Below are 72,089 nucleotides of genomic sequence, written 5' to 3'. Positions count from 1 at the left end.
CTGCTATAGTAAATTTGGCTTCCGATCGGGTTACAACACTAAAACTGCCATGGTCCACATTTCCGACGATGCCCTACGTTCACTCAAACAGAATGAATCTTGCCTCCTAATCCTACTGGACCAGTCCGCAGACTTTGATACTATCAACATTGCTACCCTTCTAAACTGTCTAAAACACAGGATGGGTCTCTCCGGCATCTTGCTGAAATCATTCTCCTCCTTTCTATGCAACAGATCTCAGTGAATCCTAATCAATCACACTCTTTCTGATCAATCTCCTCAGTTGCTGGGCATACCCTAAGGCTCTATTCTCCCCCTAACATTGTTTAACCTATATATGGAACCCATAACTGATATCCTCAAACTCTCCCACATATCCTACCACATCAACAAGATCTAACTCTACATGAAAATCACCTCCCTTTAGGACATCCATATCCGTAACAACACCTTGACAAAATGCAACATTGGCTGACTTGTAACCTCAAAACTAAATTCTTATTGATCGCATTGCCCACCACCACCCCTAACATCAAAGACTTGCTCCCTCTTCTTACTGCCTTGAATTGTAACCCACACATCACTGACTCTGCCAAATTCCTAGGTATAACCTTGGAGAAAGGCCTCTCCATGCAAAAACACATCAGCGCCATTACTAGAGGAGCTAACCATCAGTTGCCTATTCTTAAGAAACTAAAATCCTTCCTCCCTGCGGCAGACCTCACAACTGCGGTACATGCATTTGTGTTATTGAAATAAGACTATGGTAGCACTATCCTTCCATGTTGGTCTACTAAACAATTCACTTGCACTGCAGAAGGCTATGCTGAATGCAGCAGCTGAGCTCAACAGTGGATCAAAAAAAAGTGATCATATCACCCTGACCTTCAATTGCTGAAATTGCTACACTTCAAGGCCAGGATTAATCCCAAAACTGCCTGTATGACCCACAAAGCATTGTATCACAATACCCCTCTACGTGGCTGAGAAACTATCGGGTGGAAACAGATCCTCCAGAAGCAGAAGCTCCTTACTCCTTAAGGCACAAAAATGAAAAGAAAAGAAAACCTACAACCAATCCTTCTCCAGAATTCCCCCCAAAATTTAGATCGCTCTCTCTACTGAAAGCAGATGCAACCCATCTACATCCATTTTAAGGAAAGAAGTTAAAATCTTACTATCCAACAAGCGCCTCAATCACTGAGAACTCGCCTCCATCTCCCCTTAATTGATTCCTCTCGCCTATTTGTCCTCTGCCTCTTGTCATGCCGGAATATATTTCAGGTCTGAACTTATGCAATACTGTGTGTTCCTATTTCTCTGTTCACCATTAGTGCATGTGTATATATTTTTATTTATTTAATTGTTATCTAGTGCTATATATTTCTTCCTTTCCTATCCCATGTATTTGTACACTATCTGTAAAGCGCAGTGTCTCCCAAAAGGGTCTTGTTCGTGTTATATTAAACTCCTAATAAATAAATAAAATACCCTGTCAGTAATCTTTCTCAGTAAGTTAATTGCCCCAGATATTCACAGCACTCATTCATTATCATCATATCCAGGTAATGAGACTTGTGCTTGTAAGTGAAGTGCACTTACAATATTTAGTTATTCCCACACCACCTTGTGCATTGTGATCTGAAATGGGCATTACTAATTGCAATATTTGCAAGACCTTGCAAACTGCAACTGAAAAGGTGGTAGAAAAGGGTTTGCCTCCCACCTTGTGATTCACAAGGGCATGTACAAATGGTTTGTGTCCTTTTTGCTGTTGCAAAGAATGCAGTGGTTAGTACCTATGAATGGCAGGTAGTAATCATTTGCAAAGTGTAAGATATCAACATTTGAATTTGCTACATTGGGAGGTGCGGACAGTGGTCTCTTGAACCTTTACACTTACTCCTAGATTCTATTTTCAGTATGTACTACTGTTTGTGTCATTGTGACAATTTTCACAAGAACACACACTCGGGCTACACAATATTCTCCCAGGAGACTCGATATACAGTTAGGGCTTGATTTAGATCTCAGCAGTGATGGATATCCCATCTGCCAAAATATGAATCCATTATGTCCTATGGGATTTAAATTTTAGCGGGCAGGATATCCGTCACTGTTGTACGATTGTTAAAGGAAAGTTTATTGAAATTCAATTACAACAAAATAACAATAGAACATAATATCTAAACAAGTCTAAAGTGCAAAAAGAAATGGCATAAATAAGAGGGAGAAATAAAGAGATAAGGGAAAGAGATAGAAGAGAAAAGAAAAGAAAATATCATTTAATAAAGCAAAACATATGCATTAAGAATGTAATCATTGGTATACAAAATTATACAAAAAGTATAAATAGATATACAAACTGTTCAGAAACTCCTCTAGTAATGATGCATAAAGATAACCATAAGACAATCCATAAAAGTATCTCCATGAAACCATCAGGAATATTTTCATGGAGGTTTGGAAACTTCTTCCGTACGAGGATTATGTAAAGGTAGGGATCGAGCAGATATATTTAAGAAATTCGTGATGGGTAGCCATAGTAAGTCGCGCTTAATAGCAAGTGTAATAGGATAAACATAGGCTCTATCTAATCTGTGATGATAACAAACTCCATACCACCAAGCTTGAAAAGAAACATTTGAGGTATCTTTCCAAGATTTAGTGATTTGTTGAAACGCTACGGCTATAACTAAATCAATAATGGATGTGTTAGTAGTGGAAGAGGACCATATGTCGGAAAGACTGCCTAAGAAAATATGTGAAAAAGTAAGAGGGAAATGGGTGGAAAAAATCTTATTAATCTGACTCCACACATCAGTCCAAAATTTATAAATCACCGGGCAAGTAAATAACATATGTTTAAGGTCCGCCAGTGAAGCTGAGCAAGACCAGCAAGAGGAGGGAATGGATGGGTCAATTATATGCAGTTTGGCAGGAGTGATCAAAAGTCTATTATATATAAAAAATAACGTTTGAGTTGTATTTGCTGCTCTAGAGGATTTCCTTATCTTGGCCCAGACTTTATGCCACATTGAGACAGAAAATGCTTCCTCTAAATCTGACTCCCAATCCTTTTCTATTTTAGATTTATCTCGACTACTAGAAGTATCCCTTAATTTTTTATAGATTTGGGAAGCGGAGGAAGAAGCAAGTAAGTAAGGGAGAGAAAGAGGAGAAGAGTTGGTGTTAATGATGGAATCAGAAAAGGCATCATAACTGTTTTGCACAACCGTGCGCAATAGATTATATTTGGATTCAAATGATATTGGCAAAGAAAAGTGGGATTGAAGAATAGAAAAGGGAATACAAGTACCTTCATCAAACAGTTGGTAAGTCCAATTAATACCGAGATCTTTCCAGTCCTTGCAAAAAAGCGTCTTGTTTCTGATTTTAATAAGAGGGTTATACCACAAAGGGGATTGCAAAAAACGTGAGCGGTCATCTAAACCCTCCAGGAAAAGAGGGGAAAATACTTTTCGAGAGTTTTTAAGAATAGGGAGAGAGAATTTCTTGGGAATATGGGACAGTGACACAAATTCTTCAAAAGTGAAAGGGTGAAAGAAGGAAGATTCAATGTCTACCCACAAAGGCTGCGAAGGGACATCAGACACTTGTTCAGATAGTAAGGAAACCGAATGCTTAAGGAAAAATGAAGTATGGTAAGAGGCAAAATCCGGAAAATGAACTCCCCCCAACTGTTTAGGACATTTGAGTTTTGCAAAAGACATCCTAGCTTTCTTATGTTGCCATAGGAATTTCGATAGAGTAGAATATATATTAACTGGAAGGTTAGAAAGATAAAACAAAATGATTGGAACTAACATCATTTTAATAGAATCCAGTCTACCCCACCATGATAAAAACAAGGGATGCCAACGAGTTGTAGAATCCTTTAGGGTTGTTTGTAGATTTTTGATATTTAGTATTACAGTGTCCTTAATAGAGGACTTAAACCACAAGCCTAAGTATTTAATCTTAATCGGACTCCAATGAAAAGAAGAGGCCAAAAAGTCTGCATGAAAACAAAATGTATTCAAAGGGAGAATTTCACATTTATCAACGTTAAGTTTAGAACCTGATACATTCGCAAAATCAGAAACTTCCGATAAAAAGGATGGAATAGAGGATTGTGGGTTAGAAATAAATAAAAGAATATCGTCCGCATATGCAGAAAGTTTCAAATACTTATCCCCATAAGGGAAACCGGTAATATCCTTATTGAGTGGAATTTTTGTCAAGAAAGGTTCTAATGCCAAAATAAAAAGAAGAGGAGAAAGAGGACATCCTTGTCGGACACCTCTGAAGAGAGGAAACGAGGAAGAAACAAGGCCATTAGCTAAAATAAAAGATCTAGGAAAAGAATACAGTAAAGAAATATAAGCAAGAAATTTCTGGCCAAAACCAAACCAAACAAGAACTGCGAACATAAATTGCCAATTAACCCTATCAAATGCCTTTTCGGCATCTAACGCAACAGCAGCTAAAGTAGGAATGGGAAGTACATTGAAAAAGAGACGAGTGTTATCAGAAAGGTGACGACCCTTAATGAAACCGCATTGTTCTTTACCAATTATTTTAGGTAAAATTTTATCGAGACGAAGCGCAAGAATTTTTGCAAATATCTTATAGTCTAGGTTGATTAAAGAAATAGGTCTATAATTTTTACATAAAGTATGGTCCTTATTCTCTTTAGGGAGGAGGCAGATTAAGGCTTCTTGAAAAGAACCTTCCGATTTTTTTGACGATATAAAAAATGAAAATAGCTGGTGAAGTTTGGGAACAAGCAACTTAGAAAAATGTAAATAGAATTCTATCGTGAAGCTATCTGGTCCAGGGGCCTTGCCTTTTTTAAGCACCTGAATGGAGTCCAAATATCTTTAGGGCCTATATCTGCTTCTAATGGTGCAAAATCAATTTCTGGAAAAGAAGGAGAGGGGATAGAGGATAAATAATGATCAATATCCGTTAACAGAGGAGGAGACTCCGGAGTATAAAGATTTTGATAAAAAATAGTGAATTCCGTCAGAATATCTTCATCCTTATAAAGAGTGATATTAGATGAGGAGACAATAGATTCGATTTTTGTGCGTTCTCTCTTAACTTTAAGATACTTGGCAAGAACGTTACCTGCCTTATTTTGCGCGCTATAATATTTGGCACTGGATTTTAGTAAGATTAAATTTGCAGACTCCGTGGAGAGTTTATTAAAAGAGAGTTTGGCCTTAAGAAGTTTATCTAAGTCAGATTGAGATTTAGTTAAATAATAAGAATGTTCCAATTGTTTGATTTGTGTGTTGATTGACTGTAAGGAATGGGATGCAACACGCCTTTTATGAGAAACAAACGAAATTATGAAATCTCTAGAAGCAGCCTTAAAAGTGTCCCATAACACCTGAGGAGATATCAGAGGAGACTCATTTTCTGTAAAAAATAGGGATGAAAACTCAAGGAAGGCTGGGGTAAATTTGGGATCCAATAGGAGAGAATTATTAAACCTCCATCTTCTAGTACCTTTTATGGGGGGGGAGTAAATCTAGGCGCAGGGAGACTGGAGCATGGTCAGAAATTAAAATAGAGCCTATTTTAGAATGGGTAATGTGTTGGGTCAGGGCTTTAGAAATAAAAATATAGTCAATCCGGGACTGGGAAGAATGAGCCGGTGAGTAATATGTGTATTCCCGAAGTGTGGGATGGCAGAGTCTCCAGGAATCAACAAGAGCACGTTGGGATATAGTGGATGTGAATTGAGTGTGCATGTGAGAGGGCGAGAAACGGGAATGGGACCTTCGATCTAAAATAGGGTCCATAACCGTATTGCAATCACCCCCTAGAATGAGATATTCATCAGAGGAGTGCATCAACGAAACTAGTATCTGGGGCCAAAATAATTTATCTTGTATAGAGGGGGCATACAGATTAAAAATAGTTAAAGGGATTTTATCAATCAATAAAGATACAGTAACCCACCTACCATCAGAGTCATTGTCCTGATTTATAACTTTGATATTTAACCGCTTATGACAAAGAATAGCAACACCATTACGTTTCCCTGAACCAGGAGACGCAAAAACATGACCTACCCAATTACGACGTAATTTGGTAACTTCAACCTCTTTTATATGAATTTCTTGTAATAACACAATATCCCCTTTTAAGTTTGCTAAGTGAGATAAAACTCGTTGCCGCTTAATGGGAGAACCCAAACCTTTAACATTCCAGGTAAATATATTCAACGACATCTAAATATATAACTCATATCAAAAACATTGTGTGAGAGACAGTTAAATACATGGATAATCAAAAAATAAAAACATCATATAAAAGTTTGAAAAAATGACAATGTCATTAGAGGAGTAGTGATAGGGTACAGTAAGGAAGTATGAAATAAGAAAGATTCTTGAAAAAGAGAGATTGTAAGCAGAAAGATACGAAGTGAAAAAAATGAGAATTGGAAATAAGTAAGGAAAGAAACACCAAAGACAAACCAGAAATTGGGAAATGAAGAAAATTAGCAAAACAGGAGGAGAAAAGAAAGTGAGAGAAAGGACGAGGAAAAAAACAAAAGAACAACAACATTAATACGTATAGTATGACTGTGATAAAAGAAGAAAAAATAGGGGGAGATAGAAAAAAATGAAAAAGAGCCAATAATAGAATAAAAAATACAAAGTGTCGCAAATACTTGAGAAGAAAAACAAAGAACAAAGAAACAAGGTAGAAATACCCAATAAAATATATCATAAAGACATACCACAGATAAACATTGAGGATGGGGGGGTGAAGCCACATAGGAAAAGGCAGCATACCAAGACGGACAACTCCAGAACTGACGAGGGCACGAGGAACAACGACCTCCAGGGATAACGAAGGAATAAGAATGAAGGGATTACATAATGCATCTACAAAAGAAACAGAAAAGAAAACATGTTAACCAACAAAGTCATACTGAACAAGAGAAAAAATGCAAAAATCGAACCTGAAACAGAGAATCACAACAAATGCCAACACAAGTAAAGAAATTACGATCGAGACATGTCCATGGATTCATCCCTACAAGTGTTCAAAAAATGCTGGAGAAGTGCAGGATCTTCATAGTTAGTTGTTTTGTTTTGATATGTCACTTTGAACAAACACGGATGAAATAAACCATAGCGAGCATTCAAATTACAGAGTGCAGGCCTCATATCCAAGAATTTCTTACGGCGATCCGCCGTGGCTTTAGAATAGTCTTGGGCAAAGAACAGATTAGAGCCATTCCAGAGAATCTTTCCTTTTTGTTTGGCAGCCTGAAGGACTTTGAGTAAATCGGTGTACTCCAAGAAATATAGAATAACACCTCTAGGCTTCACAGGAGAGGATGCAGCAGAAGAACCCGGGCCATGACCTAAGCGGTGAGCTCGCTGGATGTTGAGAGGAGATGATTCAGGAAAACCGAGAAGTTTTGGTAGGAAGGAGCGAAAGAACGACAAGGGGTCAGGACCTTCAAGGCCTTCCAAAAGGCCATAAATGCGTAGGTTATTACGCCTATTTCGGTTTTCCAAATTCTCCACCTGCTGCGCCAGATGCAAGATCTCCCTTCGCATATCAGGAACGTGATCTGTGATAGCTTGAATAGATTCAACATGAATCTCAAGAGCATCCACCCTCTTCTCCGTGTTTGACCAGTTATCTTCAAGTTGCTGGAGGCGAAAATTTGTCTCTGTCATATATGGCTTGAGAGAGCGTATTTCTTCCACCAAAAGCTCCATTGAAATTGTAGGCGAAGTAGTTGGAGGAGAAGGAGGGTTAACCTTTGTTCTCTTACCAGAAGATGAAGGAGAGGCAGAGGGAATTTTAGAGACTGACTTAGCGCTGGAGCATGAAGTAACAGAAGACAAAAGTTTAGAGCTGACAGAGTCAGAGCTGGGTTCCTCCATAGAATCCTGTAGCACACTGAAAGGGTTAGAATCCTCCATTGATGTATTTTTGGCCTGCTGGGCGTTACCACGGCTAGTGCGAGGCATTGCCATTCAACCCAAGAAATGCAGAAAAGCCACAAAGAAAATGAGATTAAAATGAACTGAGAATAAGAAGTAAACCGATGGGGCTGAAGCGTTGAACCATGGGTGATAATATCTCAAGACAGAATTTTGACTGAAATGCCACACAACGGCGTCAGGAGGAAACAAAAGTCAAGACCCTGTGATTACTGAGGCCATAAATGCTCACCGTTGGTCACATAAGTCTCCGGTTGTGAGGAGAAGCTTCATCGACGAGACTCGGGAAATCGGAGCATTCAAAATGGCGGCCGCGGCTTTCATGTAGCCGCAAGAGGAAACAAGACGCAAAAACCAACCGACTCCGACATCACCAGACGCCGTCGATATCCCAGGCGATGCAGGCGAGTGTCCTGAACATGCTCCCACCGCCGAGAGACCCCAAGGTGAGGGAGGGATGCCCTGGGGGAAGCCCAACGCGCTACTCCGTCACGGAGCTCTTACGAGCAGCGGCCATTTTCCTCGGCGTTCAAGCCACGCCCCATCCGTCACTGTTGTGACAGAGTAACTCATCCACTGAGATCTAAATCAGGCCCCAAGTCATAGAACAAAAAGTTCCTGGAGAAGTAACTTATATGTACTCTGAATTAAGTTGGTATAAAAATCCAGCCTATATTGAAGATGTGCATATAATAAGGTGTACCAAAAAACTAAATTATGAAAAAGATTTTCTTTTATATATAAACACAATAATTCAGCAATAAGCACAAATACTTATACATATTATATATACAATCCACGTTCAATCAGGGTCCATGATGTAACACTGGAAAGTACAGCGATTAATGGGGACCAAAATATCCACCTAACATATCACAGACTTTCGGACCATAGTACAGTAAATGCTGAAAATTCAGTTTAGAATGATCAAAGTCAAATGATGTCCCCCCTGTCTGCTTCCATTGGTCTGCTGATGGTAGTGCTTTCGCTTCCTGGGCTGTTATGTGAGCACCCTCTCTTTTGCAGGGTTCTTTTTAGCACAGAGAAGCACCTTGAGAGAACACCTTACATATCCCCCCCGCTGGGCCACTCTGCGTTTACTGTGCATGTCCTTGCAAAGGTTGCAGGGTCACGCGCTGTTCATGGGCACTCTTCTCTTTATTGGGTGAGATATCTGCACTCCAAGGGCTCGGGGGTTTCTCTGCCTTTACGCCCCAGATGCCATTTTGAATCAAGGTGGTTTCGCTTTCAGGGTGTTCTTCTTACACTCCCCCAGATGACCACTATGATAATGCTAGAATGAGCGCTAGACTGGAATTGCCAGTGTGCCAGTGTAGTCCGCTTTGGGGGTCGCTCGCTACAAGGCGCTGCTGTGGGAGAGGTTCCCCCTTCGCTCCTCCGCCTGGCCTCCGGGTTCTTCTTGTCACACTGCCCGCTGCTCGCAGCTTTTAGCCTCTTCTCCTAGCGCCGCCGTGCTGGTGTCACTCTGCACAAGTTCTTGGTAACCCAGCTTGTGGCACCGGAGAAACCCGGTCTGCAACTCAGGCACTCTGGTAGCTGGTCTTTATGCCACCATTTTGTGGCACCTCAGTGTTTGGAGTTTCACTTTTGCTTCTTTCCTTTATGAAGGTCTGCCGGGAAGCCAACCGTTTTGCGCCGGTGTTCCCTTAATGTGACTGCAGTCGTTCGCGCATTAACCTCCGCCTCAATAGGTTCTTTGTTTGCGCTCTCTGTAATTTTGCTGGGCCGTGAGCTGGGGGGCCTTAGTTACTCGCCTTGGTCCCTCACCTTTGTTCCTCGCCGGTATTTGAATCCCCCTTGTGACTTCCTCTCGCTAGGACAGCCAGTGCGCTCTCAAGCCTCGGCTCTTCTCCCTCACCTCCTTCACACATTTATTCCCATTCTTGGCTAACCGGCGCTGGTTGGAGGTGATGGAGATGTTTCCCTCTGTCTTCAGCTTTCAGTTTAATTTTTGGCTGCCATTTCCTTGCATACTTGCGCTCCTCACACCGGGCTCATCACAATTTTCTTCCTTTATCTAGCCTCGGGTGCCTTTGCGCTGCCGTTTCATTCCGACGCACAAAAATGCATGTAGTGCACCTTCCCTGCTCGTTGATTCTCTTGGGATCGGTGCTCATCTCCCCGATCCGACGGAGCGACGTACTCAGGCAGCAATTACCCCTGCCGTCCAAGCCATACCCCATTTGATTACCAACAACTACTGCAGGTCGATGTGGAGGGTCGCAGGTGGCAGAGCGGACAAGCGGGGTGATCCACCATAAGGTCCAACATACAGGTCACCCTACGCCAACACACAGGAAGTCGCTGAAGAGGGGACTCTACAGGACTCCACCGCACCATCCCAAGAACATATGGTGGAGGAGTGCAGCCGAAGCTGAGTAGGCTGCCACCAAGGCAGGGAGCCACAGAAACCAACAGGCGAAAACAGACCACAAGGAACACAAGACCACAGCAGCCCAGAACAAGCACAAAAAACCTGCGTAACACCAAGAAAACCTGTGACTTACAAACATGGCAGAGAGAGAATCAAGGCTTCAGCAACAGCTTAAAAAGAACAAAGGAGAACCAGCAATATCTGACTCTCCACTCAAACAGAAACCAGACATCAACGGCACCCTAGAGATGATCCTAAAAAAATTAGCAGATGTCCATGACCTGGCTAAGACCACAAAGCAAACCACAGATGGGATCCAGTTAGAGATCGCAGTGGTCAGGGCTGACATGAAAACAGTTAACAACAGACTCGCTGCAGTAGAGCAAAGAATCAGTGATATTGAGGACACTAACCTCAGCTCTGGCAAAGAGTTGAGGGCATTGACAAAAATTACAGCGTCACTCCAGAAACAAACAGCGGAGCTGGAAGATCGCAACTGGCCGGGGAACATTCGAATACTGGGGGTCCCGGAGGGCTCTGAAGATACAGCAGGTTCGTGCTTGGACTTTCTCGAGGACCTGGTTCCCAAACTCACACACCTAAAATTCGACCACCAGTTTGAGCTAGACAGGGCACACAGAGTTCCCACATTTAAATATACAACAAGGAATGCAACAAGCAATGCAGCCCGACCTATAATCTGTAAGCCTCTGAGATCACAGCACACAGAGGCCATCTTCAACTTTGTGCGTAGAAACCACCAGATCACCTGGAAAGGTCATAAGATCATATTTACGCAGGACTACTCTAAACCCACGGTCGACATAAGGAAGGGGTTCCTTGCCCTACGAGACAAACTCAGGAAGAAAAACATACAATTCTCTTTTGTTGGACCTGCCAAATTCAGGATAAGCGACAGCGGACGGTACCACATTTTTGACGACCCTAAGGAGCTGGCTACATACCTGGATGGCCCAACAGCCCAAGAAATGGAGACGTCACAAGCCGGATCCAGCAAAATGAGAGCTTCACCGGAGCTGGTGATTGGGTCAATCACAAATCAATCCAAGAAACTCACAACCAGTATCTACCTCACCAAGCTACACATTTCTACCTCGATGGATACCTCAAGTCTCGCCCAAGGGCCATCGAACCAACGGACAATTGACATCGGCAGCGTCTCGACACGCGTTGCTTACGCTCAACCCAAGAGACAAACCTCATATCCTTTATCCTTTATAGACACTGTGACAATAGTCTGGTAGATTATATTACGGTGTCATGTGGAAACTGAGGATAGACACTGTGACAAATATCAAGGGGGGGCTTACAAACACAGAAATGATATGCAGCTAGTAAAATTCTAGGTTCTCTTGGCAAAACAGAGACATAAAACCACAAGTCAGTTACTCCCCGAGAGACAGGACAACGACCCTGTCGTCGCACGTCCAACACATGATGTTTTTGTGACTGGGGGGAGGGGCGGGAGGGGGAAGAGGGGGGGTCGCTCACCTCTTTACTTTCTATATACCCTATCTTCCTGTCCATTTTGACCTATTTTTTCACTACTAAAGGTTTCTGGCAAGCCCTGATACCCTACGTAATTCGGAGGCCTGGCATATTTGCATACCCGGAGATGACACCTATTCTACATGCAGTTTTCATGGGGGCTGAAGCCGTACCATACGGGGTGAGAAGGGAGGGGGAATGAATAGTGTCACCCTCCAGCTCAGAACTCCGAGATAGCGTAGCTGTGAAATGGGTATATAGAGAAGATGCACCCGCCATGCCTCACCCTAGATGATGGCCCACAGTAACACACTCAGCCTGGCAACTGACCTCAGCATAGTGTCTCTCAATGTCAAAGGGCTTAACCACCCCATTAAACGCAGGAAGATCTTAGACTACCTGACCAAAACTAAAGGAGATATAATCCTGTTACAAGAGACCAAATTCTCCATGGAGGATGCCAAACTAGTGAGAGGCAACTGGATCTCACAGATGGCTTGCGGGGGGTCATGACACTGCTCTCTAAAAGATCCAACTTAACACTAGAATCGCAGACCCATGATGAAGAGGGCAGACTCTTGGTGACACATCTGAGAAGGGGAGAGGAGCTAATCCACGTAGCTAACATATACGGCCCAAACACGGATGACCCAGCCTTTTGGGATGAGGTATCACACACGCTAGATGGTTTCCCCCAGAACGACCTAATGGTGGTGGCGGGGGATTTTACTATACCACTGGATCCCATAATGGATAGACAGTCATCCTGCCAATATCAGCCCACGAGCGTGCATGCCACACTCAAAAATATCTGCTCAAAATTTAACCTTAAGCATCTATGGCGCCTCCAGCACCCGGACACTAGGGACTTTACATTCTACTCTAATCCACACAATTCGTACAGCAGGATAGACTATATACCAATCTCAGGACCCCACACACATCTAATAGAACACTCAGAGACAGCGCCAAGACTAGTCTCAGACCACTCATGTATCAGCCTAAAACTGAGTGGCTGTCACAATGAAGCCGTTCTCCGGAGGTGGCGTTTTAACAGCGACGTCCTATCAGACCCCGCGAACAAAAAAAAGTTTGAGGAGGCCATAACAAATTACGTCAAACATAATGACTCCCCGGGGACTAGCAGTACCACACTATGGGACACCTTGAAGGCGACCATCAGAGGCACAATAATTGAAATGAAGTCAAAAATAAACAAAAGCACAAACCTGCGGCTGACACAGCTCGAGCAGGAGATTAAAAGCTTAGAAACGGCCAGGGCCATACAAGATAGCAAACTCCTAGCAGACCTAACAAAAATAAAGTATGAATACAACAAAATCCTGAGTGAGAAAGCAGGACTGTGGTTTAATAAATACAAGGCCCTTAACCTATGCGAAGCCAATAAAGCAGGGAAACTGCTCGCCTCCTATCTAAAACACAAACGCAACCAGTTTACCATCTCTTCCATCCCAGACTCAAACAACAAAACCCACACAAGACACAAAGACATCCTCAAGACCTTTCAAGAGTTCTATCAAGAACTCTACAAAAACGATCAGACCCCGGACTCAGAGGAATGCACAAAATACCTCAACAGACTCAGGCTACCACAGCTAAGCAGCGAGGATACACTTAGATTAGGTCAAGAAATTAGCTATAACGAAATTGAAATGGCGGTCAAATCAATGAAAGATAACAAAGCCCGAAGGCCGGATGGTTTCACAGCCGCCTTATACAAGACCTTCTTAGAACAGCTGAAACCTACCATGAAGCAGGCTTTAACCACTGTGCATCTAGAGGGACAATGTCCCAACCCATGTTGGAAGCCAACATAATAGTCATCCCAAAGGAAGGCAAAGACCAATTGTCACCAAAAAACGACAGACCCATATCCCTTATTAAGGTGGACTGCAAAATATACGCTAACATTTTGGCAGTCAGACTCAATTCTGCCCTACCCAATCTAATAAGCAACTCTCAGGTGAAATTCCTACGTACTTGTATGTCTAACGACAATACCCAACTTCTCTGCCACATACTGGAACATTCGGCCACAAAATCAGAGCCGGCAGTAGCTATTACCCTAGATTCCGATAAGGCCTTTGATAGGGTTTCCTGGGCCTTCCTGGAACGCTGCATGCAATCTTTCAACTTAGGGGAAGGATATATACGGATGGTGATGGCCCTGTATGGGGACCCAACAGCCCGTACTGTCGTTAAAGGGTCACTCTCTGAACCCTTTACACTACAATGGGGTACAAGACAGGGTTGCCCACTTTCCCCCTCGTTATTTTTACTGGCACTGGAACCCCTGATCTGAGACATCAAGCTAAACACGAACATAAAAGGGATCAATATTAATGGTGTTGAGATAAAACTTGCCGCATATGCTGACAACATACTAATAGTAACGGAACAACCGAAGGCTTCAATCGAGGCCCTGATAGGTACCATAGCAGAATAAGCTAAACAGGGACAAATCAGAATGCAAACCACTAAATATTCACTGCACTAGAGATATTCCTGGGGGGTCAGGCCTAGCCTGGCAAATAGGGTTTATCAAATATCTAGGTATACATTTTGAGAGTGACCTAATGGACACACTAATTCACAATGAGAAACTACTGCTAGAAAAGAATAAGAAACTTCTGGAGTCCTGGTCTCCAAACTTCATTTCATAACGTGGTGGGGCAGAATTGAAACTATAAAAATGATGATCACCCCAATGATTAACTACCTGATCAGCATGCTCCCACTCCTGCTCACAGATGACTTTCACCGCAAAGTAGATATTCTGATCTCTAAATTCCTATGGCGAGGGAAGAAAGCACGGATAAGCATCAAAAAACTAAGACTAGGGAAAAACCAAGGAGAAGTAAACCTAGCAGACTTCAAAATATTCCAACTAGCTTTTCTGGCAAAACAAGGGTCTTACAGGATATCACCCCCTACCGGCTACACACCGGCTTAGCTACAGGTAGAGAGGGCCATCCTGAACAACCTAAGCCCCCTGGCTCTACTGACAGCAAATAGACACAACTACGCCGCCAAGTTCATTTTTAAAAACACAAAAATTGCACTACTAAAAATAGACAGGAAACTGGAGAATAGCATCAAGGGCTCTAATATGGAGTCACTCTGGGCCAATAGTAAGATTCTGTATAAGGGGAAATGCCTAGCCTTCGACACATGGATTGAGAAAGGTATCTACCACCCTTACCAATTAGAAGACGGTGCATACCCCGTTTCTTTCACAGACCTCAAATCTCGGCACAACCTAACAGACATTGAATTCTATAACTTTTTGAAGATCAGAACGGCCTTGACCAAAACCAAACTATCCACCGCACAACCGTCAATCTCCCAGTATGTGGCAAACATTAATAAATTAGGACACCAGGTCTCACACCTCTACAAACTCCTGCACCCAAAATCCTCTAAACTTAATGAGAAGACAATTAACTATTGGGAAAAACAAACTAAAACCACACTTAATGAACAAGACCGGGCCACACTATGGGCCTCTGCCTCACGCAATAAAATCTCCCCAGTGCTCTCACAAACAAAATTTTGGCTACTCCATAAGGCTTTTTGGACCCCTGCATGCTTATTCTCACTAGGTCTCAGGGAGAATGCATTATGCTGGAACTGTAACAAGGAAAAGGGGGACCTAGCACACCTTATCTACCAATGCCCAACACTTAAAACATTCTGGGAGAAATGAATTTTCCTCCCTTGCCACCGCATTTATGTCGGTAGAACTAAGATCAGATCACGATAAGGACCTACTAGATCTGCTGTTGACCGCAGCAGTGAAAATGGTCCTAGCCAATTGGAAGGACACAAGTAAGATCTGGTTCAACTGGATTACGCATCTCAGAGGTGTGGACAACATTGCACTACAGAACTCACCCTGGAGACCAGCCTCCAGAGGAATGTGGAAATCACTCGACACGTACCTAGACTTTTACGAACCCCCATGAAACAAGACATGCCGGCGAAACATACCCTGGTCCCCCTTATGTACATACAAGTGAATGTAACTGAGAGCAACTATTATGGCTCCACGGGTCTGTATGCGAGCCATCATGCTTCCCAATTTCTTCACAAGTAAGCTAGTCGTATGTCAGTTTGATAAAGATTTATAACTATCAGAGCCTGTCTCCTTGCTCTTCTTTCACCCCTTTTTTCCTGTCCTTTTCTGTCAGCCTTTCTCTTGTTTTCAGTAAATAAAGTCATGTGGGGTTAGCTAAGTAAATGTGTCATAGTGCTTCAGGGCACTGTTGTATAAACTGCGATTGGCTAACCTTGTAACATAAATGCTAATGTTTTTGCATAAAAATAAATAAAACACTTCTGAAAAAAAAAAAATGATCGAAGTCGAAAAACATAAGTCAGAGAGGCTGTACTGTCGATGTTTTGGTCTCAAATGGCTAAAGAGACCACAAAACCATCTTCAGGACTGAGTGAAAAAAACAAAGCCAAAAAGACAGACCCTGAGGAACCAAGGAAGTAATCAAATACTAAACCATGTCCCACCTTTAAATGGTCAGTCCAAAAAGTGCTTAATGAAAAGCTAAACGTACATAGTTCTGCAATCCTTAATATAATTTGAAAACCAGGTCATGAGGAATCTGACCAGAACTGATCTTCGTGAATGAAAGAATCCAGGATTCTGCAACCAGCTACTTTTTTCAGGGTGTTGAGGTGATCAATTAAATGCTTTGCTTAGGGTCAACTATGAATAGAATGAAAGCATAATAAAATCATCAGGTATTAGTGGCCTACTGCTAAATATTATATTGAATATTATTGAAGTCTAGTGGTGCTCATCTTTCTGACTAGCAACTTACATGTTTCTGTATGAGGAAGGGTGGCAGAAGAATCCATCCATTATAGAACGTCATGGGAGATGTAATTTTGGGGAATTAGCTGAGGCGGTTACAGGAGAAGAGGAGAAAAGGGAAGGAGGGGAGGATTGTGATAGTTGGTAACCATGGAATTTGAGATGAAGCTAGGAGGAAGGCAGAGGTACTTTTAGGTTAGGAAGTATATGAAGGAGAATGTTATTGAAAGCAGATGAAACAATGATGTGAGAAGAGGATTAAGAACGTTTCCAAGCAAGAAAGAAATCCAAAAGTTAGGTAGACATTACAAGTAGTGATGGAGTGATTGGTGGATGAGGAATGCATAGAGATGAATGTAGATGGAGAGAAAGGATATTGTTTAGTTGTGATGTGGTAGTTAGCAGTGAAAAGAAGAAGGGAGTATTAGAAGGGCAAGAGGCGAGGGAGAAGTTCAGGCTGAAGACTCAAAATAAATGGTATTTTAGGTAAGAGGTTGTTTCTCATTGGAACGACTTAGTAAGTGCTAATGACAAGAGTTGTTGTGGTATTTCTGTCTGCACGATGACATAAATGAATGTAGTGAAGACTGCTATTTATACAGGTACAATGCTAAGTTAGCACAGCAGCGTTAGATGTTTGAAAGCCATCTTGACACTTTTGCTGCTTTTGCACACGACACTGTTGTTACATGTTATTAATTGAGAAATGCTTGCTCACCTTTGCTTCACATGAGAACTGTCTGTTGTTCACATCCCTAACAGTGAGCAGCGATCTTGGTCTGAACATTGTGTAAAGAAACAGTCTGGGTCGCTAGACGGTGCATGTTGTTGGGTTCAGGTTGATCGGCCCACTATTTAGCCATAACACGCACGCAGCTGCAAATACCTGAAAGTCAAGTGCTTTTAATATTGCAGTGCTGCATGCTTTAGACACATTCGGAAGAAGAGCTTTCCCAGGAGCAGAGTCTAGCTGATCCTGTGATGTGATTCCACTAAGCTGATCCTCACGGTATGGGGTTCCCCATTCAAGCCTAGAGACCTTTTATTAGTAATAATAATAATATTAGTTTACTAGCAAAAGAAAGGTGGCTGTCATCCACTGTCATTTTATTATGATTACTCCTTTCATTTTCTATGGTATTGTAACTATGCTGATGGTTTTGATCTTAATCATTTGTCTGCTTATGTTAGCCAAAGTACTGCATCTTAGGACACAAGGTTTATAAAATAAACTCTTTAAACTTTAAAGTGTCTCTGTTTATTCTGTTGTGGACTGATATGAGAATAATTACGAACAGATATTTCTGATTCCCACCATTCCTGAGAATACCCTAAGTCGCTTGTTCTGGGTTGTCTATACAATGGGACCGCCGAGATAAAACTCGGATAACGAATGGGACACTTGAGGAAATATGAATTTTGTGATCAGTTATGTCCCCTATCGTAGACCCCAACGGCTCCGTGTGCATGCTATAAGTACATGTATGTTCCCTCCTATTCCAGTTCTGAAGACGCAAATATATGTGCGTCCACCGTCAACATGTCCTCTTTCAGATCCGCCATGAATGGGTCAGATATTCCATTCCTAAGTATGAAAGGCCACCGACTTTATGTGGTTCACTTTCCACATTTCACAGATTCAGGCGAGTAGGCCCGAATTCTGTCATCAAGCCTTTTTCCTGCCTTCTGCCTCTGAAAGCTCCAGTCTGAGCCCGCATCTGTGACCATGAACTTTGTCTTACTCCCTGCGCGGCAAACGGTGCCTGATCCAGCCTGTCGCCTGCCAAAAACTGTATTTCACCTTCGAGATTATCTCCTTCGCTCCTCATCCGATGCATTCCTGTCTAGTAGTTTAGGTAAACATTCTTCCAGCTCCCGTGCAAAGGGCCAGGCCTCGCTGTCCTCATGCAAGTAATTCATAGCTCCGTTACCATGGAATATTCCTACCCCCTCGCATCTAGTGTAGACACTTAGACGCTTGTACACGCACTAACAGTCAGTATAGTCAGTATAGAATAAGATTCTATCCTAAGAGACCTCTCTTTTTGGATAACACAGTTCTTTAAACATAGGATATTAGATATGATTCGGGATTAGGTTGACATAACCCCAGACTTCTGTCTCCACATGTAGAGCTAAATGTCAATTCCCCTTCACCCTCTCGTTGCACGTCAATCACACGTCATGCGGCTGCGCGCGCATCTCTGCCAACTATTTCTGCTGACATTGCAGGATTCTTTTATGGACCCACCCACTTGTGATATCATGTTTAGTGACGTTTCTTGAATTACGCCCTCTATTAGCTACGTATACACCTTTTATCAGCTGTTACGCCTCTTGCATCTGTTTCACTGTAATGTATTTTCTATAAAACTGCTTAACTGTCAATAATATATGCTCCCTTCCTTCCTGAACTTTCGTGGTGATGGAACAGAAGGCCCACAATTCGAATTGTCTTCCTTTGTATAGGAATAAAGCATTTTAAACCTCTAATACCACGGATTCTGCCTCTTATATTTACTGAGTTATTCATGATAGACTTTACCGCATAAAAAATAGTACCGGTAACGAAATATTTACCACATAAATTGGCGCCCGAATAGGGACACTTTCTCATCTCACGCGCCGGCGGTGCGTTGCAGGCCCGGTCTCCTGCCACAGCTGAACGGACAACAAAAACGCGTATCTGCAGGATTTCCTGTGTCTCCTTCCGGCCAAGCGGGGACGACTGAGGCTGCGATCAACACCCAGACGAGGCGGTGAGAAGTGCGAAGTATCCCGACCAGAGCCTAGCTGAGAGAGCAAGATCCGAGGTATACAGAGTCCCACCAGGTTCCGAAGTTCCGAGTCCAGTCGAGTCGAATCCAGTCCGGTCCAGTTTCAAGTTCCGTTCCGAGGCCTTCCGTTCCGAGCTACCCGGTGAGTACCATTACCGGGGAGGCATTTTACGTGCACATAGTCTGTGCCGGTCAAGACGGGTTTGGGTACACGAATCCGGTCTGCACTGTTTCAGCAGTGTATCTGTACTGTTTAGCAGTATATATAGTAATATAGTATGCCTTGCATATAAATAAGTATTATCTAGTGTCAGTATAATGTCAATAAATAGTTTTCTATTAGTTATCATTGTTCGTTAAAACTGTTAAGCGTTAAATGTTTTAAAATACGTTCTATATATTGTGGTGTGAATGACTGTTCATTATTGTGTTTTCTTGTATAAAGTGTGTTCTAGAAACAAGATCTAAAGATGCCGCTCTTTTCGAAACTAAGACAGATTAAAACTAGAAAAGGTGTACTCGAAGAAGCTGTTCCCATTCCACCTAGGGATACTCCAGGATACTTTATGTATCATAAGCATGGCCTAGATGCCGTATTATTTCTTGATTTATCGGGGGGACTACACCAAAGAATTACCAGAGAGTCAGAGATGGCCCTCAGCGGGGACCTGGGATGCAGATTGCATCATGAGAGTAGAAGAAGAATTATGGAAAAAGAAAGCCAGACAGTCACAGAAAGATGCCATTGAATTATCGCGTAAAGAATCATATAGACGTACAGAAAAAGCACTTAGACAGGAAGAGAAAGGTAGAGAGAATTCAAATAAAACTCGAGAAAATCTATTACTTGAGGAAGGTACTCGAGTAAACTCAGAACAAGTAGATAGACAAAGAAACGCCCTTATGAATGGTATGTATCCACTTCTGGCCGAAGGGTTACCTAAGGCTACTCCGGAAATACCAAAAGACTTGCCACCTCCGTTGTTTCCGATAAAAGCACATCCCAAGGGACATCCCAGAACCGCAGAAGATGTTTTCCTTTCCCGCTATTTAGATGACGCAGCTCCCGAGTATGCTAATACCGCATCACATAGACTGCTTGCCGATGATGCTCATCGCCAAGAGCATTCGTCTGTACCTCCACAACAACACGCTTCGACACACATTCCGACAAGCACATCTGTTTCTACCGCTTTTCCCGCAACGACGGTTGCTGTCTCACCCTCAACAAATCCTTTCACGTCCAGCACCCCAGACGGTGCTACAGGAGGTACGACAGACATTTTTTCTACGCCACCCAGAGGAAATAAATTTTCCCTTAGAGAATTAGCACTCCAACGTACGCCCAAACTAGCAACTCCCGACATGCTTAAGGAACTTCTAGTAGATTGTAGATATGATCCTGTGCCCGGTAAACGGGACGAAATGCTGCTGTCATCATTACGTATTCGACGAGCTGCAATATATTTAACGAAGCTACCAGGAATGACTACACATTTAGAAAGTATGTATCACTTTGTCCAGTCAGGGCGAAGTCCTGAAAGTATTAGCAGGGCCATGGAGTACCAGAAAGCGGAGGTACAGGGCCAATTGTTACATTTCCTCATAAACTGTGTAATCAGAAATCAAGACCGGCCTGGGGTAAATCCGGAAGAAATGCAAAAACTTGTCACTTGGGGCCGGAATATATCAGAAGGGAGACATGATAAACAGTTATGTATAGTAGCGATGTACCGAAAGATCCGCAAAGAAGTAGAACGAATACACGAAGAAAGATTAGAGGTAGACGTCGCTGACCTAAACAGAGAAGAGGAGGAGCAAGAGTCAGAGCAAGTAGAAACGATAGCTTATGTAGGTAGAGGAAAACCCCATAATAATACCAGAGGTTTTAATGATCCGGTACGTCCAATACGTCCAGAATATAATAGACATCTTCCAAACCCTATGCTAAATACAAAATCCCCTGAACACTTATTCCAAGTCGCTAACATGTCACCACCCAAGACACAAAAGGAGGTGCGGGCTTTTATAGGCCTCACTTCATACTGTAGGCAGTGGATCCCTCAATATGCATTTCTAGCAAAACCACTCATCCAGTTGACAACACAGGAGGCAGCCACATCGACTGTCCTCCCTTGGACTCAAGAACATACACACGCCTTTGAAAGCTTAAAGAAAGCTTTATGCCAAGCACCTGTCCTAGCAACACCATGTTACAGTAAACAGTTTACACTCTTCGTTACAGAACGCGAAGGTACTGCTTTGTCAGTACTCACTCAGGAACAAGCAGGATCACATAAACCATGTGCTTATTTCTCTAGTACATTAGATCCAGTAGCTCAGGCACTTCCAGCGTGTCTGAAATCAGTGGCAGCAACAGCTTTAGCAATCAGACAAAGCGATGCCATAGTGTTAGGACACCAACTGACAGTACAAGTACCACACGCAGTAGAGGTTCTCTTGAACCGCACACAAACACAACACTTGACTATAGCGAGACTCACCGGTTACGAATTAACATTGTTTCAGCCACATATAGAAATCAGACGTTGTAATACGTTAAATCCTGCCACACTGTTACCAGTGAGCGGAACAGATCCATTGGCACATGATTGTGTTGAAGTTATTACAATCACAACGAAACCCAGACAAGACTTGACAGATATCCCTTTGTCAGATCCGGACTTGACATTGTATGTAGATGGGTCATGTATGAGAACAAGTACAGGAGAGCTAGTGGCCGCTTACGCAGTCACAACAGACACTGAAGTCATTGAAACAAATTGTATTAACACTTTGTCAGCTCAAGCAGCAGAGCTCACCGCTCTGACACAAGCCTGTATTCAAGCCACAAATAAAAAAGTCAACATATACACAGATTCACGTTATGCATTTGGAGTCGTCCATGACTTCGGCGTACTGTGGCGAGAGAGAGGTTATTTAACTTCTCACGGTGCCCACATCCAACACGGACCACTCATTCAAGCCCTATTAGACGCGATTCATCTACCTACTGCAATATCGATTATGAAATGCAAAGCCCACACAAAAGTTACCGATATCATTTCTCAGGGTAATGACCTAGCTGACAGAACAGCTAAACAGACTGCTCAGAATCAGACTCACACAACTGACATGACAAAGACAATAGTTCCGACACCAACACATTGCATGACAGTTAAGGATCCCGCCCTTGATGTAATTGATATACAGACACACGCTACACCAGAAGAAATAAAGAAATGGACTGAATTAGGAGGGATCCAAACAGATCAAGGATGGATGACGAAGGAAAAATCTATATGGTTTCTTCCCGACTCAATGGTCCAAGTCATCATTAACACTATACATAGTCCAGCGCACCTAGGAGAAAAAGCTATGCTAGACAGCATTCAACACATTTGGTTCAACAAACATTTACGAGCCGCAGCTAAACAAAAAGTTCGTACCTGTATGATATGTTGTCAGTTTAATCCAGGTAAAAGCATCCCCGTAGAACAGGGTGGATTCCAAACTCCCGATCATGCTTTTGAAGTCCTCCAGATGGATTATATCCAGATGGAACGATGTCGAGGATTCAAATATGTTCTCGTAGTTGTCTGTGCTCTTTCCCGTTGGACAGAAGCATACCCGGTTTCAGATTACACTGCCCCGACTACTGCCAAACAGTTAGTTCGAGAATTCTTCCCACGGTACGGTTTACCACGTGTTGGAAGCCCCATGACGTGGTTCCTGGTGACTTGGTGCTGGTCAGGAACTTTGACCGGAAGACCCAACTGGATCCTAGGTGGAAGTCACCGAAGTTAGTTTTACTCACCACAAGGACAGCCGTGAAAATCGAAGGAACAAAAGGGTGGTTGCACTCGAGTCATATCAAGAAATTTTATGGACCACCACCCAGTATAGAGACTCACCCCTGTATTCCCTCACAGACAGACACAAAGCTCCCTTTGGTTGAGCAATCGAACTCAGAACTATATAAACTAAAATTGAGGTCCAGTAAGTCAGACAATTTGATTGTTTAAGTCCTCTCCAAGGTGAATCGGTTGAATTCGTCTCTGACATGTATCCTCTGGACCGGAATAGAGAAAGAAATAATCAAATGCTGCTCAAGAAGCAAGCGTATTGTAAATCATTTCGTAGTCATTGTACAGTAACATTATTAATTTTGTTTTTTCTAAGTCTTTTGATCATCATTGTCAGCATCCTATTGCACATGTATTACCCTATTCCTAAGCATGCTTATAATATAACTGCAGAACATTCTTTTAGTGAATTACCTCCACATGAATTGTCTTATAGATTTGCGCTGCGCAATAACACTTTCATTAGTATGTTACATCATTCCCATCAAACCAGCAATGCCACAAATTGTTGGATATGTGGCCGACTCCCTCCCTATCAGAACTATAAGGGAGTTTTGCCCCTCTTTCCCTATCCGTTTACACACAATGGCTCCTGTGGAGCATGGTTTAGTTTGATTAATTCCCTGGATTCAAATTCCGCGGTTTATCAAGACAACTGGGTATGGGGCAACCTGAACTTAGTTTTGCTTAAAGTCTGCTACCCTAACAAGGAGGGACTTCCCAAAAGAACAGGAACTGATCTAGAAAATGAAGTATATGGACTAGGTAACTTTACACTTAACCTCATGATCCTGAACGTTGAATCTGAAGCTACACCAATCTTGCCCGCCATGTCAGTATTCCCAGTAAAAGGGGAATTATGTATAAGAAAGAATGGTTCCATACACATGGGCCACAGTAAATGCACCACTGTAATAAAATTCAGTGATCAAGGCAAGTCTACATTTAGAGCTTCCCATCATTCCTACTTCATATGTGGCCAGACCGCATATATATGTCTACCTTTAGATTGGGATGGTACCTGTTACATAGCATTCCTTCTACCACCTGTATTCCTAGCTCCTCCTGATTATCATAGAAATACCCATTTAGTACACAATAGACAGCAGAGAGATCTCCCAATTGTCGATTACACTGAAACAGCATGGGAAAAATACACAGATTTCAATAAAGGTTTCTTTCCCTATATAGGTACAGTCACTAATAGTAAGCTGATACGTAGATTAACCAGAACCCTTGAAGCAGTAGTGAACGAAACTATTTCCGCCTTAGGCAATTTAACAGAAGAGCAGTCTGCTATGCGGATTGTTGTGCTTCAAAACCGTCTTGTCCTTGACGTCATCCTGGCCGATAGGGGCGGAGCTTGTAGGGTCATCGGATCAAGTTGTTGTATTTTCATACCAGAAAATTCGCCGTCAGTATATAAAGCCATAACTCGCCTTCATAAGATTGTAAGCCAGATACACCAGAGTCCAGGCACCTGGACTTGGTCCGGTTGGTTCTGGGGCGTGTTGTCAGCCTGGGGATGGAGAATCCTATCCTTCCTAGGTATTGGCTTTCTCATACTATTCAGTTGCTGCTTATGTCTACAATGTGGGCCAGCGATTTGTGGTCTGTGTGCCACCTCGTGTATCCCACATCCAAGTATTCGTTCGAGATCCCGGAAGAAGAAAGAAGAACAAATGATGCTATATGAACAGATCGATGGATTGATGAAGATCGATATCTCCTAAGGGTCCGAAGGGGACAAGGAGGGAATGAGGAAATATGAATTTTGTGATCAGTTATGTCCCCTATCGGACCCCAACGGCTCCATGTGCATGCTATAAGTACATGTATGTTCCCTCCTATTCCAGTTCTGAAGACGCAAATATATGTGCGTCCACCGTCAACATGTCCTCTTTCAGATCCGCCATGAATGGGTCAGATATTCCATTCCTAAGTATGAAAGGCCACCGACTTTATGTGGTTCACTTTCCACATTTCACAGATTCAGGCGAGTAGGCCCGAATTCTGTCATCAAGCCTTTTTCCTGCCTTCTGCCTCTGAAAGCTCCAGTCTGAGCCCGCATCTGTGACCATGAACTTTGTCTTACTCCCTGCGCGGCTAATGGTGCCTGATCCAGCCTGTCGCCTGCCAAAAACTGTATTTCACCTTCGAGATTATCTCCTTCGCTCCTCATCCGATGCATTCCTGTCTAGTAGTTTAGGTAAACATTCTTCCAGCTCCCGTGCAAAGGGCCAGGCCTCGCTGTCCTCATGCAAGTAATTCATAGCTCCGTTACCATGGAATATTCCTACCCCCTCGCATCTAGTGTAGACACTTAGACGCTTGTACACGCACTAACAGTCAGTATAGTCAGTATAGAATAAGATTCTATCCTAAGAGACCTCTCTTTTTGGATAACACAGTTCTTTAAACATAGGATATTAGATATGATTCGGGATTAGGTTGACATAACCCCAGACTTCTGTCTCCACATGTAGAGCTAAATGTCAAGTCCCCTTCACCCTCTCGTTGCACGTCAATCACACGTCATGCGGCTGCGCGCGCATCTCTGCCAACTATTTCTGCTGACATTGCAGGATTCTTTTATGGATCCACCCACTTGTGATATCATGTTTAGTGACGTTTCTTGAATTACGCCCTCTATTAGCTACGTATACACCTTTTATCAGCTGTTACGCCTCTTGCATCTGTTTCACTGTAATGTATTTTCTATAAAACTGCTTAACTGTCAATAATATATGCTCCCTTCCTTCCTGAACTTTCGTGGTGATGGAACAGAAGGCCCACAATTCGAATTGTCTTCCTTTGTATAGGAATAAAGCATTTTAAACCTCTAATACCACAGATTCTGCCTCTTATATTTACTGAGTTATTCATGATAGACTTTACCGCATAAAAAATAGTACCGGTAACGAAATATTTACCACACACTGATGCTGGTCGGATAAGGGGTTCTGGGTTCTGAGGTGAGTTTTTGGTACACCACAATTCACTGAGGTCCTGGTTTCCTGTGCATAGTTCTGTGCATAAGCAGAATCCCTGCAACATGACGCATCTAACGTTTGGTCGATTGATTTGAAACGCCTTAGTTGTGCTTATATTAGTCCACAACGCCCTCGCTCTTTTTTCCGGTTAACGGGAGTGAGGGGTTTAACCTACCTGTGTTTCGACTAATAGGTTCTTTCAAGCTTGATCATTAAAAAGGTTTTTTTCTGAACCCCAGTGCTACTGTTGATATTGTTGATACTCTTTAGTGTGTCCTTATGGCGGTTGATATAGCCGCACATAGTCGTGCACCTCTGCACGGTCATTTGACGACATATGTGGTGCCGGAAGATGGGATGGCTGTTATTTTTGTGGTGAGCGCTGATGCGTCTTACCCATATGAGTTGTTTTACTCTTGGGTGACTTTTCCGGCGGTGGATGCAGACGATGATACGTTTCATTCCTATACTCCCACGCAGCTACCTGCGGTCTATACGCCGTATAGGACACAAGAAATTCCTATTTCTGCCTGGCAGCATACCATTTGGTTTAATGGTGCCCTTCCCCATGCGGTTGCACTGGCTAGAATGGGCCCGTTGTCTATTGCAGGGGCCACATGGCCGGCGCTGGCCGGATTTACGCCTCATCCCCGCTATCTCACGGTGGCGGTGGCTGATTTGCGGGTACTACACACAGCCCTGATTACAGTTCATAGGGCTTTAGTGCAGTACGTGTCACGCAACGTGCAGGTGGGGGTACCTGCTGTTGTGGGACAACCAACGGACCACCACGCGGTGGTTATTAGTCCTGTTATGGTTAATTCGTTGAAGGGCAAGCGCCCCCAAAATAAGGATGATTTACCTTATTGGCTTGCTGAGAAATTTGACCAACTGGAGGCGGTTTTTCCGCATACCTCTCCTGTGGAGAAACACAGGATTCTCACCATTAGTTTGCCGAAAGACTTGGTCCCAGATATGGCCGATTGCGCAAACTGGGGCAAGGTCTTTGCCGCGACCTACTCAAAGTGCTTCGGCACTCCGTCTATGTCTGTACTACCCTCCATCATTAAACGTGTTCAAGAGAATCACGGGGAAGAGGCTGCTGTTGAATTGGGAATGAGGCTTGTCGGGGTGTTCGATGTGGCTGCTTCCATGGTAATGGGCAACCTCAAAGGCGATGCCATGCAGTTCCAAGTGGCTAATAAGCTGGACCGCGTGGATGAACTCGACAGGCCAAAGGAGTTTGCTAAAATAATTGCGGAAGCCTATAGGACCATAGGCCGCAGTGCCTTAGGTGTTAAACCAACTGTGATAATTCCTGATATAGTACAGCAAACTAAGGTGAGCTCGTCTAGTAAAAACGAACGCCCTAATTTTCTTAAACAAAATTGGCGAGCAAAGAAACAGGGGAAGCAGCAACAGAAACAGGGGTCTCGTCCTGCCTCACCCGCACAGTCGTCTAGTGAACGCACATATGATCTGCGCGATCGATCTAGTATTAAGTCACCTGATAGGTTTCAGGTTTCTGAACAACGTTCTCCTCGTTCTTCACAGGAAACATCGGCTTCACAATCCGGTGGCGGAGACCGTGGGAAAGGATGGGGTGCCCAAAGTCGTGAGCAACCCTGTCAGACTGACGGCAAAGGCAAGCAGGACGAGTCTGCACGTCAACCCCCGTTTCAGAAGAAGAAAGTTGCTGCGCTAACAGCGAGGTATGCCACAGATAGTGCAGACGCAGCTTCAGAACCTGACATGGGCACTAACGCTGCCCGACGGAAGTTACAGTAGTGCGACAAGCACTGCGTCCATACCTGGTGGCGACAGCAACTGATACGTTCATAACTGTAGAAACTGCTGACACTAGAGTTGCTCCCCCTGACAGACTATATAATATAGTACTTTTAATTGAAGGTGAAATACAACGCACGATTCAAGGGATTTTTTGGGATAATCTGACCTCCTCGTATGATATTCTATTGGCAGAGGCAGATTGGCCCCCGGCTTTCATTTTAGATGCTCCTAGAGGGGAGGAGATGATCTTCCCGTCCTTTGCGCACACAGTGCCGAAGGACCAAGCTAAGAAGTTCGCCGCGGAGTGGGCTCTGGTGCTTGTACCTGCTTTGTATCGTAATCAGGTAGGCTGGGATAAATTTTCCCCCAGCCATGAGATTCCATGGCGGTCTTCGCCCCAGCCACAACCCCAATATCCCAAGCGTTGCGAAGCAAGACCTTACGTCGTGGCTATCCTTTAACAATTGGAATATCAAGGTGTAATTGAAACATGTGTGTCACCAATGAATAATCCTTTATTCACTGTGAAGAAGCCTGATGGGAAGTACCGCCTGGTTTTGGATTACCGGCATTTAAACTCTCATTGCCGGACATGCGCAGTACAGAATACCCACATTTCGTCTCTCATCGATAGTCTCGTGAGAAAACGGTTTAAAACCACACTTGGCATTTCCAACGGCTTTTACAGCCATAACCTGTCCTCTCTTAGTAGTGAATGGACAGCATTCACCTCGGGCGGCAAACAAAAACATTTCAAAAGGTTACCGATGGGCTATAAGAACAGCCCTGGTGTCTTTGCCGCTCGTGTAGTCTCTCTGTTAGAGAGCATTGACCCTGATGCGTACTCGATTGTGGATGATATTTATCTCACAGATGACGAGTTGTGGCCGCATCTGTGTCGCGTTGATTGCATTATTGTTTTGTTTGCAGACTTCGGATACAAATTCAACTTTGCGAAGTCTCACATTGCGGAATATACAGTGTTGTTTTTGGGATATGAACTCAACAATGAAGGTCGAGAATTGGCTCCGCACTTCCTAGAGAAATGCGCATGCCTAAGTGCTCCTACGACACTGAAGAAATTGCAATCTCTGCTGGGCTTTCTGAATTTCGGTCGAACGTACATTCCTGATTATGCCCAGCGTATCAAGTCGCTTTATGCCTTGGTACAACCTACTTTTTCCAAATCATGCTGGCTGCCGGAGCATTCAGCTATATTGCAATCTTTGCAAGCTGACCTTCTTGCTTCAAAATACTTACTGACGCATGATAACCACACTAACCTGGTCATAAGAATTGTGCCGGGAACAGTGGGCTTCACGTACTTAACGTTCAATGAGGGCGATACCGTTTCCATTGCCTACAAATCACACCTGTACACTTCGGCTGAATTGCGATTTTCCGCTGTCGAGAAAGTTCTGATGGCAGTGCAGATGGCGATTCTGAAAGAACGAGCGCTATCGCAAGGTAAACGCATGTTGGTGGTAACACCATATCCTGCCCTTGAGGCGGTGACAAAAGCAAGTGTACCAAATTCTAAGGCTTTGCATCCACGGTGGATACAATGGGCCACTTCCTTGACATCGCCCGACGTCACATATATCTTTGACGCGGCTCTACAGACTCAGGAGTTCTTACAGTATGAATTCGTTCATCCAGCGCCTCTGTCCTTGCGCCCGCTCGAGGATTACCAGTGTGTCATTTACACCGACAGTTCTGCGCAACCGGCTACTGGATCGAAGCATGCCTATTCAGCGGCCTGCGCAATTGTGGTCGGTACTTTCGTGAATGGTGAATTCCAATCTGATGTCGTGCATACGCAGTCATTGGGTGATAGTACTGCACGGTTGGCGGAGCTTCGTGCTCTGGTGCTTGCACTGGAGTTTGCTGATCCTCGAGTCACTACACTTATAGTGAGTGACTCGTTCTATTGTGTTCAGTCTTACAACGACAATCTACATTTTTGGTCTCAAAATGATTACCGTGACTCCAAAGGTAGCACAATTAAGCATAAAATGCTTTGGGTTTGAGTGGCAGAACTTAAAGAACATCTGCCTCTCAGGAATGTTATTCACACTCTTGGTCACCAACGAGTTGGTGTCCATGCAGTCGGCAACAGCCTAGCTGACGAGGCAGCAAAAACAGCAGTGGCGACATACTTAGTAGCAGCAGTTACAAGATCACAAAGTAAGATCGATGATGACATCTTGGCAGCTATTGCTGCTACAGAGAAGGGAACAAAATATCTGAGAGGTTTCCCTTCTCGTTACCATTATCACTTAAGTCCTGATAACGTCCCGTTAGTGAGGATCAATGACGTTGCTGACAGATTGATTCCCAACGCGGACTGAAGACCATCTTTGATATTAGCGGCTCACGAGGGCATGGCGTCTGCTCATGCCGGCTTTGCAGCTACTGTATCTCTGTTACAACAACGTTACTGGTGGTGCGGTTTATATAAACAAGCTCGCGCTTATGTTCTTAATTGTGACATTTGCCAGCAGATAAAACCTTCAACTGCGGCGCGCCCACCACAAACTCAGTTGTACATATCTAATAAACCACTGGGTTGTGTTTATTTAGATCATTGCGGTCCATTCACCTCTGATACTGTGTACAAATACATCTTGGTTGCAGTGGATTCGCGCACACGTTTTCTGTGGGTGTGGCCACAAAGGAGTGCTGATGCCCGTACTGTCATCAAGGATTTGCGTGTCTTTGTTGGATTTTTTGCATGTGGTACCTTTCATTCTGATCAGGGCCCTGCGTTCGCCTCTAAGGCGTACAAAGAAGCCATGAGAAATTTGTAACCCTGGGCATAGTACTACGCTTCGCCCACGTAGTGTACGTAGCACTGCCTGCTTCGCAGTTTTCGAAGTAGGCGTAGCAGGCAGTGCTACACACACGCCAGGGCGAAGCGAAGCTGCCTGCCGCCCGCCACCAGCCTCCCGCCCGCCCTCCTTTTAAAATAATGTCATGTATGATAAAAAATTAAATATAAAGACTTACCTGCAGCGCGGCGTCTCCGGGGCTCCCTCTTCCTCGTTCACAACTTCTTGTCATAAATGCGCATGCGCGGACGCCCGCGCATGCGCATTTCTTGCGAGAAATGCGCATGCAGTAATCTCCTTAAAAATAATGAATAAATTATAGACGGGTATTCAAAAGCATTATTTGAGAAACGTTTACATAAACAGGAATTCAGGCTATATACTTGAGGACCTATGGTACTTTGAATATAAATGTAAGAAAATCTACTTAGTTCAATGAAATGTGTGATTTAAAGTAAATTACTTCGGTGTCTTTTCAACTTCATATTCTGTCAGATATACACTAAAATATAGCTAAAATGGGGACTATTAAGCACAGCTTTTGCATTGCTAAACACACATTATATTTTACCTAGGATTAAAATTATGCAGGACACCACCAGAGGCATTGGGGACCTGAGGGGCAGAGAGACCACATTGCCCAGCACCCCTCATGGCAGGAATTTCCACCACAAAACGTTTGTTGCGCCTGGAGACTATTCCAATCTAGTCACCCGTTATTAACTGCTCTTGATGGCACCGGGCCAAAAAGGGGAATACTCATTGTGGGTTCATCTGTTTCACCTCTGACATTTATTCTTCACACGGACACTGCAGTTTTTAATTACCCAACTGTTTATAATTGGACTATTACGTAAGCCCTACCAAAGTGCTGAATGCAGTATAGCCACGTGTCTGTTGGCTATTAAAATCCATTCTGTTCTCCTCCTTGTCCTACTTTATCACTTGAACCATTCTTAATTATCTCTATTTTGATTGTACAAATTATCTTTTAATTTGGGTCGTGGTTTAGGTTGTCTTATGCTGTACAATGGGGAAGCGTACTTGCCCGCCGAAGCCCAAAGTTACCGCCTTACCCTCAACGCCACCAACTTCAATTGATAGGATGTTACATAGGGCTATAGGGGTGGTTAACACAGAAATAGAGCGAACGGACATGCGTCTGTCAATCACTCCTGAGTTATGTATTCCAGTGTCTGACCTATGTACTCTGCAAACTGCCACCCAAACCCCCTTAGCTGGACCACCCTCACCATCACTCCTAGAATCTCCATCAAAAAGACTAGCACTCAGAAGAAGAAATACCGTCAGCATTCCAAAGAATAGGAAGCGTAAACAAGTATCTGGGTTGGGAGCCAAAAGAAAGAAAATATGTGAGGATCCATTATTTAGTCTAGAGGAGGGTGGGAAGTCTGATCTAAATACAAGTTGCCCCTCACACACTAGACTAGACACTGATTATCCTACCTGGGCATTCAACCTGTTGACTGATTTACAGAACCAACTAAGAGCTATTGTAAGGGAAGAACTGGTCCCCCTACTTAATCGCCTAGATAAACTGGCAACAATGAAATAAAGTACACAAGTAAATTCCAATGTAAATACCACCTGTGTAGTAGCAAGGGAGATTGATTCTGGTAGCCAGGTGGACACTCTAAACCTGATATCTCTGGACAGGTTGGGTGTGCAGTTTAAGTTAGATCCCACCAAAACTGAAGAGATAAGGCATCCGAATGTCAATAATCATCAGCCTTGTACGAGCCTCAATTGTAGCCTGGGAGTAAAAATACAGCACCCTCAAAGAAGAGCATGGATAAAAACAGCCCCCTATACATGGACCCAGGGAGACTGCAAGTGGGTTGGGGAGGGACGAATGTATTGTTGCTAGCCCTGAAGTAGCGAATTTACCGACCATAAACTTACCCTCTGCCTGTTCCCCATATGTACTTATATTGGCAGAAATCCCCGTAATTAAAAATGACCAGGGGGAAACACAACTTGACCTTAGGAACAAATGCCTGTTCTGGTTAGCGAGGCACAGGTAGTTTGACTATGTCAGGGCAGGTGAAATCTTAATGGTCCATAGAGTTGGCAGGTTGGGAAACTGACAAAAATCAGTGCAAGGGGATTGTGCAGTTATGAATTATAAAAATCCCCAAATTGTGAGCAGTATACTCAATCAGAAAACATGTCATCAGGACCCACCCACAGGAACCACGGATTTTTCATTGGATTTTTTTAATACTCAATACCAAATGCCACCTAGGGCCTACACTACCCCAGACGCATCTAGATGGCAATTGAGTACACCAACTGAGGGCAGATGGGATGTCCCACACAGACCCTTATTGTTTAATATATCTGTAAATAATAGATTTAGGGTTCTGGAGGAGGTAGATTGACAAGTGGTGACTCCGACCCCAGAAGGGGAACCTGTAAGACAGTGATTGGGCATGGAACTAGATGAGCCTAGTGGGGATCATCCCACACAGACAATATGACCTGGGCTGGAGGCAACAAGCAAGGATCAGCATTTAGACATATCCCAGACCATTGGACCAGCAGGAGTTGGGACACAATTGACAGGAGTACTCTCTCCCCCATTAACTGCCCCCTTCAGTAAAACGTCTAGAGAAGGTCTGTCTTCGAGGCAATTAGATAACCACTCCACTATTCAAACGCGAGATGCCTAACTCTCTAATGCCAGCACACTTGAGTGCACTTATGGGAAGAGTGTGCAGGCTAACACAATCAGGATTTTATCCTGGAATCTTGCTGGCCTCAAAAGTAAACTGTCTGCCCAGACTGGGGGCTTTTTGTGGACAAACATGATGTATGCATCTTCCAGGAAACCTGGGCTCAGGAAGACCATCTGAGGGCGGGTTTTGCTGCATTTAATATCCCAGCTACCTCGGGTGGGGGGGGAGGAGTAGACCATCAGGGGGTTAACCATTTGGGTAGGCTCTCATTTGGGCTGCAGAGCCGAACAGCTGACTACCCCTTCAAATGACATCAGGTGTTTTATACTTACCTTCCCTTCAAAGATTAACATTTATTGTATCAATGTCTACTCTCTGCCTGTTGCCTTTAGCCAGGAATCCATCACACTAGATCAACTGAGCCTTTTTATTCCCACTGTTGATCCACGCATATGGCTGATCATAGGTGGAGATTTTAACTTCCAATTTGAACTCCTTATTGATTCACGTAATTCCACCCATAGCGACGAAGACCTCCAATCGCTAATCCCAGATCCACAAATTCAACCCATTAAAGTTTGGTCCCCGTTGGCACTCCAGATTAATGCAATTACATTAACTCACTCCCTATGAGCATGTAATGGGCATACAAAATCAGATATCCCAGGGCAGTTAACATTCAATAGAGTAGGTTATTCGTCCCTGTTGGATTACATTTTAGTGGAGAGTGGACCAGACTATGGCAAAGAGTTTGTGATTTTGCTGTAATAACATGGCTAGACAGTGATCACAATGCCTTGAGGATGGATCTGGAGATGCCAATTCTGGGCCAAGGCCACTTGTACACCCCAGAATAGTGGTCTGATATTCTCAAACAATAGAAGGAACATTAGATGAGGGCAAATCCAACAGTCACCTCACAAGATGGCCATAGTTTATCATTCAGTAATCCCAATACTAATAAAAATGTGGGAAGCCATAATTACAGGGGGTAATCCATCAACCTCTGAGAGGGTTTCAGAACTACACACAGAGCTAACATCTAAATTGGTAGATATATTTTACCCAGTGGTACCCCATAGGGTGAAAAGACGGCCAACCGATCCTGGTTTAATACGAAATGCTGAATAGCCAAACGGGCTTTGCTGGAAGCCAATAAAGCAAAGGATAAGCACTGAACCAAAATGAATCGGGTGCTGTATAAATACAGCATCCAGCAAGCAAAAAAGAACTGGGAATCGGACAGATGGGAGACCCTTAAATCTGCCTTATCTAATAGAGATATGAAGGCTTTCTGGACTATAGTTAGTCCTGGTGATACCGAAGGGAAGCCAGACCTTGAGCCGAGCATAGCATCCGAAGCATGGGAGAATCATTTCCAGGCCCTATATACTACTAAGGAAGCTGTGGCCCAAACTGATGAATCTTCCACAATCCTCACTGAGTTCGCCCAGGAGGAAGCCACAGGGATTACCATGCGCAAAGTGCTAAATGCAATCAACAAGCTCCCCTTCAACAAAGCGCCGGGATTGGACAAACTATCGGAGGACCTCTTTTGGGGGGAACCAAACATTTGGGGCCATATCTATGGCCCTTATTCAATGCCATTATGAACTACATGGATCTGCCGGATACCTGGCTTGGAGCAGAAATTGTCCCAGTCCTTATAAAGGACTCACCTCTTCTACCTACTAGTTATAGGCCAATCAGTTTGATCGATGTCACCCAGAAACTCTTTGCATGGGTACTACTTGACCGCCTCCAGGTATGGATGGATGAACAAGAGATCCTGAGCCCATATCAAGTCTTATTCAGAAAAAACACACCCACTGTTGACCAGATATTTAGACTCCAACTTCTTTTCTGAAAAACGGTGACAATAGAGGTGGCAGTCTCTATCTAATATTTGTGGATCTGAAGTTGGCTTTTGATCTAGTACCAAGAGATAAATTATGGGATGTACTCAGAGATCTGGATATCCCCCCCACCTCCTTAGCATTCTTATGAGGCTCCATGTAGGTAATTTTGCCCAAGTGAGGTATGTAAAACATGTTGAACTAACCCCCTCATTTCCCAGTCAATAAAGTGGTACGGCAGGGGTGTGTCATTGGACCTACTCTATTCTGTTTATTCATTAATGCACTAGATGATCAACTCAGAAAGGCCAAAGATAATGATGCCCCTAGGTTAGTGTCAGGTAAGGTTCCAGCAATGATTTTTGCTGACGACACCCTTTTACTCTCAAAATCACCTATGGGAATCCAGCGGATTCTCGATAGCTTTGTTGCATTCTGCAAAATCAGGGTGCTCGAGATTAATACATTGAAGACCACATTTATGGTCTTCAACCCTGCTAACAAGTCTCGCTCTAACCCCTGTCTGAATGGCACAATTCTTGAAAGATTGTCGGCCTTTGACTATTTAGGTGTTACCATGACAGAAAACCTGGAATGGGGGCCGCAAATGACCAAAACAAGCCTTAAGCTTGCTCAGACAGGAGGAGGACTTGTAAAATTATACAGAACCTCTATATATAAACCAGCAGGGCCAATAGTTGAAATCTATAAAACACAAGCAAGGGATGCTACATTATATTATGGGGCAGAACTATGGGGTCATTGCTTCACTACCAGTTTGAACAAGGTAGAGAATAATTTCATGAGGCAATTGTTAGGTCTCCCCCCTCACTCCCCTATGATTGGATTTGGGCATTAGGTAAATTAGCGAAAAAATCGCCTTAGACCCGTGACTTTCTGGAGTAGATTATCAGTTACACTGGAACTGGCCACCTATTGATCTGAGCTTAAAGAGCTGCTGAGTCTCCCGGGCACCAGCAAAATACCTTGGCTTGTATACATAAAGGATGTCCGTAACAGGCTGGGTAAATCAGGCCTATGGAGCACTCCTGAAGAATCGTGCCCTCTAATCTCATGGTTGGAATTGGTAAAATCCTTCAGGAGGTATAAATTTGCCGACATCCAGGAAAGTTCATCCTCCGGCCGTTTACAGCTGAATTTATAAAAATCAAAGACGTGTACATCATGGAATCTTTCCTGGATTACATACAACCAACTCTGGCAAGGAAACGGTATGTACAGTTTAGACTTGGGACTCTGCCGCTCTATGCCTTTTCGAATAAATGGTCCAAAACTCAATCTGGAAGATGCCCTGCCTGCAATTATAAGGAAGCTTCTAAGCTACATGTCTTATTTTTTGCCCTGGCTATATATTACCCCGGCAGCGCTGGCTTATCCAACTTTGCAGGAACTTAGATTTTGTACATTATGCTGAGGCACTTAGAGCATTGAAGTACAACACCCATGCCCCCATTGTTTTTGCTGTATCTCGCTTTCTAACTTCAATGTGGCGTGTACACTGGACCTTTTTAAATTAGTAATCATGGCCCTAGAAACTTATTCTTGCTGCTATTCTTTTTATTCCGTTATTTAATCCTTCAATTTTAACAGTTTTATCGATAATATCTTTGTATAAACTATCCCATTCAAACCTGTGATTGTATTGTATTAAATCATACGTTTAGGATCATGACTTGGAAAAATATAAAATGTACTTCATTTGTGCTAAAAGTTTCCAACTGCACAGCTTCTTTTACTGGTAGATTGTCTCTCACCTTATTGTTTTTTATATGAATTAACTGTATGGTTATGTATTATTTATGATCCACTTGTGTAAATCTCTTCCGAAATTTTATGGTCCATGAGACCAAAATATAGTTATGGAATGGAATGGAAAAGTATGCTTCAGTGTAAGAAATATTTTTGAGGCATCCAGACAATGCACATAAAGAGTATGTTACCTATTGTAGCTGTCACAAATGGAGGTGTTCTCATCTATGTTGAAACGTTTGGATCCTTTTCATAAGCATTTTGTAAGTTTGAATGAGTGGCAATCTGTTTTCCAAGGCATCCATTTTTGGGGGAAATTAGAAAGAAACTAACCTTGACTCCTCCTGAGACAATGGTCTATTAGACTTTACGTAGCTCTTGCATACCAATAAATATCCCTGACATGCTAATGTAAGTATGCTCTCGCCCACACTTGACATCAAAGGAGTGGATTATGCAGTGGCCTAACAACTGCATGGCTAAAAGAAGAAAACAGCCATTTTGCTCGACAGAAGTACAATGATTGAGACCAACACCTTTATAATAAAGCAAAACACAATGGGGAGAATCAAACGAAGACCGCAAGTAGGCAAATATATCGCATTCTCCTTTCTGCGGCAAATACCACCAAATTGCTGGACAAGCACATTTGTGCCCGCACACCTAAATAATTCAGTTTAAATGTTATGTTATGTTATTTAACGTTATGTTATATTGTTATGCTATGTCATGTTTTGAGATGTTATTTGTCTTTTAGTGCATATTTATTCTTCTATTGCAAAGGCTGATGGGTCTCAGTGATGCAATTTGGTATTATGGAGATATGCATGCATCATTCTTTGCTTATACGTTTTAGGTAATAGTGCAACAATGAATATTTGAGTGGCAATTCTACCTATGTCACTGATAAAATGTCCTCTTCACATGTTAAACAATAAATATTTTAATCTAGTAACTGATGTAGTAAGCTTATACACTGCATCTGCTGTAAACGTAACAACGTGTGTCATATGTGTGATGGTATCAAGGTTTTTTGCAAGTAATATCTAGCATCCATATGCATGCGTAAAGCGCCATTCGGTGGCTTAACCTGAATGCAGGTAGGTAGCTATCAATGGTGCAGAATTTGTACTGGCAAAGGGGTTCAAGCCCCCAGGAGCCTACTGGTCCCTGTATATTGTCTTTTACTGCCTAACACGGGTTTCTATTTGAATGAATGAGGGATTATTTCTTATCGTTCCTTGATGTCTCATCGATAGCCCACTTGCTGAGTGGCAAGTGCAAATTTTAGTAACTGTGTTAAACCGCTGCAATGCATTTTGTGAAATATATGAAGTTTTTTTACCTTTACATCCATAGCAAGATCTTTAAAATATTGTGTGCCTCCAGCGCTGTAGTTTTTCAGATAGATACAGAAGGAAAGGATGTTTGCAATAAATACTTCATAAACATGCCCTAAACTTTGAAAAGCCCCTTTCGAATATAGTTTTTCGTTTTATTGTCTGAACAAGTACCCCTTGTTCCAGGTCACCAAACCGGCTGCACATTTATTGTTCTTTCGCCCTGAAACCTCAGATACAGAGCTGCAGGAAAGCAGGGGGGCATGCTACCTTCGTCAAGTACCAGGGTGGAATGCTTCTTTCTCAAAGCATCCCTCTTCCCCATTACAGTGATTAAAATCATTTTCATCTGGTGCCAACCGAAGGCTCATTCCAGGGCCTCAAAGAACTACTGTAAACACTCGAGTTCCTTTGTTTATCTCCTTCCCGGTGCATAAGGGCCCTTTGTTATATCTCTGTCTCTGGGAGGGCATTGTTACAGGCAGAACCTTGAAAGCCACTTCAGTGCTTTCATCTTTATCTGGTGTTTACTTATAAAGGGAATGACGTCTCCCCCTGCTAGGACAGCATTAACCACCGAAGGTGCACCCTTGGCAAGAATAACTTGTTTAACCTTATTACAGCAAGGGTGACTTCACTGCAAACTATTGCAAACAAACCGGCTGCGGTTAAGTAATAGCCGTCGAGTTATATACATCATAATGATCAGGGGGCATATGTATCAAACTCCCCTTTAGCGAATCCTAATTTGCGAGATTTTGCGATTCGCAAATGCAGATTCGCTAAACAGGATGTATAAAATAAATCGCTAATCATTTGCGATTACTTAAAAATCGCAAATAATTCGCAGAATCCCGTATTGCGATTTCTTAATAGCGAAATTCGCTAATCAAGAAATCGCAAAAACGGGAATCTGCAAGCCTGGTGCAGGCTGATGACATCACAAACAGGAAACTGTAGTGATTGCCTGCACCTGCTCACCTGAGCCACACCCAGAGGCTGCTTGTGGAGTGTGAGGAGGTTTTCCTGGAGACAGCAACCAGCAATGGATCCCAAACAAAACCAGCAGGGCAAGGATGCAGAAAAAAGAAAGAGAAAACACAAGTTTTCAGAAAAGGAGCAGGAGGTCCTCATTGAGGAGATGGTCTGCAGCTATGAGCTCCTCTTTGGGAAGAAGGCACTCAAAGTCCCAGAGGCCAGGAAGAGGAAAATCTGGCTGGAAATACAGAGCAAGGTGAATGCTGTTGGAGTCACCACACGCACCATCGAGGAGCTGCGCAAGCGGTGGTATGATATGCGCCAGAGGTCCAAGGAGAGGGTGGCAGCCAGACTCAAGGATGCCAATCAGACTGGAGGAGGACCATCCACTGCAGAGCATCCAACCCCCCATGAGGAGCTCGTGGAGTCTACCCTCCTGCCTGAGAGCGTTGGTGGATTGGCTGCAATAGACAGCTCCGACCCCTCATCCAGCAGACAAGGTAAGATGCATGCCAAATCACCCTGCACTCCTCCCCATCCCTTGCACACTCCCCCAAATGCGCATAGTAAACTCCCAACATGCCAATCCAGCCCAGGTCTTACAGCAATGCATCATGGGACTCGTAGTACTGTGTCTGACTGTGTGTCCATGACACCATCACAATTAAATGCAACATATGTGTTTTGGGGATCATTGAATGGAAATGTGTCAGAGGTTAGCCGTCAAAGAATAGTAACTTTATTGAGTGCCACATGCAGACAGTAACACAAACTCATGTAGTCCCCTTTACATCCACAGCACACGGCATGCCACAAGAAGACAGCGCAGAGGGAGAGGAGCCTGCAGACCCTGCGGACTCCAGCGATGACACAGAGCAGCAGCCAATTCAGCGCAGGAAGCGCGCACATGTGCCCCCACTGCCTCCATTTGAGGACGAAGTCCCAGCAACAGGCGATGACACCGACAGGAGAGAGGGGAGTCAGGGTGTGACAGACATGCCCCGTCATGACGCACCAACACCAAGGCAAAGGGAACAAGCCACATCCAGGTCAAGGCCCAGGAGCAGCACTGCAACAGAAGGAGAAGGCACCGTGTTCTCCGGCTTGGAACAGTGCATGCTGCAGGAACAGCGCCTGCAAAGCAAGGCAATGCGGTCAATAAATCGCCAGCTAGGCCGCATACATCAGGACAATCGCAACATGGTAGCGGCAATACATGAGCTCTGTGCTACTTTGAGGGACACCCAAGCTGCCAATGACAGGGCTGGACGACGTGCCAATGCACGGCTACACAATTATACAAAGGCAGTCAACCGCCTCTGCACCACCACCAGCGCCCTCACACGCAGAAGCGTAACCATGCAGGTGGACATGGCACATTGCTGCCAGGACATTGCACGAGGGCTAGAGCAGGTAACCACTGCTGTGGAACAGCTGCAGACAGCCAATGCTGGTGGCAGCGCACTAATGACCTCTGCTGAGAGTGAGGACACATCGAGTCGCAGCAGCATCACTCCAACCTTGCCAGGTGAAAGACGCCGCAGTGGCAGACAGGTAGCAGGCCAAGGGCGCACCATGGGGGGCACTCACCCTGGACGGCACCGACGGAGGTGATCATCTGCGGGGACACTGACTGCAACACGGGTGCTTTTACCCGAAAAGTATGTTTACCCTATTACTTGTGCCTTCTCTGCACTGTGTGTACAACATGTGCTGGGGACAATTACAATTTCTTTCATGTGAAGTGTGATTAAACACTTGACACATCATCAGGCTTTGTAGTCTCATTTCCTCAATACTCACCTAAAAGTAGTTTCGTGTGATCTCAGTCCGTCTCTGGTGTCCAGCAGCTGCCCCAACTCCTGGTGCTGGTCTGGCAGGGGGAGCAGGGCGCTCGTCATCCGATGTGTCTGTATCGGTCACATCAATTGTGGTGCCTTTCCTCATTGCCATGTTATGTAGCATTGCACAGGTTGCCACGATTTTACAGCAGGTCTCAGGGCTGTATTGCAGTGCGCCTCCACTTTTATGCAGGCACCTGAAGCGGCTCTTCAGGATTCCGAAGGTTCGCTCAATGACACAGCGTGTAGATCTGTGTGCCCTGTTGTAGCTCCTCTCACTTGCATTTGCAGGATCCAGGTATGGGGTCAGGATGAAGTCACGCACTGCATAGGCACTGTCACCTGCATGGAAAAAAACACAATAGGTGAGTCAATGTCCCCCCCCCCCCCTCAAGTGATGTAGTGGATGTATTGATGTGTGCAATGTATTTACCGAGCAGGTACCCCTCCCCAAACTCTCTGGCACTCAGACGTCTGTGTATTCCACTGTGTCGGAAGATGAAAGAGTCATGTGTACTGCCGGGGTATTTGGCTACGATGTCTGTTATGAGATACTTAGCGTTGCACACAATCTGTATGTTGAGGGAATGGTAGCATTTCCGATTCCTGTAGACATGTTCAGTTTCTGCTGGGGGTGTGATGGCCACATGGGTCCCGTCAATGCAGCCAATGACGTGGGGGAAACGTGCAATCTGGTAGAAGTCCAGTATCGTTTGCTGTAATGCCTGTTGGGTGGTGGGGAAGTAAATGTGATGTGAGAGCCTCAGTAGCATTGCATCTAGGAAGGCATGGAAGAAGCGCGAAAGTGCACTCTGTGACACCCCACCAACCTTCGCTATGACCCGTTGAAAACTCCCTGACGCCAGGAGGTGCAGGGAGCACAGGACCTGCACATGTGTGGGAATTGTTTGTGTCCTGCGAGTAGGGTGCTCCAAGTGGGGTTTCAGCTCCTCAATCAGGTCCATTATGGTCTGTGGGTGCAGTCTGTACTTGTCATAGATCTCCTCTTCAGTGTTCTGGAACAGGGTGATGCGCAGCCTGAAGATACGTTCCTGTCTCATTCTCCTGTGTGCAAGGGCCCGAATACGCAGCCTCCTGGCTATCACGTACATTGCAGCCATTGTGGGTGTGTTTCTTGCATTGTGGGCTGGTTTTTGTACCTTGCACCAGTTTACCACCTGCAAGCAATTGGTGTTAATAGCGATTTCTTAAATTGCGATTTTTGCGAATTCGCAATTTGCGACAATTTCATACATGTGTTTGCGATTTCTTAGCTAGCGATTTCTTGTTAGCGATATTCGCAACGCTAAGGAATCGCAAATTAAGTATTCGCTAGGAAATTCGCTGTTTTCTTGTTTCGCAGCCTAAGAAATCGCTAATTTAGCGATTTCTTATTTTTCTGTTTGGAAGTGTGTCATACATATGGAATAGCGAAAAATCAGTCGCAAACGCTGTTTTTTGCGATTCGCAGCGTTTGCGACTAATTTTTCCTTTCATACATATGCCCCCAGGTTTGCTAAATTTGCTATGTAAAATTAATTAACATGCAAAGGTGACACCTTTACTCACTATTAAAGAAAGAAAGGAGGAACTTTGGCCCAGATGTAGTGAAAAGATTTGTATGTGAACATGTTGTACTGGTCTAAAGGGCAATCTGGCAGTGCCCGAAGGGCTGGTCTGACAGCTCAGCATGTGGGCTGTATTTTTTACTGTTTGTGGGCCTGTTTAATGTTCTGGTTCTAAGGTTTTTACTGTTAATTCCTCAAGTATTACCAAACACATTGCCTGCAGCAAGCTCAAATCCATGCACTCTCCTACACCTTGCAAAGCACCTCTACACCTTCTCTTTACAAGTTCAAAACGTCCCCGATAGCAAACATGGGTAACGTTTTTAGCTATTTAGTACACTAATTGTGGCCACTTTTATTTTGGTGTCCATGCTTATTTTCTGTCACAAACACACCCTTGGTGTAAAACCTGGCTCTACACAAGGTGGCCGGTTATGTACTTGCAAAGTTTCCAGCTCACAATGGGTAAATATTTGCATTGCAAATTGCAGTTCTCACACTGCCCTCTTTCCAAGTTACAAAGGAAGGAGAATGGCAATGGTTAGTGCCCACCTAAAGGTGACATGCAAGGAATTATTTTGACAGCTGATACAGTCACAATTCATTAAATGGTGAACCCCTGCTAGGAGCAGACTAACCATTTGCAAAATATTCATAATTTGGCGTTTTTGCATTTACCGTACTGCATTGAGCTCCTGTGCTTTGTGACAACATCTAATATACTATACATCTACTATACGGCAGGTAAGTGGACTGTTGGCTGCATTGTGCCAACTCAACATTACGTAAATTACTAATAGCTCATTCGAGCGACTTTGGCTGACGAGCCCGGTGTCTGCACCTGCGCGCTTTGGAAGGTATTTTACCTATATATATGGCAGTCATCGGCACCCCGCATACCTACCTGCTCCCTGCTGACGAGAGGCAATTACCTCGAAACACGTGTCCAGGGATGGCATTATATTTCTATATACTCGTGGCGTAGGCGTACTCACCGTAGCCACTACACTATCCAGAATCCTTTGGGGTTATTTGCAGCATGACGAGCAGTGTCGCGACCCATTTACGTAAATTACTAATAGCTCATTCGAGCGACTTTGGCTGACGAGCCCGGTGTCTGCACCTGCGCGCCTTGGAAGGTATTTTACCTATATATATGGCAGTCATCGGCACCCCGCATACCTACCTGCTCCCTGCTGACGAGAGGCAATTACCTCGAAACACGTGTCCAGGGATGGCATTATATTTCTATATACTCGTGGCGTAGGCGTACTCACCGTAGCCACTACACTATCCAGAATCCTTTGGGGTTATTTGCAGCATGACGAGCAGTGTCGCGACCCATTTACGTAAATTACTAATAGCTCATTCGAGCGACTTTGGCTGACGAGCCCGGTGTCTGCACCTGCGCGCCTTGGAAGGTATTTTACCTATATATATGGCAGTCATCGGCACCCCGCATACCTACCTGCTCCCTGCTGACGAGAGGCAATTACCTCCAAACACGTGTCCAGGGATGGCATTATATTTCTATATACTCGTGGCGTAGGCGTACTCACCGTAGCCACTACACTATCCAGAATCCTTTGGGGTTATTTGCAGCATGACGAGCAGTGTCGCGACCCATTTACGTAAATTACTAATAGCTCATTCGAGCGACTTTGGCTGACGAGCCCGGTGTCTGCACCTGCGCGCCTTGGAAGGTATTTTACCTATATATATGGCAGTCATCGGCACCCCGCATACCTACCTGCTCCCTGCTGACGAGAGGCAATTACCTCGAAACACGTGTCCAGGGATGGCATTATATTTCTATATACTCGTGGCGTAGGCGTACTCACCGTAGCCACTACACTATCCAGAATCCTTTGGGGTTATTTGCAGCATGACGAGCAGTGTCGCGACCTATTTACGTAAATTACTAATAGCTCATTCGAGCGACTTTGGCTGACGAGCCCGGTGTCTGCACCTGCGCGCCTTGGAAGGTATTTTACCTATATATATGGCAGTCATCGGCACCCCGCTTACCTACCTGCTCCCTGCTGACGAGAGGCAATTACCTCGAAACACGTGTCCAGGGATGGCATTATATTTCTATATACTCGTGGCGTAGGCGTACTCACCGTAGCCACTACACTATCCAGAATCCTTTGGGGTTATTTGCAGTATGACGAGCAGTGTCGCGACCCATTTACGTAAATTACTAATAGCTCATTCGAGCGACTTTGGCTGACGAGCCCGGTGTCTGCACCTGCGCGCCTTGGAAGGTATTTTACCTATATATATGGCAGTCATCGGCACCCCGCATACCTACCTGCTCCCTGCTGACGAGAGGCAATTACCTCGAAACACGTGTCCAGGGATGGCATTATATTTCTATATACTCGTGGCGTAGGCGTACTCACCGTAGCCACTACACTATCCAGAATCCTTTGGGGTTATTTGCAGCATGACGAGCAGTGTCGCGACCCATTTACGTAAATTACTAATAGCTCATTCGAGCGACTTTGGCTGACGAGCCCGGTGTCTGCACCTGCGCGCCTTGGAAGGTATTTTACCTATATATATGGCAGTCATCGGCACCCCGCATACCTACCTGCTCCCTGCTGACGAGAGGCAATTACCTCGAAACACGTGTCCAGGGATGGCATTATATTTCTATATACTCGTGGCGTAGGCGTACTCACCGTAGCCACTACACTATCCAGAATCCTTTGGGGTTATTTGCAGCATGACGAGCAGTGTCGCGACCCATTTACGTAAATTACTAATAGCTCATTCGAGCGACTTTGGCTGACGAGCCCGGTGTCTGCACCTGCGCGCCTTGGAAGGTATTTTACCTATATATATGGCAGTCATCGGCACCCCGCATACCTACCTGCTCCCTGCTGACGAGAGGCAATTACCTCGAAACACGTGTCCAGGGATGGCATTATATTTCTATATACTCGTGGCGTAGGCGTACTCACCGTAGCCACTACACTATCCAGAATCCTTTGGGGTTATTTGCAGCATGACGAGCAGTGTCGCGACCCATTTACGTAAATTACTAATAGCTCATTCAAGCGACTTTGGCTGACGAGCCCGGTGTCTGCACCTGCGCGCCTTGGAAGGTATTTTACCTATATATATGGCAGTCATCGGCACCCCGCATACCTACCTGCTCCCTGCTGACGAGAGGCAATTACCTCGAAACACGTGTCCAGGGATGGCATTATATTTCTATATACTCGTGGCGTAGGCGTACTCACCGTAGCCACTACACTATCCAGAATCCTTTGGGGTTATTTGCAGCATGACGAGCAGTGTCGCGACCCATTTACGTAAATTACTAATAGCTCATTCGAGCGACTTTGGCTGACGAGCCCGGTGTCTGCACCTGCGCGCCTTGGAAGGTATTTTACCTATATATATGGCAGTCATCGGCACCCCGCATACCTACCTGCTCCCTGCTGACGAGAGGCAATTACCTCGAAACACGTGTCCAGGGATGGCATTATATTTCTATATACTCGTGGCGTAGGCGTACTCACCGTAGCCACTACACTATCCAGAATCCTTTGGGGTTATTTGCAGCATGACGAGCAGTGTCGCAACCCATTTACGTAAATTACTAATAGCTCATTCGAGCGACTTTGGCTGACGAGCCCGGTGTCTGCACCTGCGCGCCTTGGAAGGTATTTTACCTATATATATGGCAGTCATCGGCACCCCGCATACCTACCTGCTCCCTGCTGACGAGAGGCAATTACCTCGAAACACGTGTCCAGGGATGGCATTATATTTCTATATACTCGTGGCGTAGGCGTACTCACCGTAGCCACTACACTATCCAGAATCCTTTGGGGTTATTTGCAGCATGACGAGCAGTGTCGCGACCCATTTACGTAAATTACTAATAGCTCATTCGAGCGACTTTGGCTGACGAGCCCGGTGTCTGCACCTGCGCGCCTTGGAAGGTATTTTACCTATATATATGGCAGTCATCGGCACCCCGCATACCTACCTGCTCCCTGCTGACGAGAGGCAATTACCTCGAAACACGTGTCCAGGGATGGCATTATATTTCTATATACTCGTGGCGTAGGCGTACTCACCGTAGCCACTACACTATCCAGAATCCTTTGGGGTTATTTGCAGCATGACGAGCAGTGTCGCGACCCATTTACGTAAATTACTAATAGCTCATTCGAGCGACTTTGGCTGACGAGCCCGGTGTCTGCACCTGCGCGCCTTGGAAGGTATTTTACCTATATATATGGCAGTCATCGGCACCCCGCATACCTACCTGCTCCCTGCTGACGAGAGGCAATTACCTCGAAACACGTGTCCAGGGATGGCATTATATTTCTATATACTCGTGGCGTAGGCGTACTCACCGTAGCCACTACACTATCCAGAATCCTTTGGGGTTATTTGCAGCATGACGAGCAGTATCGCGACCCATTTACGTAAATTACTAATAGCTCATTCGAGCGACTTTGGCTGACGAGCTCGGTGTCTGCACCTGCGCGCCTTGGAAGGTATTTTACCTATATATATGGCAGTTATCGGCACCCCGCATACCTACCTGCTCCCTGCTGACGAGAGGCAATTACCTCGAAACACGTGTCCAGGGATGGCATTATATTTCTATATACTCGTGGCGTAGGCGTACTCACCGTAGCCACTACACTATCCAGAATCCTTTGGGGTTATTTGCAGCATGACGAGCAGTGTCGTGACCCATTTACGTAAATTACTAATAGCTCATTCGAGCGACTTTGGCTGACGAGCCCGGTGTCTGCACCTGCGCGCCTTGGAAGGTATTTTACCTATATATATGGCAGTCATCGGCACCCCGCATACCTACCTGCTCCCTGCTGACGAGAGGCAATTACCTCGAAACACGTGTCCAGGGATGGCATTATATTTCTATATACTCGTGGCGTAGGCGTACTCACCGTAGCCACTACACTATACAGAATCCTTTGGGGTTATTTGCAGCATGACGAGCAGTGTCGCGACCCATTTACGTAAATTACTAATAGCTCATTCGAGCGACTTTGGCTGACGAGCCCGGTGTCTGCACCTGCACGCCTTGGAAGGTATTTTACCTATATATATGGCAGTCATCGGCACCCCGCATACCTACCTGCTCCCTGCTGACGAGAGGCAATTACCTCGAAACACGTGTCCAGGGATGGCATTATATTTCTATATACTCGTGGCGTAGGCATACTCACCGTAGCCACTACACTATCCAGAATCCTTTGGGGTTATTTGCAGCATGACGAGCAGTGTCGCGACCCATTTACGTAAATTACTAATAGCTCATTCGAGCGACTTTGGCTGACGAGCCCGGTGTCTGCACCTGCGCGCCTTGGAAGGTATTTTACCTATATATATAAGGCAGTCATCGGCACCCCGCATACCTACCTGCTCCCTGCTGACGAGAGGCAATTACCTCGAAACACGTTTCCAGGGATGGCATTATATTTCTATATACTCGTGGCGTAGGTGTACTCACCGTAGCCACTACACTATCCAGAATCCTTTGGGGTTATTTGCAGCATGACGAGCAGTGTCGCGACCCATTTACGTAAATTACTAATAGCTCATTCGAGCGACTTTGGCTGACGAGCCCGGTGTCTGCACCTGCGCGCCTTGGAAGGTATTTTACCTATATATATGGCAGTCATCGGCACCCCGCATACCTACCTGCTCCCTGCTGACGAGAGGCAATTACCTCGAAACACGTGTCCAGGGATGGCATTATATTTCTATATACTCGTGGCGTAGGCGTACTCACCGTAGCCACTACACTATCCAGAATCCTTTGGGGTTATTTGCAGCTTGACGAGCAGTGTCGCGACCCATTTACGTAAATTACTAATAGCTCATTCGAGCGACTTTGGCTGACGAGCCCGGTGTCTGCACCTGCGCGCCTTGGAAGGTATTTTACCTATATATATGGCAGTCATCGGCACCCCGCATACCTACCTGCTCCCTGCTGACGAGAGGCAATTACCTCGAAACACGTGTCCAGGGATGGCATTATATTTCTATATACTCGTGGCGTAGGCGTACTCACCGTAGCCACTACACTATCCAGAATCCTTTGGGGTTATTTGCAGCATGACGAGCAGTGTCGCGACCCATTTACGTAAATTACTAATAGCTCATTCGAGCGACTTTGGCTGACGAGCCCGGTGTCTGCACCTGCGCGCCTTGGAAGGTATTTTACCTATATATATGGCAGTCATCGGCACCCCGCATACCTACCTGCTCCCTGCTGACGAGAGGCAATTACCTCCAAACACGTGTCCAGGGATGGCATTATATTTCTATATACTCGTGGCGTAGGCGTACTCACCGTAGCCACTACACTATCCAGAATCCTTTGGGGTTATTTGCAGCATGACGAGCAGTGTCGCGACCCATTTACGTAAATTACTAATAGCTCATTCGAGCGACTTTGGCTGACGAGCCCGGTGTCTGCACCTGCGCGCCTTGGAAGGTATTTTACCTATATATATGGCAGTCATCGGCACCCCGCATACCTACCTGCTCCCTGCTGACGAGAGGCAATTACCTCCAAACACGTGTCCAGGGATGGCATTATATTTCTATATACTCGTGGCGTAGGCGTACTCACCGTAGCCACTACACTATCCAGAATCCTTTGGGGTTATTTGCAGTATGACGAGCAGTGTCGCGACCCATTTACGTAAATTACTAATAGCTCATTCGAGCGACTTTGGCTGACGAGCCCGGTGTCTGCACCTGCGCGCCTTGGAAGGTATTTTACCTATATATATGGCAGTCATCGGCACCCCGCATACCTACCTGCTCCCTGCTGACGAGAGGCAATTACCTCGAAACACGTGTCCAGGGATGGCATTATATTTCTATATACTCGTGGCGTAGGCGTACTCACCTTAGCCACTACACTATCCAGAATCCTTTGGGGTTATTTGCAGCATGACGAGCAGTGTCGCGACCCATTTACGTAAACAACTCAACATTGTGTTATGAATTGGCCCACTAGTGCACATCGGCAGGCAGGGTTTGGCTCCAAATTTCTGCAGCGGGGATCCAGTCCTCGGGTCAGCAGCTCTTCTTTGTCTTTATCTTCTTTGTGAACATTGAATCTTACTTCAGGGTCAAGGGATGCCATCTAAATACTAAATTTAGGGGTGTTAATGGGGGTGCCAGGAAGTAGCCAATGGACTACGCTCTAAATGACCACTTCCTGTGGGAAGGGGCTCTACCCTTACCCTAATGAACTGTTTCATTTTCAAACCAAGATGGAGGGAAATGAAAAGTAAGATCCATATCACCTGCCCCATCTTAAGGGTGGTGCTCACTGAATGGGGACCCACCTCCTAATTTACCTAATTTTCCTGCCTGTCCTCCCACTCAATGTGGAGCAGGAAAGTGGGGTTGGCATCCTCCACTATCTGGAGATGTCTGGGTTGCATTTCAGAAGTGACATCACCTTTGAAGCTTCCCGACTTGCAAAGCCATCTTGGCCTGGAGGAGATGTGAAGCACCTCCGCCCAGAGCAGGCTTTGTTCTGGCCTTTGAGAGCACTGGCTCTCACCCCATGAGGTCAGAAACATGTCTGGTGGTGGTAGGCTGGTTAAGACTAGTCAGAGACCACACCCATGCTTGGGAGGTTTTCATGGGACCCTCAAAAGTGTCCCCTGTGGGCATTTATTAATAAATCCAGCCCTGGCATCAATGATGATTTATTAAGACAAGATACTTGGTACCAAACATCTTAGGGTACAGTGAAGCCATCATGGAGCTTGGAAACTCGTAATAGCAAGTATCCAGCCCATGTACTCTCTTTGGCTTCCCTGTGCAATTACAATATCCAAGATATTGGAGGGCCATTTCTGCTCATGCAGATATGTCCACACATGGGATACAGTACACCCAGCCATAGGGCTGTAAGGCCTGCAGTAGAGGTGACTTACCTATACCTCATGAAGTGTATGGTGTCATAGAAAACACAAGGAGATGATGGACGAAGTGTTGAACATTGCAAGCACTCATCCCCAATCAACTGATTTGGGTTTAATCCATCATCTTTCTTTAGCTCACTCCGCCACCCCAGTTCAGATATGGCCATATGCAAATCAGTGTGACCCTTTGCCTCATGGGAACAGTCCAGCCCGAACTGCCAAGCCATGTCTTCCCTGGACCGGAAACAAGCATCCTGGGACCGGTTTCTGGATAATCAGCTGTCATCAGCCAGGCTAGCTTGAATCCAGTGGCAAAGGGAGCAAGGGACCCACGTCTGGGCATACCCTGCAAACTTAGGGCAAACAAATCAAACACAAGGAGATGATGGATGGAGTGTTGATCATTGCAAGCACTCACCCCCAGTCAACTCATCTGGGTTTAATCCATCATCATTCTTTAGCTCACTCCGCCACCCCAGTTCAGACATGGCCATATGCAAATCAGTATGACCCTGTTCCTCATGGGAACAGTCCAGCCCAAACTGCCAAGCCATGTCTTTACTGGACCCGAAACAAGCATCATGGGACTGGTTTATGTCTAATCAGCCGTCATTAGCCAGGCTAGCTTGAATCCAATGGCAAAGTGAGCAAGGGACCGACGTCTGAGCATACCCTGCCAACTTAGGGCGAACAAAGCAAACACAAAGAGATGATGGACGGAGTGTTGAACATTGAAAGCACTCACCCCCAGTCAACTCATCTGGGTTTAATCCATCATCATTCTTTAGCTCACTCCGCCACCCCAGTTCAGACATGGCCATATGCAAATCAGTCTGACCCTGTGCCTCATGGGAACAGTCCAGCCCGAACTGCCAAGCCATGTCTTCCCTGGACCGGAAACAAGCATCCTGGGGCCGGCTTCTGGCTAATCAGCCGTCATCAGCCAGGCTAGCTTGAATCCAGTGGCAAAGTGAGCAAGGGACCCACGTCTGGGCATACCCTGCAAACTTAGGGCAAACAAAGCAAACACAAGGAGATGATGGATGGAGTGTTGATCATTGCAAGCACTCACCCCCAGTCAACTCATCTGGGTTTAATCCATCATCATTCCTTAGCTCACTCCGCCACCCCAGTTCAGACATGGCCATATGCAAATCAGTCTGACCCTGTTCCTCATGGGGACAGTCCAGCCCAAACTGCCAAGCCATGTCTTTACTGGACCCGAAACAAGCATCCTGGGACTGGTTTATGTCTAATCAGCCGTCATCAGCCAGGCTAGCTTGAATCCAATGGCAAAGTGAGCAAGGGACCGACGTCTGAGTATACCCTGCCAATTTAGGGCGAACAAAGCAAACACAAGGAGATGATGGACGGTGATGTCCACACATGGGATACAGTGCACCCAGCCATAGGGCTGTAATGCCTGCAGTAGAGGTGACTCATGAAGTGTATGGTGTCATAGCAAACACAAGGAGATGATGGACGGAGTGTTGAACATTGCAAGCACTCATCCCCAGTCAACTGATTTGGGTTTAATCCATCATCTTTCTTTAGCTCACTCCGCCACCCCAGTTCAGATATGGCCATATGCAAATCAGTGTGACCCTTTGCCTCATGGGAACAGTCCAGCCCGAACTGCCAAGCCATGTCTTCCCTGGACCGGAAACAAGCATCCTGGGACCGGTTTCTGGCTAATCAGCCGTCATCAGCCAGGCTAGCTTGAATCCAGTGGCAAAGTGTATGGTGTCATGGCACATGTGCCACGTTGACTCTTCAGCTTTCTCTGCATCAAGACACACAGTCTCCAATGGCAGTTTGCATGGTCTTGGTGAGGGTTTCCTAGGGTGGCCCAATTTTTGCTGCAGCTTAGGGGTACCATTTACTAGGGAATTATAGGGGTTGCTGAAGTTGTGCCATTTGTGGTTTTGGGGAAGGAACACTAGGACTGGGAACCTGGTTAGCAGGGACTAAATAAACCTCAGTCAAAGTTGCATCAAAAAACCAGCAACAAGTGTGGAGAAGGTACTGCAACAAGAACCCAGTTTCTCGTACATACCATTTCATATCCATAGACTCAAGGGCTCCATCCCAGCATTTTTCCTATGTCGGCTCTTAACAATCAGGCATACCTCTCTTCTTCAGAGACTCCTGTCAGGCAATATTAAACATCTCTGCTTATGGAATTTGTGTTCACCATGCTCAGCATCTCTGATATATAGGTCCTTATTGAGAGTGGCAGAATTTGTAAGCAAAGTGGGAATTGAGGATGGAATTCTGCCACTTTCTTTCAGCAGTAACATTTTGTCTTTAGGTTTTTAATTTCTGGGTCTGCAAATTCATATCTGATAAGTCAAGGCCCAGACGCTTGAAATAATTGAAAGAGCTTGTATGCACACACAATAAAACAGCTGCAGGCCCAGGATGAGTGGCAGAAGACCACAGCTCAACTTGTTTACAGCCAATGCAGAACCACAGCTGGTACATACATCACCAATAACAACACCTGCTGTCACATATCTCCACACACCACCAGACGACAGTTCTCCTGCCAGCACTGCCGCTACACCAGCAACACCAAAGCAACCAGCAATACCAGGGACACCACAAACATGACTGCCTCCACCATGCTGACTGATACCTCCATACATTATTCCGGTGCATTCTACTAAATGCATGATCGCTCGGCAAACACGCCACAGAGATCTGGGAAATGTTCTCATCGCTCACCCCAGTCATCATATCCATCACAGAGACTGGGCCTCTGCATGAGGCATCGCCATCGCTAGTTTCAAAGGCTACAAGATAACACATCAGGACCAAACCAGCAAACACAGAGGTGGAATTGCCATCATCTACTAGGACACCATCTGCTGCATGACCTCTCCAGATGACCTTCTCAAGCATCTCAACTTACAACCCCACACAGATTGAAAAAACACCATCAGAAGTGCCCTCACCAACAGCCCACCAGGACCATGCCCTAGCTTCTGCAACGTCATCCCTGACTTCATCGCCCCAATGACCATCGACTCAGAGCACTACATATTTCTAGTGAATCTTAACTTTCACCTTGATGACCCCAGTGACACCAACACAACCAACCTCCTGGAAAGCATGAGTAGCATCGGCCTCAAGCAACTTGTCACCGATGATACATACTTCACAGGTCACACGCTCAACCCCATTTTTACATCTATCAAAAGAGTCAAGTATGACCACATCTCACAGCTCACCTGGACCAACCACTATACTGCCCACTTCACCATCTCAAGACCTACAAACACTGGCACCATGCCCCCCAGCTCCACTTGCAGAAACTGGAAAAAGATATCAGAAGACCAGCTGAACAATGCTCTCAATTCACCCCACCAGACACAAAATCCAACCCAGACCAGGCGGCAAAGTACTTCTCCCAGTGGATCATAGAATGTGCCAACCCAATTGCCCCACCAAGCCAGCCAAATCCAAAGGTCCTAGCAGAAGAACTAGCTCATTCACTGAGTAGCTGAAATCCACCACATGTCGCTGCCGGACATTAGAAAGGAAGTGATGCTATTCTCTTGCTGCTTAGCGCCGGGACGCCTTTTAGCTGGGGCAGCTGTTGTGCTTTATAAAATGTTTAACATAACATAACATGCACCAGCAAACAGATAGGAGACCCCACCACCTTCAAGACAGCTTTCAACCAGTCCCACTGCTTCCTGGAAGAGAAAAGAAAAACATCCTAGCAGACCGCATCGAAGCCAGCTCAAACCACAGCAAGGAGCTATTTCCCATTGATAAAGAGTTCTCCAGCACCGCAGCTGCTGAGAAAAATATCATCTCCTTCCAAGAACTGTGTGACACCCTAGCAGAGTTCTTCCAGACAAGCTCTCAGTTATTTACAAAAATGTTAAGCTCCAAGCTGCCGCTGCCAACAGCATCAGCCTGCTCACACCCACGGACACTAACTCTGAACACCTGATCACCCATTGTGACCCTCTCACAACTCAAGCTACAATCTCCATCATGAACTACATGCACTCTGGAGCACCCACGGACCCCTGTCCCCACAATGTCTTCAACCTCAGGAGCAAGACGATTGGAGACAAGCTCAAGAAAGTCCTGAACACTTCCATCACATTGTCCTCCTTTCCTGAGGACTGGAAGCATGCTGAAGTGAGGCTCCTCCTGAAGGAACCAACAGACAACCCAGCAGAACCAAATAACTACTGGCACATCTCCCTGCTCCCCTTTCCACTGAAGGATCTCGAGAAGGCAATCAACCAGCAACTCACTGAACACCTGGAACACAACACCCTCCTGGACCCCTCCTTTCAATTTGGATTTTGAGTCAGCCGCAGCACTGTGACAGCCCTGTTCTCAGCCACAGGTGACATCAGGGCCCTTCTGGACTTGTCAGCCACCTTTGACACTGTCTCACATCACATCTTGATCAATAGGGTCTGCCATATTGGAATCCAAGGAGATGCCCTCAAATGGATCGCCTCAAACTTCACCGGAAAAAACAGAGAATCTGTCTTCCACTGTTCACCTCAGAACCCAAGAAGATCATCTGCAGAGTATCCTGAGAATCTTCCTTTAGCCCCACCCTCTTCAAAATGTACATGACCCCCTTGGTGAACGCCGTCCTATTGCATGGACTCAGCATCATCTCCTACGCCAACAACACCCAGCTCCTCCTCTCACTATCAGAAGACCCCTAAACCAGCAGAGCCAACTTCCACAGTTGTATGATGAACGTTGCCAACTGAATGAAGGACAACTGTCTCAAGCTCAACTCGGACAAGAAGATAGTCCTCATCTTTGGGAACAACACCTCACCATGGAAAAATGCTTGGTGGCCTGCTGAACTCGGCCCAATCCTGCACTGACAGACAACCCCTGCAACCTCATCACTATCTTGGACATCAAGCTTTCTATGAAGAAACAGGTAAACACAGCCTCATCTGCCTGCTTCCACACCCTATGCATACTCCGCAAAATCTTTAGTTGGCTCTACGTCAACAAAAGAATGACTGTCATGCAGGCCCTCAAAATCAGCAGGCTGGACTACAGGAACACACTCTACATGGGAATCACAGTACGCCTCCTGAAGAGATTACAGACAATTTAAAACTCAGCTGCAAGACTCATCCTGAAATTCCCCAGATGGACCCACATCACACCCCACCTCAAAAAACTACACTGGCTCCCGATTCAGAAGTGATGGCAGTTAAAGATGTTGACCCATGCATACAAAGCCCTGCACAACAACAAACGCATGACCTTCCACCAATCGAGCAGACGCCCACTTCTTCCTTGCAGACACCCACGAATCCACCCAAGCGATGGCGAAGGACGCTCCTTCTCACACCTGGGGGTCAAAGCTTGGAACGACCTTCCCCTGCAACTCATGATAGCCTTATCACTCCAGCAATGCAGAATAAGCACTCAAGACCTGGCTGTTCGAATGAACAGATCACCACGAAGCAGTTAGCAACTCCATCGCCTTTAGACCCTCATGGGTGATTTGCCGTGATTTATAAATCCATAATTGATTGATTGATTGACATCACTCCTCCCAAGCATGCCCAGGACTTTTCTGCACCCCCTGCAACCTGTCTACTGCTGAAAGCCAATCACGCTGCTCATGGCATTCAGCTGTGTGCAGAGAAGGTTGCCTGCAAGCCCTGAACTTTGGCCAGGCCTTGTGCACAAAGCTGGGAAGTGTATACTCAGGTTATAGTTACCCGAGCTAACTTTAACTTAAGCCCCTGCAATACACCTCACACATTATATCATTCATGACATTTGCAGTGACATCATTTCAACGTAGAGTAATACATACTACTAGCATGGAAGGGGTGCGGCCAAACAGGCAGAGATTGTAGGTGATTAGTCACTTTTGCATTCTCAGCAGCAACTAAAAGGGGCAACTGTATTATCAGCAATGATGGCATTTCAGATGTGATTGGGGATGTTATAAATTTAGTGAATGAAAATGTCATGAGTGATTTAATATGCAATGGTAAAAGCAGTGCATGACAAGGGCTCAAGTTATAGTTACTTTAGGGTACGAGTTACTGTTACTTAAGATACATTTAAGTGGTGAATTTCACTGGTTTTGTTACTGTAAATTGGAATGTTTTATGCGACAGTTTCACCTAACTATAACATCCCTTTAACCTTTGTTTTTTTCAATGTATTTCTAAGGTTTTTTTTAAATGTAAAGTTAGGGGATATTCTTGCAATTCCTAAATATATAACGTCACTTTAATCTTTGTTTATTTAGTACATTTCTAGGGTATTTTAAATGTAAAGTAAGATGTTAATCGTAATGCACAGCAGGAGGCTTGACGCAGGGTCTGGTCTGGCATTGTCCATTGTACTTCCCCTGTCCAACCTTGCCCGTCCCTTCCCCTTCTTCCTTGCCTTCCATTGTCCAAGCCCATACCGCTGCCACCTTGTCCAGCCATGTGTGGCTGTTGTTCTGCCACTGCCCTTCTTGCCTGCCCTGCACAGTTAACTTTCTGCACCTACCTACCTAATCTCTGTCCTCTTTTGTGAGTCCATTCACCTGCTCCCTCCCTCCTGCCCTTCATGGTCCGATGTGCTGCTGCTACCCATCAGTTAGCTTGCTCTCTTGTCCCACCCCTCCTGCCCTCCGTAGCCCAAGTGTATGCCAATATCATTACCCTCCTGCTTAGCCTCTGTGCTTAGCTTACTGCCTCTATCGTCCATCCCTGTGCACTTTGATGTCTGTGTGCATGCCCTGCTCCTTCACTTTTTGCCCACCATGTTCCATGGACCTGTTACTACCCTTCCTGCATACTCCGAGTGTTCAATTGAGCCGCCACTGCTCCTCCCACCTGCCCAGCATAGTCAGATGGTTGTCACCTGTTCCTGCACCCTTCGACCTGTTTTCCAATGTTCGAGTTACGTGCCCTTACCCCTCCCTCCCATCCTCCGCGGTCCATTTTTCTGACACTCCCTTCTGCCCTCCATGCTCTTTTGTGCTGCAACTGCTCTTCCTGTATCCCCAGCATGGCATACTGTGAAGCCCCTGCCCACTTTCCTTGCCTTTTCTTGTCTGTGTCCTGCCCCTACCCCTCTGTCTTGCTCTCCATCGTCCTTAGTGGATGCCCCTCCCTCTTGCCCACCATGGCCCTTGTGCTGCTACTAACCTTTCTGCTTGCCATGCATTGAATTTAGCCCGGCCACTGCCCCTTTCATCTTGTGTGATCAGCTTGCTCCCTGACTCCCACCCACCTTCCCTACTTTGTCTTTGCATATGCCATTATAGTCTCCCTGTTGCCATCCGTGGTGTGTTGTGCTTCCAGTGTCCATCCTGCCTGCCCAATAAGTACAGTAAACTGTGATGGACGGAATGCTTGAATTAATCTCAGCCACTGGTAATCATTCGGGCTGCAAACCACTCTATTGTTAATTTGCACACCATGCCACCTCAGTTTGAACCCAGCTATATGCAAGTCAGTCTTGACCCTGCTGAAATAACAACAGCCCAGTCCGAACTGCCAAGCCAGGTCCTATCTGAATCAGAACACAAGCAACTCAGGACTGTTTTAACCCTAGTTATCGGCTCATCAGTCGGTACAACTTGGTTCTAGTGACCCCATGTGCACAAGATCTGCGTCTGGGCATACCCATCCCACTTAGGGCAATCACTGGGGTTGCATCCCAATTCATCGTTTGGACCCAGCTTCATGCAAATCAGTCTTGACCTTCCTCCAATAGGAACAGTCCAGCCCCATCTGCCAATCCAGGTCCTCTCTGAACCGGAACATAAGCAACCCAAGATGGGTTTAGCCTTAATTATGGGCTCATCAGCCGGGTACAGCTTGTTTCCAGTGACACAGTGTGCACAGGAATTATGTCTGTGCATACCCATCCTACTTTTAGCAACACAATAAGTATACAAATGAGTGATGTATGCTCACCCACTCATAATCACTTGGCCGCATCCCAATACATTGTTATTTTGAACAACATGACACTTCAGTTTGGATCCTCCCTGAACCAGAACACAAGCAACCCAGGACCAGGTTTGTCCTAGTTATGGGCTCATCAGCTGCGTACAGCTTGGGTTCAGTGACACAGTGGGCATGAGACCCATGCCTTGCATGGTCAGCTTGCTGCTCCTGCCCACTTGCCCCTGCCCTCCCTTTTTCATGTGCAGGCCCTTATCCCCTCCCTCCTGCCTTTCATGGTCCATTGATGTGCCCTTGGCCCCTCCCTCCTGCATGATCTGTTGTGCTGCAACTCCACCTCCTTTCCGTCCGGTATGGTCAGGCAGCTTCCTTTGCCTCTTTCAGCTCTGCTCTCTGTTGTCCATGGCCCTCTCCCCTCCACATTGCTCTCCATGGTCTGTTGTGCTGCAGTGCCATCCTGTTTATCCTAGTGGTGTATTGTGCTGCTGCAACCCCTGGCGCCTACCCTGTAAGGTCAGTTTGGTGCCCCTGCCCACATCCCTCCTGCCCTCTATTTTCTGAATGCATATTTCTAACCCATTCTTCCTGCCCTCTGTGGTTCAATGTACCATACATGCCAACATTTTGAACTTGGTAAGAAGGAGGTTTTGAAAAAAGAAATCTGGGGGACTGATTTTCCCCATTGACTTACATTGAAAAGGATAAGATTTTAGGTGGGAGATGGTTAACATAAAGCCTTTTTTGGCTTAAAAACATCAGGAGTCTCCTGCCTGAATCGGGTCTGTTGGCATGTATGCTTGTAATGCCACTACCTCCCTCTTCTGCCCTCAATGGGCTATTGTATTGCCATAGCCTCTCCTGCCTGCCCTGCATGGTTGGTTTGTTGATCCCGCCCCCTTTGCCCCGCCCTCCATGGTTCATTGTGCTGTCACTGCCCCTCCTGCCTGTCCAGCGTGGTCATCTTACTGCCTCTCTTCCCACCTCCCTGCCTTCAATTGTCTGAGTCCATGCCCCTGACCTCTGCCTCCCCACAGTATTCCAATGAACAACTAGATCACTAGCACTCTATATTTATTACAAAAGGGTGGCACACCTGAAGTCATCTTGATGTAATCAAAAGTGTGGTACCTAAAGCATTTCTTTTAGAAGTTATGAAAATGACAGGGTCTTTTTCCTATAGAAATTATGGTTTATGTTCTAAAAAAACTAAAATGAGGACACATTTTGTGAGTTCTCAAATAGCGAGAAAGTGCTTTTGAACTAATTGCTATCTTTGTGTTTTTTCTTCTAGTTGATCACTTGATTGTTTGCTGCATTTAGGGGAGAGGATGTGCCATTACGGCCAGAGCTGCCGACTTTGCAACTGGGGAAAAAGGTTTGAGTTTCGGCAGCTGCTCAACTTCCTGTGATTTTGGGCAAATGACTCAATATCCCCACGCCTAAAGCCGAAATGAATGTGTCTTGTGTAATGTAACTGATGCTCATGTAAAGCACCCCAATACAGTCGGGTCAAGCCCACGCTATATAAAACTGGGAAAAAAAGGAATTCCACATTTGCACAATTCTGTTATTGGGCTTTACTTGTGGTACATTTGGGTGATACTTGTGCTACATTTGTGCTCTTTTTTCTCTGGTGGCCATTTTGAGACACTTTTCTGTTATAAAACTCCCTAATTTCCTCATTTACAGCAGTATCCTCAGTAGAAAATGCTTTCAGTTTTCTACTTCAATTCTATCAAGATGGAGTTCATATGTGCTACACATTTGGCATAAATTCAATAAGTTAGCTCTCTAGTTGCTCATTAGAATACTGTGTTAAAGCTTCTAATTACCAGGGAGTTCAGTGGCAGCTTGCTGCTGGTATTGAAAGTGCATATTTCAGTCTGCATGTCAGAATGTTTTAATAAAATAGATGAGTAATATATTTAAGACCTCATTTAAAATGTATCCTAATTTTGCTTTCTACAGTGCTAATCATAATGAAACGAACATAAAATGTGTATAGCGCAATGGCTACCCTCAGGCCTCCCAGCACTGTGGACTAACGCAGAATAACAGGAGAGGAGCGGATTAGATGCATTCATTGAAAAGAACGGTTTTTAGAAGCTTTCGAAAAAGGAGAGCAGGTTTCGTTCCTTCCGCAGATGGAGTGGGGGTAGTTCCATGAGTTAGCAGCATTATGGGAGAAGGAACGCCCGCCCCATCTACCCTTCCTTATTTTGTGTGTGGTGACTGGGAAGGAAGACATAGAGCGGAGGTCCCTGGGAGGTTGATAGGGAGTGATCATGGATTGGATTGAGACTGAGCCCTTCTTCCAGAAGGCCCTATGAGTCAAGCACATGGCCTTAAACTGGATCCTTGCCTTCATTGGTAGCCAATGGAGGCTCCTTAGTGCAGGTTTCGCCGATTGTCAACGGGGAGCCGGCAAAAGCATGCGAGCAGCACAGTTTTGAATGACCTGGAGCTTATGGATGGTGGTTTGGGGGGCTCCCAGGTAGAGGGAATACCCATAGTCGAAGCGAGAGAGGATGAGGGCCTGAACCATGATCCTTCTCGCCTGAAAAGGGAGAAGGGGGAGGATCTTATGGAGCATCCCCAGGAGGCCGTAGCAAGTGGCTGAGATGTTGACGCCCAGGTGATTAAAACTGAGCGAGCGATCAAGCCACACACCAAGGCTCTTGATCTGAGTCTTCGGATCTGGTGCGGGACCGAGGCAGTTTGGCCAGAGCAAAACCGGGTCGAATGAGGGTGAGTTGCCCAGGAGCATAAGCTCGGTCTTATCCCCGTTCAGCTTAAGGCAAGAGTGTTCCATCCACTTGGCAACTTACTCTAGGCACGGGCCTAGGGTGCTAGACGGGGTGGTTCAATGCCACCACGAGCTGCATGTCATCAGCATATGTGAGGATTTTAATGGCAAATGTCATATTTTCTATGACAACATCAACCCCCTCATTTTTTTCCTTTCTAAATGAAATGTTTTAGGTTTTGCCAGTTGGATTCAACCAAGATGGCTTCAGGAGTGCCACACTTTTGTAATAAGTAAAACTGTTAGCACTCCAGTTGTTCTTTAAAACACTATGGGAGGCTGCTCCTGATGGAAGTACATGTTTTACTGAGAATGTCAGACTTTGGGCCTGATTTAGATCTTTGCAGATCTGGTCCCACTTCCACTTTTTCGTAAGTCTTCCTGCCAGACTACTAGGCAATGCGCCCACTTTATTTTGATGCTAGAAGTTCGATGGATGAAAGACCATCGTTGTGTCACTGACTCCGCTAGGTATGTTCACCCATGTCGATGGCGCAATAGGCAAAATCAGCTGTTGGAGGGAGGACCGGCAGTGTGTCCGCTAGGCCAATCACAATGTGCCTTCCCGCCAACATGACTGTGGTAAAACCTCCACAGCTGAGGTGGCAGTATTGGAAGGGATATAAGGCAAAACATCACCTTTTACCACTTTCCCGATCTTCCAAGTCCTGCTGCTGCTGATTGATGATGAACAAAATCAACATCATCGTGGATGGAATCGACGGTAAGAACCACTTTTACCTGTTACCTTTTATAAATGTGCAATGCATATGTCTGTAATGTTGACGTATATGAGATTTAAAGAAACACACCTGTATAATCACATGGTACGTATACATTTGGTTCAAGCTGCCTTAAAAAAATGGACACTTGCACAAAAAGGATATCAAATCAAAAATCAAAATGTCACCATACAGTTGTGTTTCAATAAATGTTGTAAAACACATGCAACACACAACATTGGAATAAGTGCAATGTAACATGATGTAGAGATTGAACTATACAAGGTGAAATATTTACCTTATAAATTAACAGTAAAGTCATGTCAGTCCCAAATTTGAACTATTCAAAATATACATCCAGATAACATTTCCTCTTGTTTAGTGCAAGCCCTGTACTGTATCCAATTCCAATAGTCACAATATTTTATAAGGTGTAATGCACATGTGCACATACAGATCAATATTCAAGGCAAAACAGGCACACCTGTGGTAACACATCCAAAAACATTTTTTAACATCAATGAGTTGGTGTAAGTGGTTACTATGATGAATGCTGGCACCTAAATTCAAATGACCATCACATAATATTTTAACCAGTGTATGCACATAACAAAGAAGACATTTCAAAAATCTGCTGTATTACCTGCCATCATGGTAAAAAAAAATAAGTGCTTCACATTGCTAGGAATGAAACAATTGCAAAGGAAAATTGATGCCAGGACTCATTTGGTGAAATCAAACTTATGGTTTTATTCCAAACAATGGGAGTGGTGCTCTTGGGTTTGGGAAGGGGTTGCATTTGGAAGGGGTACTTTTGGTTTCAGTAGAGGTTGTTTCTGTATTGGGAGGGGTGCATTGGGAGGTGGAAGAGGTAGCTTTGCATTTGGGAGGGGTTGTTAGGGCTTTGGAAGGGGTTAGGGCAAGGGCAAGCAACAAACTCTCACAGGAAAAATGGGGAGGTACTTTGGCAGGGAGTTGGGTTTGGGAGGTAGAGGGAGTGGTAGTGGCTGATGTGTATGTGTCTGTTGAGGGTGCAGGTGCCTGTGAGTCTCGTGTATGTTGTGCACATTTGGGTGTGTCTTGCTTCCTAGGTGTCTGTTGTTTGGGTGAGTGTGGGTGTTTCTGTTTTGTGGGTGTGGATTCTAATGTGTGTGTGTTTGCGATAGGTGTGCTGTGGAGGTATTGGGTGTGGTTGTTATGTATGTGGTGTGATGTCTGTGGGTGTGATGGTGATGATGCAGGTGTGTGTGGTAGTGGATGCAGTGCCTGTCTATGTGGTGGTGCATATGGGTGTGGTAGTGGGTGGTGTGTCTGTAGGTGTGCTGGTGGTGGTGCATGTTTGTGTGGTGGTGATTTCAGTTTCTGTGCGTGAGCTGGTGGTGCATGCAGGTGTGATGGTTAGTGTGGTGTCTGTGGGTGTGCTGGTGGTGGTGCATGTGGTTGTGGGTGTGGTGTCTTTATGTTTGGGTGTATGTCTGTGTTTTCAGTGGTGTTTGAGTTTCTGTGTGGGTGTGCTGCTTATGTCTGTTTGAATGGGTTCAAGCAAATGTGTACATGTGCTTGAGACAGGTTTGGGAATAGGGAATTGAGATGGAAGAGGGGCGGGAGGTGGGGCACATGGTTGGGATGTTTGGGAGGCTGTGATCCGTGAGGTGGCTAGACCTTCAAAAGACCTCTGTAGGCCAGACATTGTGAATGCCTTCCAGGTATGCTAGCATTTGTTGCATATGGCAGCTCAGCCCCTGGATGGATGGAATTCTGTAGTGTAGGCTGGCCTACAGAGATGTTCCGGAGGTGGTCGATTGTCTCCTTAATAAATGCAGCCGGGGTGAGAGGGGCAGAGGGTGAGGTGCCTGCAGCGAAGGAGATGTCACCCCTTTTGGGGGCGGGTTTAGCCAACTGGGGGCAGCAAGAGGAAGGGTGGAGATGGTACTCTGGGTGGTAGACAAGGATGCAGTTGGTAGAGTTCCTTTCGGGTCCACTACCACAAGGGCGTGCTCGCTTGTGGAGGGCTCTGAAGAGGATTTCATGGAGCCGGTGGCCTTCATTGCACTTCACTCACCTGGATTCAAGCTAGCTAAGGGTGATGCCCTGAAACCAGTCCCAGGATGCTTCTTTCTGGTTCAGGGAGGACCTGGCTTGGCAGTTAGGGCTGGACTGTTCCCATGAGAAACACTGTCAAGACTGCTTTGCACATGGCTGGGTCCAAACTGGGGTGGCGTGGCGAGCAAAAGAACGATGGATTCAACCCAGATCTTTGAGACTCGGGGTGAATGTTTGCCTTGTTCAGCATTATGTCCATCATTTGTTCCTTTTGCTTTTGTTGCACTAAGTAGGAAGGGCATGCCCAGACGTGGGTCCCATGCTCACTGCGCCACTAGATTCAAGCTAGACTGGCTAATGCTCCAAAATGGTCTTAGGATGCTTGTTTCCGGTCCAGGGAAGACCTGGCTTGGCATTATGGACTGGACTGTTCCCATGCAGAACAGGGTAAAGACTGATGATTTGCATATGTCTGGATCTAAAATGGGGTGGTGTAGTAGGCAAAAAAACTATGGATCAAACCCAGATCTGTGACTGGGGTGAATGTTTGATTTGTTCAGCATTTCGTCCATCAATTGTTCTTTTTGAACAGTTTTGAGATGTGTCACTTTTAGTCAGTATACAATGTTTCATGCCTTAAATTGTTTACGTCAACAAACGTTGATTTGTGAAACTAATTACATCAATTTATTTACATGACAAGAAAAGAACAAAATACAAAGTTCAAACAATTTTCAAAAGAGAGCATTAAATAGAGCATGACACTTTACCACAGATGAAAATATGATAGAAAAAGGAGAATGAGCAACATTTAATGGCAATTTTGTGATCACATAACTGAAACAAGGCATCATGGTAGTTGTAGTTGTTTTAATTAAACATTCACAAGATTGTGACTTGAATATACCTTGTGTAAATCTGTCATCGAAAGAGAAAAAAAATGTACTATGTGAAACACATATATGTTGTTTGTTATTTGGAGTACAAACACTTACAAGCACCATGAAAACTTGAGAAATGTGATGGTTATTGAAACCGGTTATCTTAAATACAACTCAATATATTCAAACAAAGGAGTCAAACAAGATGTTACTTATATATTTAGGTTTGTATGTAAAATAAATTGTACTGAACACATTAGCAACAGCTAACTTCAAAGCAAACAGGACATTTAGGTTTAGTGACAAATTGGAAAGTATAACTTACCAGTCTCCACTCCACCAGGGATTTCTGTCTAGCCTTCAGGATGTAGTATCTGCAAGACCTTCTCCTCCCAGGTCATGAGTTGGGAGAACCACCACCAGTCCTCTTGTCCTCCATGTGATGCTTAGAGGCCTTGGAACTCACTCTCCACTGCAAGTCATTCCTCTTTTTCCTCATTTCCTCCTGTATGTGCAGGTTGCTTGCTGCAGCATTCACTCTGTCAACTATTCTGGACCACATTTCCCCTTTCTGAGATAGGGGTGTATTTTGGACTTGTGATCCAAACAATTGTGGCACTACTCTTATTAGTTCATCCACCATGACTGACAATTCTCCCTCAGTGGAACGTGGATTTTTGTGCCCTAGCATTATCCAAATAAATATGAAGAAATCAAATTAATTAAGCACAAGGAAATAAATGAAAGAAGAAAAGGGGACAAGAAACAGGAAAAAGCAGCAAAATAACCTGACTTCAGTGACCAAATTTCACCTTTCAAATGTTGTGGAATGGCAAAGGGATCATGGTCTGAAAGGAAGTGTGTTTTATAGTGTGGTATGCAGGTGCACACAATTAGCCAAAACACCACAGGTGTGTGATGCTTCCAATGTTGAACGCATCCCGCAACAGATTTACTCACTCGGCAACCAGCCACTAAAACACAGCCCGCACAACTGTGAATTCTAAATTGACTCTGCGCAGCCCTGATGACGACGGAGTACTATGCGCCGACAAAGAAGTCCACCGCATTGGCAATGCTGAGCCTCATACCTTGGGGAAAACACTCTGTCGATGCGGATGAAGATTAAGCTAGCATACATCTAAATATGGTGGGAGGACTGCCGTCTGCTTGAGGGAGTACTTGGTACTGCCATAGCAGTGGTACGGCAGTAGTCCTGCCAAGATCTGAATCAGACCCTTTATTCTCACTTGGCTGAGAAAGATAGTTTGAATTTACAAATAATATCCTCTCAGTTTTGCTTCTGGAGCATCTTCCATATCTTCTATGAGTTTTCTCTCAAACATGATTCAGGCAATTCCAGCAGAAGGTCAGCATTCTTCAAAGGGTAAAATCACCATGGAACACACCATAATTCCTCACATTAGTATGGTACCACCAACAAATGATTTATATTGCAACTAAAATCTGTTAGCACCCTTTATACATGCTCCTTTTTGTGACCCTCAAAACCTGCCATTCAATACAATGTATTACAATGGGTTCCCTGTCCTGGAGTCCTCTAAGGGCTGCCACAGCATGTTATCTAAGTTGTGACCAGCCAATACAGGGAGGGGGGTCCCATTGGGACCCCACCACATGCTCTTTGGGGTCTGGGCATGCCCACTCTGCCCCTTACATATTTTTATTAATTAATTTACAGGACACAGGGATCACGTCTCTGAGTCTTGTAATAGCTGCCAAAACACATAGTTCAGGAACCAACCAATCAGGATTGACTAGTCCTCTTTAAACTGGCCAATCAGATTATATCTGGACACCAACTGTCCAGATATACAATTATTTGTTAACCTTAATTGCTCAAAAACTACTGAACGGATTTACACCAAATAACAAAAAACACAATATGTTGACCTGAATCTAGCTTCCTCCCGAATTTGCTGTAATTCTGTTCAGCAGTTATTGCTGTAGCCCTGCCTAAAAGAATCAATGGAAAATGAATGGGTATTTTGTATTTTGGGACCCACCTTTTTTCTCCACCCCTGCTTGATGGATCCCACCAACACTTTCCAGAAGAGAGCTGCAGCGGATGAACTTATGTTTGGGAAAAGTTTGTGAAGATTCTTCAAACAGGGCTAAAGTTATTTGCATCTCAAAAAGCACTCTTTCTATGGAAAGCAGACCTAACTATAACTACCTATTAGCAACAGCCACTATATATGCCTTCTTAAAAATTGGCAGGAATATAGATTATAGTGTAGAAAGAGTCCTTCAGTTGATAAAAAGTTTTGAGGCACAAAAACATAGTGATATATTGGGCCACGGTATACCACAGAAATTTCATGATAAACCACAGTACATGCTGATGGCAAACCAGCATATCATTGGTTCAGACAAACCCTTACAAAATTCACCACACTTAGTCTAGGTTGTAAGGGGAAATATGGTGTACTACTGTTTTAGACGTGCATAAGAAGCAATGATGCACTTTAGCTAAGTCTATAGTGGCAGGGAAAGTAGTTTTATTAGTTTACTTTATATATTTAAAAAAACTTCACAGAGTATGACGGAAGTACCTAGAAAGTACTGCAGTATCTAAATAAATAAAAACATATTAAATATGTATGTTTCTTTTTTACATTTTTTTGTAAGTACTGCAGTATTTCCTAGGCACTACTGCTGTACTCAGTAAACCTATTTTTAATGCATGTGAAGCAATAAAACTAGTTTTCTCTACCTTTTCAGACTTAGCTAAACAGCCTCCTTCCATCCTATGAACTTCTAAAACAGCACTAGACTATATGTCCATGAAGAACTGAGAACACAGACTATGTGTGGTCTAGATAATATGGATGCCTTTTAATTTTGAAAGAACTCTCATTACCCAATCATATATTCTTTTGTCAATGTGATGTACTGCTGTATACCCTAAAATTACAGTTGTATACTGTGGTTCAATCTATCACCAAGTTTTTGTACCTTATAACTTTAGAACTGCTGAACCACTTTAGATATATTACCAAAAAGGACCCATTACACCCCATAATTTATATTCCTGCCAAACGTCATTTAAATCTGTTCAGTCATTTTCCTTCTACATCTGTTTAAATGACTCTATGACACAATATATCACTCCACTCAATTTTAAAAGACATGCCACTCCACTCTACGACATGCCACTCCACTCTATGACATGCCACTCCAATCTATGACACGCCACTTCACTCTAACACATGCCAATTCTCTATATGACATGTCACTCCGCTCAGCGACTTCCCACTTCACTTCACTCGGCTCTACTCTCCTCCACTCTAAAACATTGTAAAACACGTCACCCTATTCTACTGTACGACATACTACTACTCTATGCCAATCCACTCCATAGCACATCACTCCACTGTACAACAGCCCACTCCACTCTATGGCACTGCACGCCACTCCACACCACTCCTCTCTATGATATGCCACTCCACTCTACCACACGCCACTCAAGTCTTCAACATGCCACTCCACTTTAAGCCACTCCCCTCTACGGCATTCCAATTCACTCCACACTACTCCAATCTATGACCCTCCTCTCTAAGAAACTATATGACAAGCCACTCTATGACATGCTACTACATTCTACTATATGACACACCACCATACTCTACACCACTCCACAACACTTGACTCCACTCTATGCCCCTCCACTGTACACTACTCTAATCCACTCTACAACACACCACTCCACGACACTCCATGCCACTCCACTCTATGATACGCCACTCCACTCTACCACACATCACTCCACTCTCCCATACACCACTCCACTCTACGACATGCCACTCCACTCTACGACACCCCACCCTACTCTACCATATGCCCCTCCACTCTATGATATACCACTCTACTCAAAACCACTCCACTGTATGCCCGCCACTGTAAAATACAGGACCACACGCAACTATATAACACGCCGCTCCACTCTACTTTATGACATGTGTAGGAAGGTGGATATCTGACTATGGTTACCCCCAAATTTTTGCCTAGTGTCTAGCTGGTTTTTCGACTTAGTTGGCCTGAGATCCTGCCATTCAGGATCTCAGCCTGGCTGTTCTCTCTTTAAAATGGACTCCATGTACCTAAGGTACATACCCAATTGGTTGGATCACCCTGTGAGCCCCTGTACCAGTGTACACTAGGTACCCAGGGCATTGGTGTATCTAAGGCCTGCCAGGGGCTGAAGCATGTATTATGCCACCCCAGGCTTGGCCTAACAAATTTGACACAACTGGCTGATCACTCAGCTGGGGTAAGTTGGTGTAACCACCTCTTACTTAGGTGTAGTATACCTACACCTAACCTTAAATGGGACACATGTTAACCTATCAGTCACTCCTATGGCAGGCCTTAACAATCCTGAAGGCAGAGTGCTTGGTTCCATGTGAGATGGTGCTCTGGCATGAGCTGAGCCTGTCTGCAGTGGTCGGAACCACTTCCTTCTACTGTTTCCAGATATCGTCATACCATATACTCTTAAGTGCATTATGAACCTCGCGGTTAAATGCTAACTTTGGTTTGGCTTTATCAAAACATGTCGAGTAAGGTTTCATACGAATTGGAATACTAACCCCTCGCCAATTCTGGCGACGGGGTTAGCATTCCACCCTTCTAGAGGGACACGACATGTACAGTACCTGAAACCCGGGTAAAATCAGACATAGCCTCAGCTCCACAAAATGGATGCTGCCACCACAGACACAAGTCTGCCCTCCTGCTGCTGGGAGTCCTTCCAGCTTGGGAGGTGTGGACAAAGGGTTTCCTGCCAGGGGAGGTGCATGCACCACCCCAGACAGGATTTTGTGTATTGGTCCGGTAGGGCTTGAAAGAAACCAGACATGCCTGAGGCTCACAAGGAGCCTCGGTGCATATGCCAGTTCAATCCGGTCCTGGGGCACACCAGTCCCGGGCCTGGGGCGAGCTGGACAAAGGATTGGGGGTGTAACCACCCCCCTTCCTGGTCCCACCCTTAGGGAGGGACCTAGCAGGTAGTCCGGCCCCTAGAATCCGAATAAAGGTAGGAGCTGTGTCCTAAGACTTCAGACATCCTGGAATCAACTTAACTACAAGAAGAAGACGGGAACTTCGACGCTCTGCCGCACAGAGGACTGAAGCCAATCTCCCCTGTGGTCAGGGAGTGACCACCTTGCTAACGCAAGCACCATCCAGCGAATCAACGTCTGCTTTGCCGCCGCCTCCCGCCGGAGCCCGAGCCCAGAGACTGACAAGACCTGGACCTCCAGACCTCTCACCGCCCGATCCACAGTCCCTGAAAAAGAGGAACCCGTGGAGGCACCCAGACACGTGGAGCCAGCCATCTTGAAAAGACCACGACAAGCTGCAAGCGCAACAACCGAGGCTCCCTCCAAGTTGTGCTTTGGGATCTGAGAAGCCCAACACCCGAGCAGCATCTGCACCAAAGGTGAGCCCGCCAGCATCTCCACGATCTGCGTGGGGCCCTTCTGCATTTTGCCACTCGACGCGCCTAAGCGGTTGCTGGCCGCTGGCTAGTGGCCATCTTGGCGACGAACTTCAAGAACTACACCGCTGGTCTGGTTGCTCCAGACTGGCCCTTGCTCCTCTCCAAAGGAGCAGTCCCTCTGACCTTGCTGGTCAGAACCATCAGCCTATTTTGTTTTCCACAACAATTGCTTTTGCCAAGGCTTGTTTGCTTCGATCAAGTCGCCGACACCGCCGACAGCGAGAGCCTGCGTGGAACAGCTTGTGAACCGACTCCTGGACGTCGTCGACCTTCAGGGACCACGTGGCTGCAGAGACAAGCTACACCTTTCTTCCTGTTTGCACCCGACATCGCCTGGTACCCACCTGGTGCCACGCTGGTCACTGGCTAGTGACTGTGAACACTGTCCCCTCTGCTTACAGGTCTTCTACAACTCCGATCCACTCTTGGATCCACCGCATCTCTTCCGGACCGATCGCCTGCAGCATCTTTGACTACAGGCTCCATTGAACAGAGAGAAGAAACCCGACGCACTTCGAGACCTATGCACCCGCTTCCTGTGGGTGAGGTAAAGCTGGCACTCCGGTGCCCAAGTGTAGAGTATCATCTCTAGTGTCTGTGTTTCCAATCTTGAGTTCATAGTCCATCCGGAAGATCCTTTTTGCAGTAACTTTGTAACTTTTACGCACCCATTGAAAACCTATGGGAGCTCGCGTGTGACTATTTGCTCTGCACACGCAACCCGTGGACCTCCTGGTCACTAACTAAAGTTAGCTCCTTGTAGGCCCAGCGATTCTAGAGGCCCTAGGCCTTTTCCCTTTTCTGTTCGTGGTACTTATACCACTATTTTAGTATATGGTTTGAGTGGCCACCAGGGCCTATCCATATAAAGTGCAACTTCTGTGTATTCTAACGTATTCTTGTTTAACGATTTGTGCTCCTGTGCTCATAAAGAGTCTAGGGGATACTTTGAGAAATAAATACATATATATTTTCAATATATATCTGTGTGGTGTCCTTTCATTGGTATAAAAGGGGGTTGCATTTGGTAAAACAGCTTGCTTAACACGTTTCACGAGTTTAGCCTCAAAGGCTGCTTAGCCTACGCTACCACTAGGGCAGCTAGTCCGAAAAGGTTGACTTACAACCACACCATAAGGGTTGCTTGGCATGGTACAAGGTGGTCACTTTAACTAGTGAACATCA

Source organism: Triturus cristatus, chromosome 8 (assembly GCF_964204655.1).
Source record: "Triturus cristatus chromosome 8, aTriCri1.1, whole genome shotgun sequence".
Classification (NCBI taxonomy): Eukaryota; Metazoa; Chordata; class Amphibia; order Caudata; family Salamandridae; genus Triturus; species Triturus cristatus.
This window is presented reverse-complemented; position numbering follows the sequence as displayed.